Source organism: Cheilinus undulatus, linkage group 18 (genome assembly GCF_018320785.1).
Source record: "Cheilinus undulatus linkage group 18, ASM1832078v1, whole genome shotgun sequence".
NCBI lineage: Eukaryota > Metazoa > Chordata > Actinopteri > Labriformes > Labridae > Cheilinus > Cheilinus undulatus.
Window position 1 is genome coordinate 32,584,129 of NC_054882.1, and position 72,089 is coordinate 32,656,217.

Here is a 72,089-nt window from a genome sequence, read left to right on the forward strand (position 1 = left end):
TACAGCTACCATGCTATCAGACAAAGTGAATGTCATTTCTTTAGATCTACCAAACAGGAAGTGAACAGGAAGTAAATCATCCTTAGACAGAGATTGCACGTATTACAAAGTAAAAGCACAGCATCTTTGCTGTATTGTTATCCTTGGCCTAGTTGTGCAGTGTAAATGCTGTCACATTAAAGGGGACATATTATGCAAAAATTACTTTTTCAGGCTTTTCTTACACACATATGTGCCCCTGGCCTGTCCACAATCCCCTCAAGTACTAGACAATCCATTCCCTCTCCCCCTCTCTTTCTCCACCTTTCAGAAAATGTGTGCTGAAACAAGCCGTTCTTAGATTTTACACCTAGTGACCTCACATGGGGCGTAAGCACCCGCCCCCAGGTTTGGTTGGCCTTCCCCCACTTGGAGGAAAGTTCTGCCCTCCTCTACTGATCCTCTCAGCTACCAGCTGAGATGCTGGATAGCTTAGTGGGTTATCCTGCTGACTACGGTCTGGGAGATTGATGGTTTGAATCCCAGTCAGGTCCTAAACTTTGGATAAAAGTGTTTGTAACATCAGGAGTGCCACATCCATATCCTGAGAGCAGTGTGGTCAGGGACGGAGTCAGACAGCTCATTAACATTTAAAGCCACAGACACAGAAACGGCTCGTTCTGAGAGGGCTTTTTAGACATGCAAAAATCCAATGCTAGAGTGTTTTTTCAGCAATAAACTTCACAGGCATGTTTTGGGGACGTCTGAGACCAATATAATCTTGTCTTACAAGGGTAAAATATGTCCCATTTATCTGGGGATCAGTGACTCCAGTGAGTCATTTTGTACATGCACTCCTGCATACTTCTGAATGTAAAACATTGTAAAGTAAAAAGTATAATAAAAATAGCCAGATTTATGAAATACATCTCTCCATTAATACAAATCAAGACACTGCATTTCCTATGCCTTATGTCAATTTCTAATGAGTTTTATTTTGCCAGCATGATGCTATCACATGTTCAAACATTGTTTACATAGTTTTGCAGTGATGGACCAGATTAAGGTAAAGAAACTCATACAGTTCATGATGAGAGAGTACATGCACTGGCTTATGTCTATTTCCTTCTGTAATCCCTCACATTTCTCTTTAAGGATTTGATAGCAAAAGCCGCAAGCTGTTCTTTATTTTTTATTTTTTTTTCTGTGTTGGATCAGCTGTAAAGGTAAAGGATTTTTGAGGTACATTTGTAGGTGATGTCTCGCTGAGAATTCGGCTGTCAGAGGAAACCGGGACCATCCAACAAGGATCGATAAATAGATTTCAGGAGCTTGGAGCCTTACCATGCAGAGTTTGACAGAACACACACTCCCCTCTCTCACACTCCTCTTGACTTTTATGTTTCGATCAATGGACTCCTGTGATTGGATGTCTCTGGTCTGTGCAGCCATGCTAATGAACACAGGGACTACAAGGTTGATGTGAGGTGCAAAGATTCTTTAATGAATTTTTGTATAAAAGCTATTAATTCACGTTTTTTAAAAATACTTCAACAGCTACACAAATATTAAAGTATAATAAACAAAATTTACAAAATTGGTCAAAAGGTAGGCTGTATCAGCTCTCATCCAATTTTGCCCTTGACCAGTAAATTATTATATCCACCAATACACTTTTCCCGGGTCAGGTCACAGTGGCAGCAGGCTAAGCAAGTCCACCCAGACCCCCTCCCCTCAGCAACATAATGCAGAGGGTCAGAGGGCCTGGGTCCTCACATTTGCCTGCTGCCCAGCCTGCAATGCATTCCACCCCTATGTGAAGGTCTGGCTCCAGGAGAGTGCCCCTGCATCCCTCTTCTGGGTAAGGTGACTCCAATCCATAAGTGCTGCTCCATAAGGGACACTCAAACCCCTCCACTATGATAAGGTGGCGATTATCTAGGAAATTACAATAATTTCTATTTATAAATTATTATAAATACAAAATATTTTATTTAGTGGCAATAACTTTGCAGGGTTTACATCAATAGTTAATATTTCTTTGTGTTTAAAAAGGTACAAAAGTTCCTCCAAAAATGTCTAAATTTAGTTTTAAAAAGGCTAAATGTATGTTAAAAGTTGAGTATTTGAAAGGGACAAAGACTATTCTCTGCCAATGCCGAAAGACTGACTACAGTATATTTGGATAGTCTATTTTTTTCTTTATCAGGGTTTGGGCAGATAAAGTGTCATGGATTCAGTCCTATTATTTCCTGCTACCTTTGGCACTATCTTTTGTTGCTGTTTTGATGGAGAGCCCCCAGGGGGCAGGATGAGCTTTTCGGACCTCTGTAACCCATTTCTTGTCTTTGCCTGAGGCTAGAGGCTCTGGGGCTCAGGGAGACATTAATAGCCACTAACACAATAAACCAAGTCAACTGTTTAGAGTAAATACTTCGCTAATGTTGCTTTTTTAAAAAAGACTATTGAGACTCAAACAGCTTTATGAGGAATATGCTAAATCAGGAGATACTTAGTTTTATAACTGGTCAGATCCACAGGACAGCCTATACCTCTCAGATTAATAACATTATTGCCATCAAGTGCAGTAAGAGAGCAAAATCACTGTACTCAACCAAACATTTGGTTGAGTACAGTGAAAACAGTGTGCCTTTTTAAAGATTTTAATGTAAGAATATAGTTTGACAATAATGGAGCAGGTACTTATTTGGGATGTGAATGTTCTGCTCTTGGCTGAGGCCAGAACAGACTACATTTTTCAGTAGTTTGTGGTTGCATCTTGGTTTTCTGAACCAAATATTTTTTTAGTCACTCAGCCGTTTGATGAAGTAGTGCAGTAGCATCCAAACAAGCTCCACTTTCCCCACAACAAAGTGGAAAAGCAGCAAAGTGTTCTGTCACAGTCTGAAATCAAACCTCTAAGGATGGGTAGAAGTAGGGTGTCCATATGTCCTGGTTTGACTGAGATAGTCCTATTTTAAGCTCCTTTTTCAGTATCTAACAAATATGTATAAAACACGGTTATATCCAATGGTTTTAGTGCAAGGTATACGCAGGTATAAAGGGTACATGAAAGATCCCAGGTGGTGCAGGTGCAGTGTCAGTTAGACATCCTGTAGACCTCCTGGCACTTTGGGTCCTCACTGAGTGCTTTCAGGAATTCAATAGACAGTTGATTGCAGCCTATGTTGACTTCGGAAAGGTATGTGACTCAGTCTCTGGTGGATTCTGGAGCTGGAGCTCTGACTTTTCCCATTTGGTTCTGCGGTGAGGCAGGGGTGCGTCTCAGCCCCTATGCTCTTCAGTACCTGTACTGAGTGGTGAGTAATGGGCAGAGAACTGTGGAGAGTTATTTGGCGATACCCAGAACACTTATCTGGACTTTGCAGATGAAGCTGTGATCCTTGCAGGGACTGTAGATATTACAGGGGCTCTTTACTTGCTGAGAGGTGAGGCTGAAGCAAGTCTCCTGAGCCAAAACAAAGATCCAGACATTTAGGGATGCCCTGGATGCTGCCATTAAATCTGTGTCTGTGAATGCTGAGAACGTGGAAGCTGTAGAGCAGTTCACCTACCTTGGCAGCATAATCCATCAACCCGCTGACTTCAAAGCTGAGATCAACTGCAGACTTGGACTAGCAAATGGAGCCATGGGTTCGCTGAGCAAGACAGTGTGGCGTCCCTGGTATCTGAGCATGCAGAAGGAAGTCAGAGACTTCTGGTCCTTGGTCTTTCCAATCTTACAATACTCTTGCAAGGCCTGGATGTTGACAGATGGCCATAGGGGGCCAACTGGACTCCTCTGTGACAACTTCGGCACATCTTCTAATGCTAACATGCTCAGGAGAGCTTGGGTGGAAAGGGTTAGCTGCCTGATATGGGAAGTTGTGCTTCTACTGGCACCTGGTGTGCTTTCCCAGGTCTTATCCAGCTGACCGCATACTGGTTACCAAGGACGCCAGGATTAGGGTTACGTATACGTCGTGGAGGGGGCAGCTGAGAGGGTACCCGGAGAGGTAAGGCATGGCTCTGGAGCAGGTCTGGAGGATGGCCATCAGGAGGCCAGAGTACAGGGCCAAGGTTGGCAAAGTGGCATATGCTCCCATAACTGACCTTACCTGAGCAAGACTTTGTCTAAAACTCTCGATAGACTTCGTAAAGCCGAGGACACACCAGGTGGGGCTAGATTACACCCAGAAAGTAGACTGCAAACAAAAATACCTGTTCACTTCACGATACTGTAGTTGTTTGTCTAATTCTTACAATGAATGATTCACTAGCTTGATGCTAATGCTAACAGCAGTTACTCGCCTGGTTGCTATTTTTCACCTATATTTCTCTCTTTTTCAGTCAGTTTCTCTACAGTAAATTATAAATGCAGGGGTGTTGTCAGAGCTCATCAAGCTTCCTTTATCACTAACTTCATTAATCAACTTTTGCTTGGCCGTTTGGTTTATTCACATTTGTGACTATTGCACTCTTACATCCAGTACTGAATGTCACAAATTTCACAAAACAAATCACAAATTTGCAGGGCTGACATCCCTATGACTGTCTATCTGAGCTATACTCGCACTGAAAACATGAAGTCTGACCTGGGCTTTCCTTGAGAAAAAGGAAATATAAACATTGTGGCCTTCAATCATAGAGGGTGACAGTGAAGACAGAACTAACTCTACTGCTGAGCTTCGGTCTGCAGCTTCAGTGCACTAAAGAGGTCCGGAAAGCACCATAAATTACCAGCTGCCTTTGTAGTACCAGCCTGCTGATGAGAGATCTTTTCTTCTCTTCAGGCTGGTTAAATGACAAAGAGGAGGCATCAGCATCTGCCCTCTGACAGCAAAATTTAATGCACAGAATATTCAGCAAAGTGCATCTCACATCAAAGGGAGTATTCATATCTCCCTATCACTGCCTACTTCAATCAAACATCACTTTGACTTCTTTTATTATCTTCATTTCTAAAACTAATTAAAAGGGAGCCTTATCAGGCTTTGAAAGCAAATCACGTATTGAGTAGGAAACAAAAGTTAATCCTATTATTATAACCGGGATATTGGCTGACTGAATCACATGCAGATTATTTTGATTTGATTTCTATCTGCTCGAGCAGCTCATCTTCCAACTAATTCAAACATACCGCATTATGTCCACAAGGGAAACTTCACATCAGACAAGTTTGTGTTTGACAAAAAAGCTCCATGACAGCCCGTTGATTGGTTTTTATGCCCTTCATATTCTTTTCTCATTGTGTTTCTCTGTCCTGGGCATATTTCTCCTCAATGACTCCTTCCTGTCAGCCATTTTGTGAGCACAGCAGCTCACTGTATATGATGGGCCCTATTTCAAAGCAAGCTGCTTGTCTCTTATCCAGGAAGCTTAAGCTCTTTAGCACCTGCAGTATGAATTATATAACAGTCCCCCATATGGACAGTGTCCTGCATAAACACGCTCATCTTCCTCGTATGAGTATTCTCATGGAGTAAAAATGACCTGCCATCATTTCTGATGCCACCTCTCTTAGCTCCCTCTCACTCTGTGGACACACCTGGTTTAATTTCTCTTTGCTCACAGTTTTGTGCGTTTGTTTTACCGGTCTTGGAGTGGCAGATGGATGAAGTTTGCAGACTTAGAGTGTGAATGTTGGATAAAGTTTAATTACAGATGGCTTTGTTATTTTTCCTCCAGCAAACATTTTACAGGGACTTTAATAGTTTGATCATACAGTTCAAGGTAAAACCGAGGGAAAATTAGACAGCGTTGTGTCATTTTCAGAGTAGCATTTTCCTTAAAATAGAGCATTCCTTTCATATTATTGAGGTTTGTTGTCAAGTTGCAGTTTCTTTTTCATCTTTCCTTTCAACTAAGGTGCCAAGCCCACCTGGGTCCAGAAGACACTGCAAACAAAACACATAAGAAGATGCAGCATAATCAACAAATGCACCTCAAAACCAATTCCATAAAAGCAATCCAGATCCTTAGACATTACAACTTGACTAATCCAGCCACTAAGACACTTAAAGGGGACATATTATGCAAAAAATCACTTTCTTAGGGTTTTCTAACAAAAATATGTGCCCCTGGCCTGTCTATAATCCCCTCAAGTACCAGAAAAATCCATTCCCTCCCCCTGCTTTTTCTCCAGCTTTTAGAAAATGTGTCCTGGAACACAGACATCCCCCTCATGATGTCATGTGGGGAGTTAGCCCCACCCCCAGGTTCAGTTGGCCCTCCCCACTTGGAAGAAAGTTCCACCCTCCTCTCCTGATCCTCCTCTCAGCCGTCAGACTAAGCGTGCAAAGGAAGTGTGTGACATTTTTTAGATTACGGATCTGAAAAAAATGCATCCGAAACTAAAGGACCTATTGTGAAAAACATCTTAGGGCTAAATCTGAAAACAGCTTTCAAAATTAACATTGGTATACGAGCTGCAACCAATTTTTCTGATGAAAAATAGGTATTAAAGGTGCGGATTATAGGTTCATTGTATACTGGTTTGCAGTCTGAGCTAATTTTCAGCCATCTCTATTGTTTTGCCATTTCTCCCTGTCATACAGCCACATCCAGCCCTCTTTGTTTTTTGCCTGACATGCTAGAATTATGTTTTCACACAAAGCTCACTGCCTTTCACTGTGCCTTCTTATATGTTATGTCTTTCTCCCAAATTCAAATGCTCTACTCACACGCTGCTCGCTCTCTGCAGTTTGTTCGAAGGATGACTGGTTGCTGGTGATCAGCTTTCACTGGCAGCCTGAAAAAAGAAGTTAAGCTGCCAGCCATCATGCGAGTGTGTATACTCGTGCTTCTGTCAAGTGTGTACATCTAAATGTCACCACAGATAGTTGTCTCGAAGCCGAGCACATGAGAAAGTGAAACAAAATTGAATTTTGGGGCTGTCAACCAGCATACTTTCAGCAGTCAGAATCTAATCACAGATGGCTTGATCAGACAGTGCATCTCTGTGGTAAAAAGGTTTTCTGCCTTGCTCATATGAAATTTAGAAAGCTTCCACCCACAGTGAAAGACTGCCTGTAGGCTTTTGCATTCAATGAGTGCATGGCTGGCTTTGCCGCCGGGCCTGTGCTGTACACTGGAGCTGTAACAAGGGTGATGGATGGAGCTTGTTACTCACAAGTGATTTGCATCATCTTTACTGTTGCCACAAAGCTGCCATGGGAACCATCGAGACACACATTTTTCTCCTTTTTCACGGTAACAGATCAAACCCTGACAGAAGCCATCTAAACTTGTTTCTCCTTTCTTTCGTCTTTAGCCTCTCAGGCATGGTGGGGAGGAAAAAAAGATTGGTCTTTGACGCTACCGATCCACTTTCCACCCAGCCTCCCTCTGCTCCAATCGACCCTCCTCCGCACAGCGATCCACTTTTCCTTGTGAATGTTCCCAGGCTATACGTCTCTCTTTCCCTCTTTCCTCTCTCTCTCTACTGTATCTCACTCGTCCTGCGCCCTCCCTTCCCGATGCGATGGCTTCATATTGCGTTGCACCTTCAGGCAGTGTGTGGGATGGTGTTGTGGGTTGGCATCTGGCAGACTCTGATAAGAGAGTGAGTGAGCTGGTGCTATTCCTTCTGAGATGTTTTTAATTTTTTATTTTTTGGGGAGAGTCCAGGGAGACCAGTGGGCAAGGCTTTTTACTGTGTCTGAAGGACCTTGAAGATAAAGTACTGCACAATCAACTTGGACCACATAGTTAACACAGAAAACGCTCGTGCCCTCTGGTAAAAGAAAAGTCTTGTATGTTTTTATTTGTTCTTTTATGATGATTTTCTTTACATGCTGAATCAAATCTTAAAGCTGCATAAACAGATTTTTTATGACGACTTGGCAGCAGCTGGATTAGCTGAAATCACATCTTATGACTCACAGCCTCATGAATTTAGCATGTTAGCAAACCCCCGCCTCTCTATTACAAATGTGGCAGAGAGAAAGCAAAACATAACAATGTTACATAATCACAGGAAATAAATACTTCTTACTTCTTGTGACAATGTTCTGTTATTTATGCAGACACAAAGCTAGCAACAAATCTCCGTATTATTATCATCCTGTAATTACATGTTGTTGCAGCCATCATATAATATTGCATTTACATACACATACAAAGATCTGTATTGCTAGTGATACACAGTTATGTGCGTGAGTTTTAGGGATATAGGTATGTAAAGAAGTATTAATGTGGATGTTTTATCATTTAATAGATTTTATAAATCAATCATGGTCAATATAATTTGGCTTTTTTGAAAAAAAAAAAAAAAAAACTCAAAGTGAAAACAGATTTGTTCAAAGTGATGTCAGTTAAACAACAATATGTAATGTAAAATAAATGACTGCATAAATTTTCACCCCTTTAAAGTGACTGATCTAATTCAGCAGAGATCCAGCCAATTGGAGCTAGAAGTTTCACAATTTTTGAAATTGGAATTACCTGAATGGAGTGAATGTGTCTACAGCTACCTCCTACTTAAGAGAAATCACAATCTAATTTCTTTTAAAAAATTCTTCATTTATTTCATGAATGTTGGTTAATCAGTATTCTTGGCTACCATTACACCATGAAGACAAAAGAACACTCCTGAAAATGTTGATATTTGGACTCTAAAAAACATAATGGACAAAGAGATAAAACAAACGCGTTAAAAAGGCACATCATTACAGAAGGATTTGCATGCATACATTTTATTTTCCGGCGATAGCATGGCAGTTTGGTAATTTCTCTTAGAATTTCCTTGTTATCTTGGTTCAACCTGCTTTATTTCCCAACAAAAGGGAGATAAATAGGTAGAAATATGAAATACTGAGTCTACTGGTTTTTTGTTTGTGTTTTTCCCTGGCACACATTCATGACCCACTAGAAAGAGCTTTGCGACCGACTTTTGGGTCCTGATCCACCAGTTCAGAACCACTGGTCTAGTGTAGTATAAAGATACCTGTGTCAAGAAGGTTCAGTCACTGGTTAATCATGATTCCTGGCTACCATTACACCACCAAAACAAAAGAACACTCCAAGCAACTCAGAGAAAAGGTTTTTGAAAAGTACAAGTCAGAGGATGGATACAAAAATTTCTAAAGGGACTGAACACCCCTAAGAGTTCAGTTAAATCCATCATCAATATATGGAAGGAATATGGCACATGTGTAAGTCTGCCTAGATCAGGCTATCCTCACAAACTGACTGACAGTGCAAGTAGGAGACTAGTGAGAGAGGCCACCAAGACACCTATGACTACTTTGAAGGAATTTCAAGCTTCAGCAGCTGAAAGAAATCCACTATCTAAGAAAACTCATTCAATTTGGATTAGAGGCATGTGGGAGACTCCATGGTCAAGTAGAAGAAAATCCTTTCATTTGATGGGACCAAAATGGTGCTTTTTGGCCATCAGAAAAACGCCATGTTTAGGTAGAACACCAAGCACTGCACATTACCATAAACACACCATCCCCACTGTGAAGCCCCATGGTGGCAGCATCATGCTGTGGGCATGCTTCTCGGCAGCCAACTCTGAAAGGCTCATAAAGGTAGAGGGTAAAATGAATGCAGCAAAAATAAAGAGGAAACTGTTGGGGCAATTTAATTCAGTGTGCAACAGAAATACAGCTTGGGAGACTATTTATTTTTCGCTACATACAGTGCAAACTACACAGAAATGGCTTAAAGACAACAAGGTGAATGTTCTGGATTGGGACCTCAAGAAAAGAGAGAATTTGTGGCTGGACTTGGAAAGAGCAATCATGCCTGGTCCACTTTCAACCTGACAGAGCTTGAGCAGTTTTGCAAAGTACAGTGGAGTACAATTACAGTGTCCAGATGTGAAAGCCTGATTGAGAAATATCCACACACACACACTCATTGCTGTGATTTCAGCCAGAGGTGCATTTACTAAGGGGGTGAAAATGTACGTATTTGACATTACATTATTTATTTAATAGGCATCCCTTTGTAGAAATCTGTTTTCACTTTGACATAGAGGGTTTTTTTGTATTTCCTTTTTCAAAAAAGCCAAATAATAGTGACCATGATTGATTTATGTAATTGATAAAAGGTAAAAACATCCTGGGGGGGGGGGTACTTTTTATAGGCACTTTACGCAAAGTTTTGTGTTTCTAAGAATGCAACGCCAAGTCAACAGACAGCAACTCAACAAATGTATATCCAGGAAAAGATGCAAACATATCTAATTGGTATAATATCCATGCTAAACCTCACACGAGAATGAGGGGCATCATGTACCACAGACCGCTGATGGTGCCATTGTTAGTGGAGGTATCAGAGAAGGGTGCCAGACTGGCTGGCTGCATGGCTTCCGTTCTGTGGCTTCATCGACCACTCAGATCTGTCCCAGTTTCCCCATTCATAAGACTGTCTTAGGAGACTGCAGTTAGTATATATTCATTGATACAAATACCTTTGGTGCAAAGGATGGTTTGTTTAATACTGATGGCAAGCTTATTTTTTTAGGACAAAAAGCTACTGAGCTCAACAAAAGGTCTGAAATGCACTCTCTGATTACACTTGTAAACTGATCAGTGAAGGTGTTTGGCTTTTTGGTGACATCTTTCTGTGCAATTAGTTTCTCTGTAGCTATTATTTCAACACAGAAAATTCTTAGACAGTGTGTGGTCTTGCATGGATAAAGTGGTGAGTAATCATACTTGAGCAGACCGCCCAGGTATCGTCAGTGCGTGGGAAACTCTGCACTGTGACAGCTGCAGGTGATGTGCTCATCATGGTGTCATCTTTGGAGTGTGTCATCTCTGAAAGGTTAGGCGTGATGAGAGTGGCGATTAGCTCATAATGTTAATGCACCAGAAATACAGTAAGGAAAGGCTGTATTCAAACCCCAAATCTGAAGTCTCAAGTCTTTGAGGGGCAACTCAGAAAAACTTTGAAATATGCATAATTTGTAAGTGCCCTAGTTTTGCTTAATTATACCTGATATCCTGGAGGGTTTCAAGTGCATCACATCCCTAGAAACCCGACAACTCACAGTGAAAAGTTCAGTAATGCTGACTACACAGTAGAAGATATTAGATGAGGTTATGAAGTCAAGTTTACTGCCTCTGATCAAGTCAGAGCCTCCCCAGTTTGGAATTATAAATGTCATATATATTTGAAATTTATGACTCAAGATCAAGCGTACCCCGATGGAATACCTGGAACAGTCAGAGAGAGAGCAGACCTGGAAACTTCACCAACTGTATCTATGTATATGTACTTCCCAGCTCAACAAAAGAGAGTGAACATAAACACTGCTGTACCTTGAGCTAAGTAAAATACTGAAAAAGACCAGCTTGTAAAACTATGGGAAGAGCCTAGATAATGTAAATAGTAAATGACCCTGAGTTTGTACAGCACTTTTCAAGAAGTGTGACTGCTCAAAGTGCTTTTTACACCACAGGTCACACTTACCCAATCACACCCCTTCACTCCATGATCAAACACTGATGGCAGAGTTTTTGAAAGTGGCCTTCAATATTAGCTATTAGCTCAACTGAGAGTTGACATACCATGCCAGTCGCTCCTAATTTCTAACCCAAGGCCTATAACAATGAATCGAGGAAGTAAGTCATCTTCTCTATTTTTTACCTTTTGAAATCAAACACAATTTTCTGTGTGATCCTATTTCTTTGATCACCAGGTTGGTGTTACGGTCTGGCTGAACTGTCTGGTATGTACTTTTGGAGTATTTTTAAGTAAAGGTTGGTTGACAACCTCCTTATGTCTATGGTCTCCCATATTGTTAAATTGACAGTGTGAATTGTTGAGTTCCAGCCCAAATCATTAAACCATTTAAACTATGTGATTATAAAGTCTGCAAACATCACATCCCAAAACAGCTGTTGTACACTGCAAAAACTAGAGTGTTGATATCTCATGGGTAAACATTTCAGATCTATGTTTAACTACCATGGTGCAACTTTTACTCCATTCTGAGTCAAATGCTCTTCATTGTTGGAGTTATTTAACAGTCAAGTCTGAAGGACTTGTGAGTGGATTTTCCCATCATGCCCTTAGGCAGAGTGTTTAGATGTATTGTGTGTTTTTAGCTGTGTTTGGATGTTGCCTGTTGTACTGTGATCCCTGCTGGGGTTCTTTTGCTCATGTTCCTGGTGGATTGCTGTTCTTTTAAGGAAGAAATGTCGTCAAGTTCTGATAAAACTTGCGCTTTTAAAGCACTGAAGGGTCTGGCTCCAATCTATATACGAGAACTTTTAACCCCCTATGAGCCAACCTTAGATCATCGGGCGCGGGCTACCTGGTCGTTCCACAGTCGAGACTCAAATCTAAGGGTGATGGGGCCTTCTCCATCAGAGCCCCTCGACTTTGGAACGACCTGCCCGAGGAGATAAGGCACGCAGAATCATTGACATCTTTTAAATCAAATTTTAAAACTCATTTTTATAGACTTGCTTTTACGTGATGTCGTCTTCGTCTTCATCTTATTTAGTTTTTATCTTCTCACAGATTCTTACCTGTTTTAGTTTAATTTCCTCTTAATCTCTCCTTTACTCCCTGTCAACCTCATTTTATTTCCTTGCCCCCTGGCTGTTCTTTTTAATCGTTACTGTCTCCCTCAACTCATTGCTTTTTTTTTTTTTTTTTTTTTGTCTTTATTGCTTCCCTTTTTTTTACCTCTAATATGTATCAATTTTACTGTTTTTACAGTTTTACAGCTCGTTTTACCTCGCTTTACTGTCTGTTTTTGCCCTCTTATTTACATTTTACAGCTTTTTCTCATTTATCTCCTGTTTTGTTTTTACTCCTCCTTGTTTCTCTTTTAATTTCTCATGTTTTAATGCTGGTCCTTTCGGTTTCAGCCTGTGCAGCTGGGTTCCTGCATTGCCTGGGTTCCTATTGTTCCTATTGTTTTATTGTACTTGGTGTCTGTGTCTTGCTTGCATCCTGATGATGTACATGATGTCTTAGTTGTGTAGAATGGCTTCATGTCTGCACTCTGATTGATATCTGTGATGTCATAGTTTGCATGGCTTCACATGACATCTAGGTTTTGATGTATATTGATCTTGATGAATTACTATCTCATCCATATTCCTGTTTAGTTTCTTTAAATGTGTGGATTCTGCTGATGTTGTCTGCATGTCATGTTCTGTCTTCTTACCTTTTCTTTGGGTTGTTGCTTTGTTCTTCTGCTTGTTTCTGCACTTGTCAAAGCACTTTGTAAACCCATGTTTTTAAAAGTGCTATACAAATAAAGTTATTATTATTATTATTATTAGCAGCATCCACACTAATGTCTTCCACCATATTTGCACCGGCCTCTTGTCGCTGCTTGCATACGTCACGACTCCGCCACGCCTGAAAGTACTGCCCCTTGATGCTGTTTGGTCCTGTCACTTTCTGAATGGGCCCAAACAGTTCAGATTGGAGCCTTGCAAGATTTGCCGTGAGAAACACTGAAATTGGCATATCCATCTGCTTTGCAAGGTTACTGAGTCAGAGGTCCAGTATGTGACTTAAAGTGCTCCAAGATGCATACTTCATAGTCTTCATCAGTACGCATTGTCTTGCTATGAAGTTGACTCTGCTTTGTTCATGCCATATCTAACTCATTGGTTTTGATTAAATGAAGGATAAGAGTTTCCAGTTTGTCGGCTTAAAGGGTAATTTCAGTGTTTCTGAGTTTGGGTTGTATAAAGTACTTGGCAATAGTAGTGGCATTAGCCTCCAGAGATTATAAAGAGCATTGCTTCTTCAAGAAGGACTTGTTGGTTATACCGGTCAAGACGCAAGGCTGTACAGTGTAACGCTCTTTAAGTCAGTCAAAGCTGCAGACCCAAACAGCTAAACCAGTGAAAGTGACGATACTCTGAGGTGGTAGAGCATGTAGCTGAAGGATGCCACGCAAACTAGTGTCAAACACAGAAACTTTCAGGGTGAAAAATTAAACTCTTGAAAAAATGATTGAGCCAACATTGTTTTTTGGCCCATTTCAACCCAAAACTTACTACAGTATGCAAAGCAACTTTATCCTTCTGTAGTGTTGTATATCCTGGCTTCCTTGCTAGTACCCCCAGTGCAATCTGGTTAAAGGGGCAACACGCTGAAATCTCTGGAGGCCATTGCCACTATTATTGCCAAGTACCCAATAAAACCAAACCAAAAAAAAAAAATTCTCTCCTTAAGGCCTAGTTAGGTGGAGATAGAGATTTCCAGTATGGCAACTGCCAAAGTTTGGTGTGAAATGCCTCTCCAGAAACCATTGGTTGACATCACGAGTCTATGTCAGTGTCAGTGACCAGTCTTGGGGATTACACTCTAAAAAGTTATCTGCTGGAGTACTCAGATTATTATTCTTTCTTTTTTGCCTTGGTTGTAACTTAATGTATAAGTCCTGCAATCCAAGTAATCATTTAGTATGTTACTTTTTCTTTAAAAATATCCTATTTTCCACTCATGTTTGCCTATACAAAAAAAAAAAAAAAAAAAAATCCCAAGGGCATCTTCACTTTTTCTTTTATTCCAGCTTGTCAACCTGTCTGCCTACCTGCAGATTTCAAACCTCCAGCTGTGACAGTGTGCATACATAGCAAGCTGACCTCCATTTTCCACATACTCGTGTCTCCTGCAGAAGCAGCACTTCGCTGGAGATATGTGGCCTATTTTCAGCTCTGGTTGCAGCCAAACCACATTAATACAGGAAGAGCAGATTCATCCAAAGAGCCCAAAAATTGTGCAAAATATCAAGTCAGCTTCAAAATAGAGCACAATAGTAAATATCAATATTACATCCTTTGAGAAAACATAACTTCACCTATCCTGGAAACAATAAAATCATAGAATCATGTCAGACAGTTTGACAAATCCAACCCCAGGCAGGCAAAATAATCTGCTATGGCATACCATTTCCACACCAGTCTTGATCTACACAGCGCTGCACGGCTCTCTAGACACACTTCCAGTGTGTGAGGTTGCTCGCCTTTGGTTTGAGTGAAGTGCTGGGCACACAGATCGCGGCACAGGCAGACTATGTGGAAATTGCAGGTAATTATAGGGAGACCTAAGTTCCAAAGCTTGGGTTGTATTTTTTTTATGGTTTCAGCAATAAATGAACTGTCTGCCTCTTTCCAGTTTGTTTTTATAGTGATGACATAATGATGAGCTGCAAAAGTTAAAGCATCTGTTATTCTGTAAGTATGGGCTGTGCAAAGTTGTAGTCGACGCATTCAAAGGCAGACATCCAAAGAGTACATCTCTGCACTTCTCCTGCATTATCTTTGTGTATTCATGTCTAACATCTTAATTAAGTTATAATTAATAAAAGTTTGATATCCTGCCCTTTAAACATGCCTAAAATGTAACATTTTTAGAACGTATGTAGAGCATACTTTTGACCTTCTTTAAGGTGGTCCAGATCTTTCATTGAGTGAAAGTCAGTCAAAAAGTTTTTCTTTTACATTTTCGTCCCATGACCCAAGTATGTGAGTCGTAGAACTGAATGGAGATTCAGAAAGATTGGGACTGCATGTAGAGTTCTTTAGAAGCTTTCCATTTGTTCTTATCATGGTAAAATACAATATCTGCTATGAAAGGCACTTCCTGGATGTTTATGTATTTATCTCATCTCCTTAGGGGTGTTCCTGCTAGGCGTGGGGTCATACACATCCTAAAGCTCACAAGAATACATTGTTAGACCACCCACACACCAAATGCACACTTATTCACAGCCTTCAGCCCTGGGTAGCTTGGCTTTTTTTTCCATCTCATGCTTGATAGGTTCAGAGGCTCTGACCGGAAAGTTCAGCAGTCAGCAGCAATGGATGTGATGTGCAAGGCCCAAAGCCAACCAAAGAATAAATGAAAAAGAGACAAAAGTGAGATTGTGTGACTAGATAAAGAGAGATGAAGCGTGAGGTGTAGCAAGTGAAATGTCAATTACCCTTTTACTTTTGATAAAGTGCTAAACCTGTGACTTGCTTGAGATGTACAGGCTCTCATGTGATGGAACAGAAGCATATTCACCACTAAAACTATATTTGTGTTCATCCTCAAACTGGATTTGTGTGGGAGCCAGCGGAAACTTTACAGCAATCTGACTCATCTCAGCATATTTGTCTTGTGTTTTACTCTAAGCAGGTATCTACATCCCTTCAGTTTAACAGCCTTATATGGCCAAAAGCTTGTTTAGTTAGGAAGTCATTACTTGACTGCTACAAAAGCAGTTATTTCTGATTAATAATTCTTTTAAATATCTGCCACTTTAACCTTTCTATGAGCTTTGCCACAATTAAAAGGAAGCTGAAGTTTTGTAAGAACAAGAGGGCACCAGAGTTGCTTTTGTTCCCTGCTCTGGTTGCACTTTCTGACAGCCCAGGAAGTTAGATAGAGTTGGCTTAATGAGTGTCAATGCCCGGCCAAAAACAAGCCTCGGACAAATCTTTGCTTCAGTGGAGAAAGCCGCTCTGACAGTTTGTTTCTCTTCAAGTGTACTTGTTAGGGCTGTGAAGGAAAAAGTTGCCATAACCTCCTAGTTTCATCATAAAGGGACATTAACCCTTGGGTTTTCTATGCCTTTGACGCCATAATGATTATTCAAAGCTAACCTGGAACAGTGGTATGTTTTTGTGACATCTTGTGGTAGAAATTAAACGGTACACTTTTTAAACTGCATGGCAATTTTGAGAATGTTGATCTACACTGTTGTCTTGACAGCAGCATAATCTGGCCACAAATCCATACACAGGACCAGAAGAGGTTGGATTAAGTGGCTTGCTTATACATGGGAGTGTTTAAGGAGTGAGGTGTCAAACTTATCAGAGCACTAGCTCTTATTCCACCTACGAACCAAGCGCTGGAGTATCGTTATTATCATGGCAGATTTGAGCTCTTATTCTTTAAAATACTGAACTGAACACTGAATGCACAACACACATGGAGGGCACTGAATGAAATAGCATTAATTGAAGCATTCCCACAACATCAGAAACAATAAAAAAGACATAAAGAAGGAACTTAGGCATAACTTCATTAATTGTAGAAATCTCCAGTCATACTTACAGTATCAGTCGGAGTTTATTTCGATTGTTGATTGATTAAAGAGTGATTACATCCTTAAACTTTTTTTTTTTTTAATGAAAACCTATGTGTAGTTTCCCTTAGACCACAGGTGTCAAACTCAAGGCCCGGGGGCCAAATCTGGCCCGTGGAACAGTTAAATCCAGCCCGCGAGATGATCTCATGGCCCACCAGTATGAGGTCTGCAGATTTTCTCAAGTATAACAATGTGAACTTATCCTTGATAATTTAAGATATCCTTGTTAAGTCACAAAATCTTAGGATTTTGACTTTTAATTTCATACTTTGAGCATTTCAACTTGTAGTTTTGACTTTGCATACAATATTTTGAGCTTTAATATTCATAATTCTTATTTTGAAGTGATATTTTGACGTTTTTAGCCAATTATTTTGTATTTTACCTCATATTTTCAACTCTAAAGTTTGACCTTATAATCCCATAGTTTGACCTTTTAGACTCACAATTTAAAAATTTGAATCATATTTTGACTTTTAATTTCATGATAATAATTTTATTTCATATTTTGACCTTTTAAACTCATGATTTTGACTTCTTTCCAATATATTTGCCATTAAAAAAGCATTATTTTTCAATTTTAATTTCATGTTTGACCTTTTTGAACAAATAAATTTACTTTTCTCAGATTGTGAGCCTTTAAACCTATCTTAACTTTTTAAATGTCAAAATCGTTCATCATCAGTGCTACGTTTTTTCATATTTAATTACCGGTGAACAAGGTTGACGGTTTATGGCTAAAAAGGTGATTCTGTTAGGCCCTTAGGTTTGTCCTGAATCCAGAATCTGGCCCTTCCTGTGATTGAGTTTGACACCCTTGCCTTAGACCTTTCAATGACAGGCCCGTAGTCCTCAAGAATTTTAGCCGTGTAGAACTACTACAGCTTGCTTGGCATATATTGCTAATGACCAGACTTTAGAAATGACTGTGAAAAGACATTCTTTTATTGGTCTTTGTGCACAACACCAACAAGCCCAGTGACAAGAAGGGGAGATAGCAACCTCACAACTTGCGGTCAGCCCTAAAAATCTGTGTTTACTGTCCACTTTTACTGAGAAATGATCACAGGTAGATTTACCCACTCATCAAAGTCGACTCCAGCTCTCTGTTTGGCCCTGGCCCGTCTTAGTCCCCTGGCTGCTGCATTGGTGTTTTACATCTTTCATATCTGCAGTTCCCTGTTTCAACACCAGTGTTACCTGCAGCAATGACAGATTCAAAATTCAATTCAAAATCAAAGTCTCCCTGAGATAGGCTTTGTTTGACATCATCTATGTTGATCACATGAATATTCACCGCCAAAATTAGCCATGTGCTACCTATGTGCAGATACGCCAACACCAAACAGGAAGTAGTTTGTAGTAAATTTACACTCAATTTTTATTAAAGGATTCTTGCAATCTATCTTATAGGTAACACAATGTATAATATGTCATTATTCACTATTTATTTGGTAATTGGAATATTTTTCAGCAGGACATTTTAGCCTTTAAAAATTCTATATGCCATAAATCCACCTGTGAAACTGGCAAATGATGGCGAACAGAAACTCTGGTATATGGGTATTTAGTAGTACTACTGATCAGATAGGGTCCAAACTTTAACCTTCAAGCTCAAAGTATTTAAATTATTCATTTTGTGTCTGAAATATGCACAGTGTCAGTACTCTCCTGGTTGAAACTGTTTGCTGTCATTGAATTTTTTTTCTTCTGGCTGATCTGGTGACATGTATTTGGTGCCAACTTTTATTACAGAGGCGCTCAGCGGTTTCCGCCCACCATTTCCCATGACTGGAGTCACCAGTCATTTTCCATGACTGGTGACTCCAGAGTTGTCACTCCTTTCTCACTGGTTTTGTGGCAGTTTATCGCTTTACCTAGTGCTGCAGATAAGCCATGTTTTTCTTTAAAATACGGTTGATAACAAAAGAGCTGATGTCCTCTAGCTGACAGCATGTCAGTGCCTCATCCAACTTCAATGAGCTTATGTTCATCACCAAGGTTTCCCCGTTTCGTTTCCTGCACTAAACAAGGAGAATGTGCCGAGTACTTTGTAGTCCTTTGACGTTAAATTGTAGTTTTCAACAGTAACTCCAAGTCAAATCCATAACATCCACCTGGGGTGAGTGCACTCAGATTCACACTGATCAGCACTACGGTTCTCCTCTCCTATCCTACTCCCACCTTTCCTGTGATCTTTCACTGAGGTTGAGAAAAAGAGGATAGGAAAGGGCTTAGAGATTAATTTTTTGGACATGTCAAAGGGACTCAGTGGGTATTTTTGCTACCAAAAATTTCTGTTATATTCTGCTTTTACCACCTTAGCTGGTAGCTCAAGCAAATTCACCCCATAATACAAAAAAGCACACAAGTGGGTGGTTGATTTCCAAACCTGGTGTGGATGCGGCCTTATGTGTTGAGCTTTTCACCTCTCCGATGTATTCATCTTCTGACTGCACGCACAGAACTTTGACGTCAAAACCATGACGGCTCAGGACAAGAACAGACACGGCTTCATCCCTAATCAAATATTCCTGCAATGTAAGGTTGCCTGCAGATGGTTTAAGCAACCTGAATCATCATTCCAAGCAGTTGTAAAGAAAATAAAACCCTTAAAGCCTGGCTCTCCATCTGCATGATCCACATTTCAATCGTTGATTCTGGCACATATTGCGTTTGCTGAATATCCCTGACAATCATTTGCAACCTGCTCAGATGATTCAGTCTACCTTAACGGGCACATTTGCAGTTGAATGTGAATAAAGCTTGTTTCAAGCAGGCCACATGTTGAAATATCATCACATATCATATTGCCATTAACCTTTTTAAATCTGCAACCCTGCATGTCTTAATTTCTCCTCTGAATTATTCAGCTTTTATTTTTTAGTCCTATAAAGGCCAACAGTGTCCCTAAATCACTTCTCTGACCTTAAGACTTTCATTTGACTTGCCTTTACAAAACAGTTTCATGTCCTCTCAGAGAGAAATTAATGAGAATCGACGCAAACATTCATTCACAACACGCTTAATATTACGCCAGGCAAAACAACAAAGATAAATAGACACAGTCTAATCCGATAAAGGTTAATTAGGTCGGCAATGGTTAAAAAATAATAAAATAATTTAGCCTCAAGCAACATCAATTAATTTGATCCTGTTTTGGAGACCTCCCCCCTGTGCTGGCATTCATTATTGTTCATGTCTGTTTTTTATCAAATACCAAACAGAGTTGTGAAGTGCAGTTCAATTAATCTGCTTGTGTGTGTGACAATGTGTGTTTGCAGTCTGACGTGGGAGGCATGTACGTAATTAGCACCAGACAAAGGTAAACTAGAGAAATGAAGAGGGTACGCAGCCTTAATACGTCTGACCTTTTCCTCCATGACAGCTTGTTAAAGAAGCAGCTGGCTCATTTGATCTACAAGACGAGATGAAGAGGAGAGCTTAATAATCACAGCCTTTATTTCTAAAATGATCTCACGGGGTGAAATTGATTTGATAGGATTCCCCTCTTAATCTGATCTGAAGATGTGTACATCAAAGCAGTTTAAATATATCTGGTTCTCGTCATTCACATTTGATTTTTACTTTGATTCAAGACAGTGCCAGTATTTTTGGTTTTGACTCCCAAAAGTTAATTAACATGCTTACAGCTAAGATGATGTCAAGCCCAGTTTTGACCTGATTTGATCATAATAAAGAGAAATGCACATAAACTTATGAGTTAATGAGAGATAGAGTACGCTGTAAAAAGAGAATAGTTGGGTAAACTTAAAAATAATGCTTCAAGTGGTAACACACAATTGAATAAAGTTTCCCCAAAACTGAATTCAGAATTGTACAGATACAACACTAGACAAATGGACAGTTTTCACTACCAAAAGCAAACATTTCCTAAAACGTACAGAAGAGTACAGAGCAATGAAGGCATGGAATTCTTTACCACTGTTACTGACAAAAAACACAAAACAATGTTTTTAAAAAATAATATTAAAAAAAACATCTTGGTGCATCATATTTGTAGGACACTAAGCACATAGGGTTTGTAGTTTTTCTTATCCAAACATTTATATTAATGCTCCATGGCTGACATTTATTTTTGACTGAAATTATTGAAGAGCTCAATGGATATTTTAAGTTTATTTATGTAAAGTATGATTTTAATTCTTTTTCTAATATGCGATGGTTTGCACAGACTGTGAATGTTTATTTGATATACCTGTAAATATGGTTGTTTTTAGCCTGGACCCCAGGGAGACTAGCTGTGCTCCAGGGTACAGCTAATGGGGATCCAAATTAAATAAACAAATAAACTCACATGAACAAGTTGTATTAACACAGATCCTTTGAGACAAATGTATTTACTTTTAACTCAATTTTACTCTTACATTTGTGTTGACTTTTTAAAGTAAATCTACACTGTGGAAACTTTGCAACACTTAAAACTTCTCTTCAAATCTAACTCAAAACAACATGGTTGTATTTTTTCATAAAGCTACATGTTCTTTTTACACTGCAATTTTCCCCTATTTCTATTACGTACTTTAATCTTGAACATTTATGCCACTCAAGGTAGACAAACTGAGGAGATACAGGTGAAAACAACTGAAAGGTGCACATTGAACCAGGAAGTCATTTTCTATCATGTTCAGTATTCATGGAAACCTTGCAAAGCAGATGGAAACACCCGTTTCCTTGTTTCTCACTGGCGAATCCATCTTGCAAAGCTCCCATCTGAACTGTTCAGGCCCGGTTAGAAAGTGACAGGACCAATCAGCTATGAGGGGCAGTACTCTCGGGCACGGCAGAGTCGTGACGTATGCAAGGAGCGAGAAGAGGCCGGTGCAAGTATGGTGGAGGAGCTTAGCATGGATGCTGCTAAAGCGCCAGTTTTATCTGCCGCTTTCTATCTTGATGACATTTCTTTGTTAGAGGAAGAACAAAGAACAGCAGTGAGTTGTTTCCTTTTCAAAAAGTTGTGTACTGACATGTCTACCATCGCCATGGATCGCATTATGCAGCTATCTAAGGACTTTATTTGTCAGTAGGGGCACACCTCGGTTTGGGGCTATGACATCACGTGTTTTGTTGCTCTGATTGGCCCATAAAGATGTGACACACAGAACGTTTACCCAATCACCCTTCGAGTTATTTTTTTTTTCAAAGGCTCTGCCCTTTCAAATGTTGTCTAGGGAAGGTTTACCAGATGGATGTGTGAAACAAATCCATCTGGCGTGTCAGGTTATAATCATGGTGTATTGTGGTTGCTCCCTGACTGAGTCAGTAACTTCACTCATGGTGCAAAAATGTCTAACATCCTAAGGTGTTCTGGGAAAACTCTGGAGACTAAATAGTGGTTGTTAAATAATTTGAGTATAATTACAAAAAATACCCCAATCAATTGAGCACCATTTACTTTAAACTTAAAGTGTGTTCATCAACTCAGAAAAATAGAGTAGAAACAGCTGTTTTGAATTTTGCTAACTCTTGTATCTTGCATCTCCATTTTTCTTTTTTTTTTTTTCATATATCAGCGCAATTGGTCTCCCTTTACCTCTGTGAGTGGGGTTTAGCCAGTTTTATAGCAATGAAAAATGACAAAAATTTGAATTTAGTGTCAAATGAACACCCGCACACTGTCCAACTTGCAAAAAAAAGGGGTATTTATTTGCAACGTTTCATTACTAGACCTTCATCAAATACCACATGTTGCAAATAAATACCCCTTTTCTTTGCAAGTTGGACGGTGTGCGGGTGTTGTCTTTGAAATGTTTGCTGGATACCTTGCCGGAGAAACCTTTCCAGTGTTAAATTAATTGAAAAATTCTGCTATTTTTTTATTCTCTGAAAAGTTTGATTTTTGGAGTTGACAGGTTTTGGCCTGACACAAAGGATTGTAAATATTTCAGCAGTTTTTGCATGGCACTGGCATAGGGCCATAACCTCCTATCTCCAATTTTCAAACACACACACACTCACACCCACCTACCCATATATATATATATATATATATATATATATATATACATATATATATATATATATACAATGTAAAAGCAACCAAAAAATGCTGACAGTGACCATTTGGATTTTGGAGATAGGAGGTTTTGGCCCAAGCAAATAAGGTACATTTGACTATAGCAGGTATACAGGGTCTTTTCTGCCTGTTGGGTGTCGCATGGGCCCCACAGTTCCTTGCAACACCCCTGATTGTGTGTGGTGTGGAGAGAGCAGCAAAGTGACATTGAAAGAATGTAAAGTAGAAGTGGAATAGTTGACCTCTGCTGATAATTTACATTTTTACATTTTATTCCAAGCTAATTAAAATCATTCAGGGCTCACAGCAGCAGAGGGTGGCAACCAGGGTACCCATATATCCCCTATGCCTACGCGTATGCCTTGTGGTCTCTTGGGGCATGAGGCCCCAGGCAATTGCCTACCTTTCAGCAAATGTTAAAAGCATCTATGCACATCCATTGCCATTGAAAAAGTCTTTCAAATGCCGCATATTAGATAAAAAAGCTTTCCCACCACTGGAACCACTCAGCCAGCTTTATTTCTCTCATCAGATCTAGTGGTTGGGATACGTGGCTTAGTCATATTGCCTCCACTTTGCCAACTCTGCCTTTGTTATAAAATAGATACATTCTTAGAGGTTATTCTGATACTTACTAAGAAAACGAAGATTATGTAGTGTAATATGTCTTGAAAACTTTAAAAACACTCACCAAACTCCATGCGTACTTCTTTCGTCTCGCCTCTCATACCAAGCAAATGTTTTGACTGTGAAAAGATGTTGACATGGCAGTCTGTGTAGACACTGCAGACATGTAAATATACCACTAAAATGAGATCTGAGATGAGTAAACACAGATATTCCCCCTTCTGAAATGAGAAAACTCAAACATTGCTGTGACGGTAGATCAAACCAGAAAGTCTTCAAAGGAAAAAGGAAATATCCGCTGGTGAACTCTAAGTTTACTTTATAAATGTGTTGAAGAGTTATGATGGGGAGGAACTGTGGGAGAACCTGGATGTGGGTGGAGTAAATGACAGGTGCATTTTGGAGATCTGAAAACAGAAGATGGTTAAGTGGTTATGAAGAAAGTTTACAGCAAAAGCACTAAAATCGACAGAGTTCATAGAGATACTATAAAAACGTAATAGATACTGCGAACACTGTGTACTTCTGCTCAGTCACATGTCACTACAGAGACATGAAACACACATGTAAACACTTTTTAATGTTTCATGCTGGCAAAAAAAAACATTAAATCCCACTAAAACCATGCAGGATTGTCAAGGCTCTTCATCAAGTTCTGAGGAAAATAACACTTCAATATCTGTTTTTGTGTAGGGAAACAATTTACAGATTTTTAAGCACTGGCAAAGCATTGACACATACTTTCCTCATGAGTTATAAAGAATTATTAAAGCTGACATACTAAACTCCTTTTCCCTCAACAAGTCCCTGTGGTCTAAAAGGAACATCTGTGCTGTGCTCTGATTTAAACTACAGTCTGGATCAAGGTCGGAGACGAGATGAGGAGCAGGTATGACAGTGGGCAAAGATTCTGACTAGGCTGTTGTTTTTCTAAGCTACAGTGGCAGTTTTGTTAGAACTGGACCACATTTCTTTATTAAAACAAGGGCAGAGAGCAACACTGAAAGCTTGTTTTTGGGTGAGGTTTGCCGGAGTATCCAATGGCTGCTGCTGTGGTAGCTATTCTGATGTACAGTAGCTGTAGAAAGAGGCACTTTAATCAGAGCTACACAGCTGTTGCCAGTCAACTCAAAGGTAGCACATGCTTAGAGCGTCATTTTGTCTTGTTACTTTTTTGTCCATCATAATGTGACAGGAAGAATGTCCTTCTAATTACCTTACAAGAATGTTTAGAAAAGTCCAGCACTTCCCAAACACTTTCTATGGGAGCTTTCCCAGATGAATGTGAAATATATGCATGCAATGAAGATATAAAACAGTCTATGCATGTTGGGTTATAATAGAGAAGGACAGAATGGGAAGCAGGTATGAGAGAATAGGGAGGAGACATGCAGGACAGTGTTAATTTTGTCAACTAAAACAATTAGTTTACCTTTTAAGGAGACTAAAGCCTAGACTAAGACTAACCAAAAATAGATCTATGATGACTAAAACTGACTAAAAGTAAGTTTAGTTTGTGTCAAGATGGCTAATACTAGACTAAAATTTCATTTCATTTTCTTCAGACTTTCAAAATCCATGGTATTTCTCCACACACCATCAAGATGTCAAAATACAATGCATCTGTAGCTATTCTGCCACTCAGCCGTAGAAAGCAGGGACTCCAGGTCTGGCAGGGTGCATAGAACCCACTACCATGACTTTGTTCAAGATTCAGGCAAGAGAAGAAATGCTTAAACTAAAAGTTAAGACTAAAATGTAGGGAGTTTTTATGGACTAAAACTAGACTAAACTCCTCCTCCTTAAACTCAAAAGGAGTTTAAGTATCTTAGGGTCTTGTTCACGAGTGAGGGTAAAAGGGAGCGTGAGATTGACAGCTGGGTTGGCGCAGCATCTGCAGTACCGCGGCGTTGTGCCGGACCGTTGTGGTGAAGAGTGAGCTGAGCCAAGAGGCAAAGCTCTCAATTTACCTCCCAACCCTCACCTATGGTCATGAACTCTGGGTTATGACCAGAAGAATGAGATCACGGATACAAGTGGCCGAAATGAGTTTCCTCAGCCTTAGAGATAGGGTGAGGAGTTCAGACATCCAGAGGGAGCTATGAGTGGAGCCGCTGCTCCTTCGCATCGAAAGGAGCCAGCTGAGGTGGTCGGGCGTATGATCAGGATGCCTCCTGGCCGCCTCCCCCGTGGAGGTGTTCCGGGCACCTCTGGCTGGGAGGAGACCTCGGGGAAGACCCAGAACTTGCTGGAGGGATTATCTATCCTGTCTGGGCTGGGAACGCCTCAGGATCCTCCAGCAGGAGTTGGAAAGTGTTGCTTGGGAAAGGGATGTCTGGGTGGACTTGCTTAGCCTGTTACCCCTGTGACCCAGCTCCAGATAAGAGGATGAAGATGTGACGTGAAATGACTGAAATGTGACCCCAACTAAAATGCATTAAAGACCAAGACTGAGACTAAAATTAAAAATAGCTGCTAAATTTATCACTGATGCTGGAAGGGATCCATAGGCCTGACTTGAACATACATGGGGCCCTGTTTTTAATGATGAAATACACAAGGGGCATAATTAAATATGGATTGATAAAGGAATGAATAAAGTTTAGGAAGAGGACCTTAAATGCTTTGAGTTTATCTTTAAGACTGATATAATATGCTGTTTATATAATAATCAATTCATAAATATATTAATTATAAAAAGGACATGAAAGGCCATCCTTATTTGTCTTAAATTAGTTTATGATAAAAACTACTCCTATGGTGGAAATCAAATGTATGTAATAATCTATTTGTGTCAGCTAAAGCAGGGGTGTCAAACTCAATCACAACAGGGGCCGGACTGTGGATTCAGGACTAACCTGAGGGTCTAACAGAGTCACCTTTTTGACAATAAACTGTCAATCTTGTTCATCAGTAATAAAATATGAAAAAACTTAGCACTGATGATAAACGATTTTGACATTTAAAAAGTTAGGATAAGTTTAATGGCTTACAATCTGAGAAAAGTAAATTTATTAGTTCAAAAAGGTCAAAAAATGAAATTCAAATTGAAAAATAATGGTTTTTTAATGGCATATATATTAGAAAGAAGTCAAAATCATGAGTTTAAAAGGTCAAAATATTAAATAAAATTATTTTCATGAAATTAAAAGTCAAAATATGTCTAATTTTTTTTAATTGTGAGACTAAAAGGTCTAACTATGGGATTATGAATTCAAAGTTTGGAGTTGAAAACATGAGGTAAAATACGAAATAATTGGCTAAAAAGCTCAAAGTATCACTTCTGGGTCACTGTTTTAACCATAAACTGTCAACCTTGTTTCATCAGTAAAAAAAAATCTATATATAAAAAAAGAAAACTTAGCACTGCCGATAAATGATTTTGACATTTAAAAAGTTAAAAAGATAAGTTTAAAGGCTCACAATCTGAGAAAAGTAAATTGATTAGTTCAAAAGGTCAAAATATGAAATTAAAATTGAAAAATAATGTTTTTTAATGGCAAATATATTAGAAAGAAGTCAAAATCATGAGTTTAAAAGGTCAAAAATTGAAATAAAATTTGTAATCATGAAATTAAAATTCAAAATATGATTTAATGTTTTAAATTGTGAGTCGAAAAGGTCAAACTATGGGATTATGAAGTCAAAGTTTACGGTTGAAAATATGAGGTAAAATACAAAATAGCTGGTTAAAAATGTCAAAATATCACTTCAAAATTAAAAATTATGAATATTAAAGTTCAAAATATTATATGAAAAGTCAAAATTATGAGTTGAAATGCTCAAAGTATTAAAAGTCAAAATCCAAAGTTTGAGTCCTAGTTGGGAGATGCTAAATTAAAAATGTGTAATTAAAACACAAATTAATTTTTTTTCCCACATTCCTGACTCCTAATCTAATTATTTCTACTCCTTACTTTTTCAGATTTTGTGACTTAACAAGGATATCTTAAATCATCAAGGATAAGTTCACATTTTTATACCTGAGGAAATCTGCAGACCTCATACTGATGGGCCAGTTATAACAGAAATGTGAGATCATCTTTGGGGCCGGATTTAACTGTTCCACGGGCCGGAGTTTGACACCTGTGAGCTAAAGGATGGTAATTATGTTCAATGAAAGTCGGATTTATATTTTCTCATTTTAAAAATGGTCTTTTGGTTAAGAACAAAAAAAAAGTTGTTTTGGGCCTTTTATGTTAGGATTTTATCAACAAAACACTATAGCCCCAAGCAACTGTCAGACCACGCTGTGATGCTCCATGATAATGCTGAAGTACTGGTCTCTCTTCATATTGTACCATGCAGAAAACAAAAAAAAATACTTTTTTTCCCCCATTTTTTTTGCTTTAAAGGCCTCATCCTCTCCTCTGTTGTCAACAGTTGCCTTATAAAACCTCCAGACTCTGACTGAACTTTTCTTTGCTGTTGTCAGTCAGATATGTGGGGTCAGATTTCAACAAGAGACCCTTACAAACAGAACATGCACTGTTTTTTAGTAGAGGGTCAGCTTCTTTATTCTCCCAAAGCCTCATTGTGTGGAGTTCTTTTAAAAAAGAGCATGCAGAATCACGACAGTGCCTCATAGAGCTCCTCACCTACAGCATCAGGCCTGACTGTGGCGACTTTGAGACTTTATGTATTTACCAGTGGACTCTAGGCTTATTTACAGTGCTCCTAAATGTCTTGAGGAGGGTTATGTGAGCATCTTTGATGGTTAAACATTCTGGACATTCTGCTTCTTTCAGTTGTGTTACATCATACACAGGCAAAGGATCTGACAAAGAGTCAGACTAAAAGCAAAGTCAAAGAAAGACACAGACGAGCTGCAGAAAAAAGACTGCATCCACCAACTCGATAGAGCCACTAGAAAGGTCATATCAGGCGGCTGTGACTCAGTGGCAAGGTCAGTCAACTAGGTGGTCACGGGTTTGATTCTCAGCTCCTGCAGTCACATGACAAGACACTTCACCCCATACTGCTCCAACTGCACTAGTGGTGTGTAAATGTTTGAATGGGATTAATCAGTACTGATGGAAACGTTATCTGATATTAGTCTGTAAATGTGAAGAGAGTATACTATAAAGTCACATGATCCCAATGATGCGCAAATGTCAGATAAAGAGAAGGAAGTGATGAACAGTTAGGACTCACTAGCAACTACAGAAAGTACATCAAAGCTCTCTGTCAGTGGTTCTTAACCTTTTTTCCTTTGAGGCCCCTGACTTGTATCTAAGAAAACCCAAGCTGGCTGCAGTATAGATGATATGGACTGATAAAGCTGTTAAAGGCTTAAAGTTTCCTTAAAGGAATATGTAATTAGACGTAAATATTGATTTTATTTCAGTTTATTTTCAGTGTCTGGCCCCCACGTTGGTCAAGAAAAAGCTGGGCCTTGTGAAAATGGAGTTGATGACCCCTACCTTTAAAGGAGCAATGCTCACTAAAATCATCGGAGTCTACAGGCTCAGTTTTGCTTTCTGCACGGACAAAAACTGATGCGGAATCATGATGCTGAAATGTCTGGTGCAATTACACCTAGCACCGGCTTCCGCTCTGCCGCAAACTGATATTCTCCCAAAAGCTAGGAGGCAGCGTCTTCAAGAATCCCGTCTGTAGCATGTTTAATGCCATTTTGACGTCTGCTGCGTCCACGTCTGTAAAAATTTCGGGGATGTGCGCTGGCAGATGAAAATTGGCTGCACGGGTCCCCCACCAAGGGGCGTGTCTTACTATTTGATGTCACATTTGACGCGCAGACACTCGCGACCTCGTGGATGCTTCAAGCATAAAACAGGCTTAATGCCATTACTACTGCTACGTACCTGATATGACTTCAAAAATACTGAAATATCCCTTTAATGCATGCCAGTAAGCATTGAGTCTCTGGATGAACATGTTATAACAGTAGAGACTTTTTTCCCCTAAAACCTACCAGTGCATACAGATTGCTTGTCTTTTGTCTGTTAAGTAAATTTTTCAGATGAATCAGACTGTCTCTATGGTGATTAAAGCCTTTTAAAGCTGTTTGTGTGGAGGTAGCAGACAGACAAGCTTACAGCTGCTGAATGTTATCCTCAATAGCTGGCTGTTGCTTTTATAGAAAGGTAGAGCCATTTTAAAGAGTTCTTTCCAATCCAGCAGATGCAGACAGCTGTGTATAAAACATGTGTTTGTGTCTGATTGAGCTGAAAGATTATTTTGGTTATCATCCAGAAAAGCGTCAAGTTTCACCAGCGATGTGCTGCTTCCATTTTCCCCTCTGATAATCTCAATCTTTTGTCAAGATTATTCATGTTGGCACATTTACAAATCCTGTGAGCAATTTCTCACTTGCTTCATTTTTACACGTAATTTCCCAAAGATGCAAGATGCCAGATTGTAGATTTAGCATTTCAAAGGAAAAGAACTGTTTGTCTGTCAGTTTAGAGTTGCAAGAGGCAACTTTTATGCGTGCCTGCTGCTCCAAATAGCAGCCAGAGATAAGCGTTGTCACAGTTTGGAGCGTCAGCACCAACAAATGATGCAACATGACATCAGTGGATTGTACAGAGCACGCACAGGTTTACGCAGCTGTCATCCTGTGACACGTTTTATCAAAGCTGAGCAGAAGAAAGAGAGACAAAAGATGTAATGCTGGTGAGTCCAGCTCTCTCAGCTCAGTGCTCACTGCAGGAGGCAGTAGTAGTGTGTTTCACTTTCCCTCCTCTCTGTGAGTGCTGGAAGATTACACCACTGAACACAGCTGACAACAGCAAGTAACACTGAGGTAAAGGGGCCACAGCACAGTTAGCAGAGCCGGGCCTGTCTTCTCTGTGACTTACAGCTCACTTTGAAAAGACAGAGGAAAGATATTGTTTGGGACTTAACAAATCCATGTGGCATTTTAAAATTACAAGCCTTGGACTGATGGAGAAAGGGTGCAAAGGGAAGATGAGCATTCTCCCCTGTGGGCCAACAGTACCTATAGTATTCTGGATTTTTGCCTAACAGATGGCAACACAGCTGTGCAGGCATGTTCATGTGAAGGTTACCCTTGTTCAACAAACGCCTACCCGCAAAACACGCTTTGTTCTTGACGGTTTCTCCCTCTCTCACGTTCTCATTGCCTGCCTACCTCGTCCCTCAAGGTGCGTCCCAGTAAGGTCACATGCCAGCGTTATGAAGTAGGTCTGATAAGGTTTGCTTTCTTGGGGATGAATACAGAAAAGAAATACTTACCATTACTATCAGGGAAAAAGCCCTATGATTATCACAGTATTGAGGTTCATCTGAAAAGCAATGCACATCACGATGACTGTTTGACCAAGAAGACATGACCAATCAATTTCATCAATAAAACATGTCCGCTCATTTCCTACTGACAGGAAATCAGTTCCATAAATACATGCTCCCTTAAAGGGCATCTTCAAAGACGAATTGATCACTTTAATCTAGAGTTTCCCCATGTCTGTTGGTATATCAGTGACAGCAGCCATAAACGTAGCTACTATCCAAACATTACCAGCCCTTTCTGGATGAAAATACTCCATCTAAGTGGACAGGTGAGGCAATTCAAAAGCTTCAAATGATACAGGTAATTAGACCAGCAGGGTAAACATAAAAAGAAAAACTTTTGGAAACAGGGATCAGCTTCATACTGTAGCTTTATAAAATAAACAAACTTATGGGTTTATATACGGGAGCCTCATGTCTCTCCTTCAAAGGCATCTACAAAGCTCAGAGGTGCATACGTTGGCTAACTCCACCACAAGTGATCCAGCCAAAATCAAACTCTTTGAAGGTTTTTCACTTTCATCAACTCATTAAATCAAATTTATGTAAGAATCTTAAAGCGCATCTCTTATCTGTGACTTTTTTCCCCACAGAAAGGTAAAAAAATATGTACTCCATGAGTGGTCAGCACTTTTTTGTTCCAAACAACTAATGAGATATTATACACACATGTGGAAACACAGCAGCCAAGGTCAAGCTTCAATTTATGTCTTTTGTCAGGCCCTTTTCATCCTTGATGATACGTCTGGAGGCCGCCAGAGGTGTCAGGCCCTTGGGACATCCAGGACAACCCTACTATACTCGCCACATCCACCCCTCCCTGTACCCTGAATGTTCTGACCAGTGGTTCTCAAGTGGTCCAGCCTCAGGACCCATCAATATCTTTGAGAGCAAAATCGCAACCCAACCCCCCCCCCCCCCAAAAAAAAAGAAAGAAAATCAATAATGTAGGATTAGTAAATAAAAATGTTGCACTCAAGCACCACAAATGCATGTTCCTTACAAATGTGGCACCATTTAAAAGGGAAATGAACAGGCTTCTCAAGGGTATATGATTTATTTCCAAGAAGCATTGAAACAACAAAGAAATAATCTGCCAAACATAAATTTCCTTACTTTTTGTGCTAAGTTTATGCTTAAATTTAACTACTATGGTTTGTTAATAGAAAGGTTTTTAAAAAGGAAAATATTTCTGTTATATCTCTGAAGTTATAGACCTCGATACATTTGTGGATGTAAGAAATCCAAGGCTTAACATGACTGGTTGTAGTTGCTAGATTAAAGACTTTTTGGACTCAAAGGCTTTGATAATTACTTGTTGTGATACACTGGTGGTTGTATTTCACTCTTAAATTTAGCAAACACAGGAAATCCTTAATAATTTAAATTAATAGTATGGTATTCCAGAAATGAATTAAAACGAGGGGGCTGTACGGCAGCGGCGGGTTAGCGCTGTTGCCTCACAGCAAGAAGGCTTCTGGTTTGCTTCCCGGTCAGGGCCTTGCTGTGCCGAGTTTGCATGTTCTCCCCGTGCATGCATGGGTTCTCTGCAGGTACTCCGGCTTCCTCCCACCACCAAAAAAAAATATGCTCGTTAGGTTAATTGGTGACTCTCGATTAACTCTAGATTTGAGTGTGAGTGTCTGATTGTCTGTCTCTATATGCCTGGCGACCAGTTCAGGGTGTACCTTGCCTCTCGCCCAACGACACCTGGGATAGGCTCCAGCCCCACCCGCTTCCCCCAACAGGATAAGCGGTATGGAAAATGGATGGATGGAATTAAAACGGCCCTAGGAAGCCTCATATAGAGGAGAGAAGCATAAGAAAGACCCAGTAACCAGTCAAATCGTTTATTATAGATTTCATACTCTATATGTGGTCACCACTAATGCACTGTGGAACTACCATATTGAAAATGTGTTCCTGTTGACATTTAAGCTGCATCTTTGTCGCTTATATTAAATTGTGGATGGTGTTCCAGCCTCAGTAAAGGCCATGAGTAAATGAATGTTGAGCTTAAATATCCACCAAGGTTCTCATCTCATGTCTGACCCTAATGCCATCCCTAAAAGGTCAGGTCAGCCCCTCCATTGGCTGCTTTTCTCTGCATATAAACTGTAAATGTTTCATTAACGACACATGCTTTAATGGGAGAATGAACAAGGCTGGAACTTAATCTGAACCTTTTTATTCCAATTAAAAAGCATTGTGTGCATTTATTTGCATTTTATTAGGGCTGTCAACACTGAAACATTCATCACAATATGTTGAAGGTCAGAAATGATCATGTTAAGTTTTTCAGTTGCATTAATTTTGTGTAATTTGTTGTTTTGGGTGCATCAGTTAGCCCCATAGCAGTAATGGGATACTGCTCACCTTAGCATCTCCTGGCTCTCATAGTGATGGAAAATAAGGACATTTGAAATTTACTTTGAAATCTTACTAAGACTATTTTGAACCTTTTATTCTGCTCTCTTAACTTTACCTTAGGCTGTTTTGTATTTTCAATATGTAGTAGGTTCTTCTGTACGATTAAGCCAATGTCACTTTTGATCAACCAGACGTTTCCAATGTTTCTGTTCAAACAGGAAGTAAAGTACCCTTGACTTCAGACAGTACAAATCACAAAGTGAAAGCATAACAAAGAACATTTCTTGATAGAGTTTCCTGGCTTTCTTGATGAATGTCACTCAGTCATTTTGTACATGCACTCCTGTTTGTGTCTTAATGCATAATTATGTTTAACACTGTATTTGACAAAGTGAGTAGTTTAAAGCTGTCTCCTACCTCTAAGTCAGAGTTTCAGACCACACTGATATAGTGATGCAGTGCTCATTTAAATAGTTAACCTAAATGGCAAAATTGTAAACTGCGTTTGTTCCAATCAGAAATCAACACAACTTCAGTTCAGCCTGTAGCTGCCTGTAGCTGTTTCACCACATGCCCCCCCACTCTCCCATCCCAATGTAAAACTTATTTGTATGGCAGTCTTCTGTTTTTATAAATTACTAGTTTTTTATCTCGCATACTAGTACCTTTCAGGGGGGGTTAAGACCAAAGAAAAAAAGAAAAAAAAGTAGTTATTTGAGTATGCAGAGCCTTTTCAGTTGTTTCTTGAGATTGCCCATTAAAATGAATTTATGAGGGAAACTGTCCCTTCAGCTCTCACCATGAGGTCTTGTTGTTCTTAGCTACATAGTGCAGCAGGGGTCGGAGCAGCATGCATGATCTCTTATGCTGTTTGGCTTGAATAAACACACTCTTCATGCTGTTTCACACATTTTCCTAAAGTGATGTTTGAATTCTAACAAAACGAGTTGTTCAGAAGCATGCACGTGCTGAGAGGAAAGGCTCTTCTGGTGTATGAATGTTGCATCACTGCTCCGCTTTTCCTGCCAAATGTTAAAGTCAAAATAAAATTAGACTGAAAACACAATCTCCTAATCCACTGGAGGTCCACTATGTTTGTTCTGACTCGACTAGTGACCAAAGTAAAGACAGGGATTATTGCTATTTTTCTGCGGTGGTTGTAAAGCACATATATTCTCCTGATGAGGCAACACATCAGTTATAAAACAGGCTTAACCATAGATTAACACTGCCATTTAGGGAAAAATAGTCAAACATTACATGAAGCCAACTAAACAGTGCAATTACAGAAAGAAGTTCATTCTTGATAAAAACACACCTAAGGCTTGGTCATGCTTTCCTCTTTCACAGCTGCACACAAAGTGACACAAAAAAGCGATGCTGAAACACCTGGTGCATTTATACCTAGAGCCAGCTACCTCCTCACCACAAACTGATATTCTCCCGAAAGCTAGGGGGCAGTGTCTTCAAAAACCATGCCTATAACATGTTTCAACATCTGGTGGATCTGTAGAAATTTCAGATATGTGCCTGGCTGTGTCAGGCATAAAACAGGATTAACACAGCTGACAAAACAGCAAATACAACATCCTGTCAAAAAGTCACTTCCATTCTGATGGAGGTGGTGTCCCACAGTGGTGGTCTGCAGCCAGACTCAAACATTTCATTTTTCATGTATCATTCTGAATTTAAAATTGAACTGTCTGAAAGGGCCGAGAATGTATTTTGTCTGTTTTGTTGTGCTCACATTTTTAAACAGTAACAGGGAGGCAGCTGGTTCCCTGAGTTTGGATTTGTCATTTCAGAATAAAAATTCATTAGTCCTCAGCCTCAATCAGGACATCTCATTCTGGCTCTGCCTCGCTGTCCTCTAGGGGTGCGTATCTCTCCTCAAGACAATTCGATTCACTGACGATTCATTAAAATACAAAACGGTTCGCTCCAATCCAATTTTAATTCGGTTCAGTGATTCAGAATAATTTTTGCTTGAACAAAAATCAGAAAAAAGGGGAAAACAGCATAATTTGCTAATAGTCTAAGTTTGTTTGATCTTATTTATAAAGACTTAATTCCAGGCCTCCTGTGTTTTAATTTAATTATGTTTAAGAAAGTTTTCACGACACACCTGCCGGGGTGTGTTACTTCGACAGTTATTTGGAGGATTAAAATGAGTTTTTACTGGTGCATACATTTTTGTCCTTCTGTACTTGTAGCTTCCTTTGCGTTATTTATCCTGATAACAGTAAAAACTAAATATCAAATTTTCCCAAAAAGCACAAATTAAAATGAATTTTAAAATAATAAGGGGATTTGGAAAGACAGAGCTCCGTGTGTCTGCTAGTATAGTAGAACAAGGGGTTAAAATAATATTGAAACAGTAAAATAAAAACAGCTTTCTATACATTATTTTTGCTTTCATAATTCCTCTTAATGTGAGTATTCAGTGTACATGTCGCCAAAACATTGTTATCCCCCCTCTTTCTCTCTGACTGTTCTTTTTTGCTCTTGAATTAATTCACTGGAGAACAGCTGATCTCCAGCTCCTCTCTGTTTAATATTAATCAGTGGGCTCAGATGTATTGATTATGTCACCAAATCAATCATTCTTGTTCACCCTGTGAATAAAACCACTGTTTTACAGTCATAACTGAAGATTCCCCCAAGTTTTAACTCAGAAAAGTGTTCATGTTTGGGTCTGTTTGTGTTATGTTTGGTGTTAGCATCTTAGCTAAACCTTAGCTCCGCCATTTCAACAGGTGAGATTTAAGTGCTGCTGTAGTTCTTTTTGCTTTCCCCCAAAGTGCACAGACAGGCAGACATTTCGAAAGTTATCCTTCCTTCATATTAAGTCCACATGGCTTGATTTCAACCAGTTCAACTGTAACTGAAAGACGTTTTGGCGATGACGGGTGAAACACATCCAGCTACCTAGTGAGCACCTACGGCGTATGAAACTCTCCTTTGAAGGTAAAACGTCACTGTGGGTTGCTCGAGATAACAGACACTGAGCCAGATCATGGTGGAACAGGCTTTGAAAACAAGCAACAGAGCTTCAGTGAACGATCTACAACGTTGTAACCAGTCCAAAGACAAGTTCATACCTCACTTTTACCGATCCAGGTTTCTGTGGACCAATGACGTTAAGAACGGTTAACCGTTCCATATCGGATTATCTTTGCATCACTGTCCTCTTTCTAAGCTCTATCTGCAGACTTTTCTCCCTGGATTTCGTATTTTTTCCTGTGTGTGCCATCATGTGTAATGTTGGCACATGGAAAACTTGTGTTTTATTCGTAGGGGCTGTTCAGGGCCATGGTCTAAGGTGTTGTCATTTTGTGGAGCTTGCACATACAGAGCCTGTATCTGTTGAAGCTAACAGTGCTGTTAGGGCAGTGATGGCTGGGTAGATATGATAATGACATCCAGCTTTATACTAGTTGAGTATATGCCAGTGTTCAAAGAACATGGCCTTGTTTCGAAAGCAGCTCACATTATGTCTGTGAAAGTGTCAGTTTTTTCCCCCGTTATTGACTAATCTCTCAGGTTAAACTTTTTTTTTTTTTTTGCATCCTCTGTAAGCTACTTTCCTGCTCTCATTGTCATTATCTTTCTGCAGCACACAAGCAGCACTTCATGATATAATTACAGAATAGCACTGAAAACAGAGGGGTTATTTATGCACATTGCCTCTTATTAAAAAGTGGACTCTACACTGAAGGGGTGTTACGAGGTAGTAAAAGATAAAGCGTCCTCTTGCTGCAAACGGCATATCAAAGATTTATGATAATGAAGGAGAGCGCAACAAATATAGATGACATAAAAAGGTTTCCATCCCTCTCCACAGTTACAGAGAAACGTGAGGCAGAGATTTCCATTGAAAAATGTGTCTGTCTCCAAAAATAATGATAGGAATTGATTTTTTTAGGTTTGAGTATTAGGAATTAATGATACAAATGTCTTGGGGAATTAAAAGCTCGCTGGATGAAGCCATGTGTGGCCATGCATTCGGGGAGTCAGCCACGTGTGAAGGCTGCTAAGATGTTCACGGATCTGTGCTGATTTCGTCAGCCAACTCTGACGGCTAACACCTGTGGCTTGTAGATATTTTCCTTTTTTTTTCAGAACACATAATCTTTTCCTTAAACAGTGCTGATTTGGGAAATGAAGCAAATGATGAAAGCTACGGATACAGACATACATAGAGATACAGAAAGAGGATTGTTCCTCTAAAGCTTATACCTTATCTATAAAAGGCTTCATACTTGCATGTGCTCTACATCTGAACTAGTTTCCACTGCATCCATAACAGCATTTCTATAATGACAGCTTACTGTAGAAGCATGTGCGTCATTAAAAATAGCTTCTTAGCACAGTCTAATCCAGGCTTCATTTAAAGAATCCTCATGTGATTTCTTCTACCTTCTTTGCATTGCAAAATACATGCATATGAAGATTATAATGGTGAATTTTAATGGGGAAAATCTTCAAGGATGACAATCAGACCAGTTCATCAAGTGAGCAAATTTGGCCTACATGGTTCAAGGCCATAGTGGAGTTTAATCAGGGCAGTGTTAATGGACGCTCCTACACACAAAACTGTTTTTGGGGATGCGTGGGTGGAAATTTCTCTGGATGTGAAATTTACATTAAATCAAAGCCTGAGATTTAAAAAAAAAAATGTAAAGACAGAGCTTAAGGAGGAAAGGAGGAAAAGGTTTAAAAAAGTGGTTCTCAACCAGTGGGTCAGGACCCAAAAGTGGGTCACAGGGCTGTTTTCAGTGGACCATGAATCGGTTTGAGGGGAAAAAAATAACTCTTAAATTGAAACCCTAGAAAGATTTCCATTTACTTTGTTTTGCAGGAAATCTAGTAAACTCTGATTGTTTTCTTCAGATTTTCAATTATTTGTCCTGTTATCTTGGATGGAAATATTTTCAAGAAAGTTAGTTTTCATACAATAATTTAACAGTCTTGGCGCCTTTCAGAAAAAACAACCAAAATGTGTTATAAAGGTAAAACAGTGTAAGGAAATGTTTGCATGCATTTCCTCCCAAAATGTTAGCCAGTATCTTTGTTCCAGCTTTTGTTGTTTTCCTTCCAATGTCCAAATTTCTGCATTTTTTGTTGAATTAATTTCATAAAAATCTGAAATTTGGGTCCCTACTTCTCATTACAGTAGGACTAAACTCTTTCTTCACTTCACTTAAAGCATCAATGCTGCCCATGCATATGCACGCCCAGCTGCTATTTCCCTTTATTGCACATGTGCTTGTGTGAGCAAGGTACAGTGGTACATTAGTATACAGTGCCCATAAAAAATATTCAACCCCTTGGATGTGTTACCCTTTTATTGATTTTATTAATGAATCATGGTCAATGTAACTTTGTTTTTTCAACCAGAAAAAAAAAAAAACACACACACACAAAAAAAGGGAAAATTGAATTAAAAACAGCCAATTGATGCTAGTGGTCTCATAATTACTGGCAAATAGATAGCCGCTATTAAAGACAATACATCAAAGCTCCACTAGAGTTCAACAAAAGGCATGTGAGAGACTCCATGGTCAAGAGGAAGAAAGTTCTTAAGTCAGATGAAACCAAAATGGAGCTTTTTGGCCATCAGAAAAAGTGCCAAGTTTGCTGGACACCAAACACTCCGCATCAACACATTAACACCATCCCCACTGTGAAGCATGGTGGCTGCAGCATCGTGCTGTGGAGATGCTTCTCAGCAGCCGGCTCTAGAAGGCCTGTAAAGGTTGAGGGTAAAATAAATGTGGCGAAATAAAGGAAAATCCTGGAGGGAAATCCTGGAGAACTGGCTTGGGAGAAGATTTGTTTTTCAGCAAGACATTGACCCGAACTATACAGCTAAAGCTACACAGAAATCGTTTAAACTCAACAAGGTGAATGTCCTGGATTGGTTGAGTAAAAGCCCGGACCTCAATCAGAGTACTTCTGGCTGGTCTTGAAAAGGGCTGTTCATGTCTGATCACTGTGCAAGCTGACAGAGCTTGAGCAGTTTTGCAAAGAAGATTGGAGTAAAATTTCAGTGTTGGGATGTGCAAGTCTGACTGAGAAATATCAACACAGACTCAGTGCTGTGACTGCAAGCCAAAGGTGCATTCACTAAACACTGACTTGAAGGGGGTGAATATTTAAGCGGTCACTTATTTTACATTATATATTTGTATTTAATTAACATTATTTTGTAAAAATCAGTTTTCTTGTTGACATTAAAGAGGATTTTTTGCAATGAATATAAACAACACTCTATCTGTCATGTCAGGGTTCCAAGTGCCGCTGACACAGTGAGCATATGGCATCACTTCCTGTTTCCCTGCTGTGTTGCTATGTGGTGTGACAAGCTAGCGCTATTTGTAATTCTAACATGTCTTCATTTTGTTTTGTCCGCAGGTCCCCTTTGTATGATCTAACATGGACAAAGTGGTCATCAGTCTCCTGCTTCTGGGAACCACAGTTACGATGGTCCATGCATGTCCCAAATACTGTGTCTGCCAGAACCTGTCAGAATCTCTAGGGACTCTGTGCCCCTCCAAAGGCCTGCTCTTTGTCCCACCGGACATCGACCGGCGCACTGTGGAGCTACGTCTGGGCGGCAACTTTATCCTCAAGATCACCACTCAGGACTTTGCCAACATGACAGGCCTTGTAGATCTCACCTTGTCCCGCAACACAATCAGCTCCATCCAGCCTTTTTCCTTCATTGATTTGGAGACCCTGAGGTCGCTGCACCTCGACAGTAATCGGTTGACTGAACTGGGACCCGATGACCTTCGAGGGCTGATCAATCTGCAGCACCTGATCCTCAACAACAACCAGATGAGTCGAATCAACAAAGCAGCCTTTGATGACTTGTTACTGACGTTGGAGGATCTGGATTTGTCGTATAACAACCTACGCAGTGTGCCTTGGGAAGCCATCCGAAAGATGGTCAACCTCCATCAAATGAGTCTGGATCATAACCTCATCGCCTTCATCTCAGAGGGAACTTTTACAGATTTGGAAAAACTTGCACGCTTGGACCTCACCTCTAACCGTCTTCAGAAGCTCCCTCCGGATCCTATCTTTCAGCGCTCTCAGAATAATATAATATTGAGCACTCCTTATGCTCCTCCACTCTCTCTAAGCTTCGGTGGAAACCCTTTGCACTGCAACTGTGAGGTGCTTTGGCTTCGAAGGCTGGACCGTGAGGATGATATGGAAACTTGTGCTTCTCCTGCTAGTCTAAAGGGGCGCTACTTTTGGTCAGTTCGTGAGGAGGAGTTTGTTTGTGAGCCTCCTTTAATCACTCAGCATACGCACAAGCTACTTGTGCTGGAAGGCCAGACAGCTAGCTTGCGTTGCAAAGCAGTAGGTGATCCGATGCCCATGGTGCATTGGGTTGCTCCTGATGACCGTGTGATCAGTAACACCACCGGAAAGACAGTGTATGAGAATGGAACCCTGGACATTACAGTCACCACAGCTAAGGATTATGGTACCTTTACTTGCATAGCTGCCAATGCTGCTGGGGAATCTACGGCCTCCATTGAGCTGTCGATCATTCAACTTCCTCATCTGGGTAATGGTACGAACCGTACCACCCAGTCCAAATCAGGGCTTTCGGATATAACCAGCTCAACCAAGATCAGCAAGGGGGAGCCTAAACCTCTGCCAGAGAAGGTGGTGTCGGTATCAGAAGTGACAGCTGTGTCAGCGTTGGTTAAGTGGACCGTTAGCAAATCAACGCCAAAGGTCAAAATGTATCAGCTTCAGTACAATTGTTCCGAGGATGAGGTCCTCATTTACAGGTAAGAATGACTAATGAACCTTGATATATCCAGATAGGAGCCAGGACCTTTCTTGGCCACGATGTTAAATTAAGCCTGAGGTGTAATCAGTAGCTTCAAAATACTCACTGCTCTGCTTTATGAGTCGATTGCTAATTGTTTGCAGGATGAGTACTTGAGAGAGTCACTTTCTCCAAAGTGTTTCCCGGAGATCAACATTCATTTTTCTTAATCCTTCTTGTGATATTTTTTTCTCCTTGGATGATAATTGCTTTCACCAAAAGGAGGAACAGTGTGTCACATTTTCTAAAGAAAACTGAAACCCAGTATGAAATTCCTGCCCTGAACTCTTAATTAGAAATCCAAGAAGAAAAAGGATTATAGACCCTCATTTAAATGTATCCTTCTTAAGCTGCTCAAGTCCATAAAGTGTAAGCTTGGAGAGTGCAGCTGGAGATCTTTGGCTCTATAAAATCAATTTCCCATGTTGTATGAGACAGTGAAAGACATACCAAAATGGTCAGAAGAGCAAGAAATATAGAAAAAACCTTGCTGTTTAGCATTGAATCAGTGGGAAAAAGAAATGTCTGGACCGTGCTTTAACAACAAAAATAGTCCTGTTGTCAGATCCTTACAAATGGATATCTTTTATTTAGTAGCCCCTTGACATTTTCCTGAGTCATGGAAAATGCGGCTCTTTTTAGTGATGCAGATCATTTGGCTTAGCTCAGCAATAAACACAAGCTCCATGGCCTGGCAAAGTGCTCTTAAAGTACAATTTGGCTTTAATTTAATTTTTGATATGTGTGCATGTACTTTACTTAAATTATGCAGTGTTATATTACATGAAGTGTGGTATCCTCACCTGCTGCCAGCCCTGCCCACAGAAGTGTTTGGGCTCCTGAAAACCCAGAGAATGGTCCCTCCCCAGTTGAGTTTTATTGATGATATTAATGCATATGTGCTGGATTAGTTGTGTTGGTAAAATGCAAAAAGTTGCTTAAATTTTCAGCAGAAAAGTGTTTCAAGCTATTTGTGGATTCTAATATTAAACTTACTTGTTCATACCACCTTTAGACCCCTTTTCATCACTGGTTCCACCCATTTTTGCAACTTTTATCCCATTTTGCAGCTTTTTTTTGCTCATTTTTTTGCTACTGTAACCCATTGGTCACTATGGACCCATTTCTTGCATTTTTTAGCCACTTTTCATTTTGTTTTTCACCCATGTTTGCCCCTTTTTGGCCTTCTTTTCCCATTACATTTTTGTCTTTTTAAACATATTTTTTTCCACTTTATTTTTTTATGTTTTTATTTTTTAAACTTCTTAACTAGGGATGCATGCAGTTAAACGGTTAAATTTGTTTATCAAATTAGCCAGTGCGAGATTTACAAGTCAGTTAAACTAATAACCTATCATTTATCACACAGGCTTGAAATCCTGGCCACTGCCTTCTTGTCTGAGTTTCCCCTGGCACATTACTGGATCTAAATATTAGAAGCTCAGCAGTAGTAATGGGAATTTCGGCTCTTTCAGTGATCTGGCTCATTTGGCATTCGGGTACCATTTTGGTTTCATTTGACCCGCCAATTTTAGCAATGTTAGGACATGATTGATATATGGATAGTTGGATATTTTGATATTCCAACTGTGCTCAATTTTTAAAATGAATGAAAATGTCATGTAATTATTTTTCAACATCTACACCTTGTGGGTCAGATGATATCTGCTCACTGGCTGGGATGTATGACACACTTGACATAAAACATTAATTTTGCACCATCAAACACGAGTCCTTAATGCATGGTGTGCCTGTGGTAGAGGATAAATATCATCCTGACTCAATAAAACAACGCATAGACACACACAATCTATAGTTATAATAATATAAAACGGCTCTCAAAAGGGATCTGGCTCTTATTGTTCCCCTAAAAGAGCTGGCTCCTTGACAAACGACCTGTACTCAGTGGTAGCTTAGCCATTAGCGTGTGCATGGTATGACAGTTTTTAAAGTAGTAAATGGAAATAAAGTGATAAGCAGGCTGGCAAAGGTTGCTCACATATAAACACTCAACCAAAGTGAGAAGAGGCCACATATCAAAACACAATATTAATCTGCAAAGAGGAACAAAGACTAATGGATCAGATTGTATCAGGCTCACATCACAACCTCTGACACAATGACCCTGTGATAAAATTGAATGTTTAACCACTTCTGACCATTTTCCTGCCCATTTTTCCCCTTTTTTGACTTGCTTAGCCCATTTTTGCTGCTATCCCATCATTGTCTCTTTTACCCATTTTTGCCACCTTAAGCCTATTTTTTTTTTTTTTTTTTTGCCTATTTTTACACATTTATCAAACCTCTTTTTAACTGATTTTCAACAATTTTTCACCAGTCAGTGAATGTTTGCCAAAACCAGTTGATTTGGGTATTTTCCCAGCACAAGAAAAAACATCCACAGTATGAGCTACCTCAGCTTCTCTTGATGACAGTCTTTATTTAAAGCTGAGCAAAGAAAGTTCATCTGACTGGGTCCTAAATGTGACCACTGAGGAGTGACAGTATGGGACAGTATGTATGTATGTTTGTGTACTGGTTTTCTCTCTCTCTCTCACTCCTTGGCTAAGGCTGGCCACATACTAGATGATTTTAAGGCTGACTTTAGGCCTGATTTGCATGTGTTGAAAGATTTTAAAATGATCTAGGGAGTGGCCAGCCAAACTTCATCACTATTATTGTCTAAATGGGCATGAGAAGCTAGAAGATAAAAGTGCTGACAAGCACTTGAAAGGTTCTTGTGCATACTAATAACTTAATCCTGACCATGTCACTGCTCATAAAATCAGCCCCCTGTCAAGTTCAGCGTCTCCTGCAGGGTCTCAGTGCACTCAAAAACACCCATAGGACTAGATATAGTATTTTTAGTGAGCTAAAGATAGAAATTACACCATCAGTCAAAACTGATAAATAACCCTGTTGTGGAAAGCAGATATTACATTACTTTTATGTCAGTATCAGGCTTCATCCAACCCAGACAAAAGCTGTTAAATCTCTTTAGTATCAACCAAACCGTACCATATAGGAGTTACCTGTTCTGTGCACTCCAGCAAGAAGTGCTCAATGAACAATAACTGACAGAATATTGGAAGCCAAAGTCGTTCTGTAAACGGGTAATATGAGATTAGAACTGTAGACAGTCCTGGAGAAAGATATTGCTTTGTTCATACACTGTGAATGCAACTCACCAGCCTTGCAGATTCAATAATAAGGTTCTTATCTGATTTCCTTTCATGCACAAAATGTGCCAGTTTGAGGAAGAAAAGAGAACAATGAGAATATTTGGTGTGTCTTCTCTCCCGGTGATGTAAACAAAGATTTTCCTTTATTTTTATTAAATGCCTTTTTGAGGTTTCTTTATTGTTCGTAGAACAGCAAACACGTATATGTCTTTTATTAATTGCATTTTTTTCTTATTCATTCATTTTGGGGGCTCATTTATTCCCCTGGCTCATGCTTTACTGTTATAGCAGTCCTGATTTTGTTATCAGCTCAGAACCAATACTAAAAACCAGTGCAACATGCTTTCAGTGGTCTTGACGCCTAGTTTGAGACATTAATTACCTGCACAATTTCTATCCCTATTAATGTTTGTACTTTCTCATTTGGCTAACAGCCTTTTTGTCCTTGTTATATGGATTTATGAGTCATAATGAGCGTACAGAGAATATAGATAATATAGCGCAGAAAAATGACCTGAAGCAATAGACGAATGAGCGCTTATACAATTAGTCCTGTGCAGTCCTTTCACACGTCACAAGACAAATTAGGAGCTGAAAGACAAAGATAACGGTTAAATAGAGGCCCACTACTGTTTTTGAATTAATATTGATATGACTTTGCAGCTCACACATGCACACCTACTGTGTTCCTCCAGCGGGCTGACACAGTTTCCCAGGGCCCTGCCCGCTCTCAGGCAATAGCATGATTAAAAATCAATCACAGCCACAAGGGGGAGGAGGGAAGATAGCATGAGTTCTCTCAAACATGGAAGCCATCGCAGCTTCTTCCTAGTTATGGAAAAAGGCTATTAAGGATGAATAATGGACTGCATCCCCACCAGCGCTGGGGCTCTGTGGTGGAGTCGCTCCAATGGGATCAAAGCTGTGGAGGCATGAGCTCCAGGAGAACAGCGAGCCAACAATGGAGGCATCACTGAGGGATACATTTATATAAGACTTTATAAGTAGGGTCAAGAGTCTTCAGGGGCCATTTTCTACCAATGCACGGTGTGTAACAACAATTGTTATCCCTACAACTGTTGCGACTTGTGATTTAGACTGATAATGTGTTTATACCTGGGCCATAATTTCCATATTTTGACACAGAAGGTCAACATTTTCACAGAAAGTATCCACTGAAAATGGAATTGTTTCTCATTTTCAATAAAGTCTGCATTCAAATGTTTTTTACTAATGCAACCACCATGCACAAAGATCTGAAAAAAACAAATAAACAGGCTTTAGTATAAATGTTAGGCCAGTAGCTGGGTCTGACTTTCAGGAAAATACATGCACATGTGCACAGACAGTTTCCTCCACAAACTGTTCAGGTGCAAGTATGCAAAAATGGATAACACAAACATTTGCGATCCTGAAGCCCATTCCAGACCAAAGACTTGCACTGTAGACGTTGTGGTGTGAAACGAGCTGTTGCAGCTAGAATCAGGCCGGCTGGTGGTGCTGTTGGCAGTCAAAAACCAATATGATTTCTCAATAATGCAAGCAGATAAATGTAAAATGGAAATATTGTTTAAAAGACTGGAAATGCCAACAACTACAGTGCTTAACAAATTTATGAGACCACCTGTCATATTTGTCTCAAAGACCATCCAGCATCATGAAGTGCTTTAATGTGGACTCTTTCATTTTCAGTGAGCTCTCCACGTTTTACCATTTGGAACAGGAATGAGGAATTTCAAACTGAATTCACCCAAATTTGAGCTGGCTCACTGGGCTTTTCTGAGAAGTCAGAAATTAATCAAGCATAACATTCAACCACTAAAACTGATTTTTCTGTTCAGGAAGGCAAGTAAATAACTATAATTTGACATATTAATCAAGCAATAATAATGTGCTTTACTATTTTTTTCATTTTTTTTGTAAATCAGTAAATTTGAACATTCATGGATAATGATGATAATTATATTTTAGCATTAAAAATATCATTTGGGTTAAAGAGCTTCTACAAATTGGTGTATTAACCATTGCAGAAACATAAAAAAAATGGTTTTGGTAGAATTGAATATTTCATTGGACAAAATAATGCAGTGAATTTTGCAAATGATTAAATCTGTTTGTTTGTTTTTGTTTATTTTTTTGTCTGTTTTTTCTTTGTTTCTTTGTTTGTTTGTTTTAACTCTTCACTCAAAATGTTAGCCCTTTAAACCCTGCTGCCCCCTCAGTCAGCCAAGCACAGTGCTTAACAAATTTATTAGACCACCCTAACCCTAACCAAAGTAAGGTTTATGCCACAGCTGCCCTAAACTAACAGCATTGGTAGTTACCAAAATCATTTTTTATGTTTCTGCAATGGTTAATACACCAATATGTACAAACTGAAATGATATTTTAATGCTAAAATATAACTATTATTATTATCCATGATTTTTCAAATTTACTGATTTACAAAAAAAACGAAAAAATAGTTAGGCACGTTAATATTTCTTGATTAATGTGTCAAATTATAGTTATTTACTTGCATTCCTGAACAGAAAAATCAGTTTTAGTGGTTGAATGTTATGCTTGATTAATTTCTGACTTCTCAGAGAAGTCCAGTGAGTCGGCTCAAATTTGGGTGAATTCAGTTTGAAATTCCTCATTCCTGTTCCAAATGGTAAAACGTGGAGAGCTCACTGAAAATGAAAAAGTCAGCATTAAAGCACTTCATGATGCTGGATGGTCCTTGAGACAAACATGACAGGTGGTGTAATAAATTTGTTAAGCACTGTATGCCAGCAGCATGTGCAGTACTATATCAGCTGATATTTTACTTGAGAAATTCAAGGCTGCACACATTTGTCCTTGGAATGAAATATAGTTTTCAGTTGGGATGCACTATATTATCGGTCTGGTATAGGTATCGACAGATATCAAAATTTCTTCCAATATTTACATCAGATATTTTGCCTGTGTATTTAAGCATATATCGACTGTAAATTTTGGCAGTATACACTAATAAAGTAGTGGGGTTTTCGGCTGAAGCACCAAACCTAGGTCAGTTGAGGTCTTTTTTCTTATTTATCATTCTTTAAACTTTAAAGTATTTTTTTAAAGGATTAAAGTTTGATTCAGTGGCCATCCTCAAACCTTAATGTGCATCTAAATGGACTGAATCTGGATCAGCTAAAATTAGTCTGTAAATATCGCCATATCAGATATCGTGCATCCCTAGTTTTCATCAGTTCTCTCAGTTAAAAAACAAGACTGAGCAAACAAAGCATTTCTGTGTTTATATGTGCTGTGAAACAGCACTGCCAGGCTGGAATCATGACAAGATACATGCAGCAGCTCAATAACAGGAAATCAAGCACCCTTGTGTAGGAGGCATACAGACTAAGAATCATGATGATAATGATGCAGAAAACAACAGAAACTGCAAGATGAGACTGAGAGAGAGAGGGGGCACAACTATTTACGGCTGCTTCTGCAAGGCATGTGCACATAAGATAGCCCAAAAAAACAACAACTGAGCCTACATCTTCTTATAGCCCACAATGGAAATCCCTATGACTTGGGAATAACTATTGCTTTTATGGCCCCCCAAAATCCTCTTTAATATCAAAGTAAATCAGATTTCTGCAAAGTAATGTAAATAAGGCTTACATTTGTAATGTTAAATAAGTGATTTCATAAACATTCACCCCTTTCAAGTGACTTACCTAATTCAACAGAGGTCTATCCAATTGGTGCCAGTAGTCTCAAAATTAGTAAAATGTAGCCCAGTGAGTGTGTCTCAAGTGATTGTATAACAAATAAAATGTCTTTGGAAGGTACTGGCTACCATTACACCAAGAAGGCAAAAGAACATTCAAAGCAACTCAGAGAAAAGGTTTTTGATAAGTATAAGTCAGGGGATGGAAACAAAAACATTGCAAGGCACTGAACATCCCCTGGAGTTCTGTTAAATCCATCATCAAGACATGGAAGTATGGCATATGTGTAAATCTGCCTAGATCAGACTGAATCACCGTGAAAGAGGGAGACTAGGCGAAATGCCATCAAGGCACCTATGACTACTCTGAAGGAGTTACGAGCTTCAGCAGCAGAGATGGGAGAGACCAGAGTTCACCAAAGACATGTGGGAGACTCCATGGTCAAGTGGAAAGTTCTTTGGTCTGATGAGACTGAAATGGTGTTTGTCAGCCATCAGACAGGATGCCTTTTTTGGCAAACACCAAACACTGCATATCACCACAAACTATCCCTACTGTAAAGCACGGTGGTGGCAGCATCATACTGTGGGGATGCTTCTCAGCAGCCAGGCCCTGTAAGGCAGGGGTGTCAAACTCAATCACAGCAGGGGCCGGATTCTGAACTTGGGTCTAACCTGAGGGCCTAACAGGGTCGATATTTAACAATAAATGTCAACCTTATTTTCACCAGAAAGGAATTATGGGGGTAAAAAACTTGGCACTGATGATAAAATAATTTTGCGATTAAAAGGTGGACTTGATAAGTTAAAAACTCAAAATCTGAGATAAAAAGTCAAGCTTATAAGTTTAAAAGGTAAAAACATGTAATCTAAAGTCAAAATAATGTTTTTAAAAGGCAAAATATGAGATAGAATATCGAAACCATAAACTTTAAAAGTCAAAAACTGAGACATTTCAAAATCATAATTTTTAACAGTCAAATATGAGGTAAACATCAAAATCATTAGTTTCAAATGTCAAAATATGAAATAAAATTAAAAATCCTGCCTTTTTAAGGTAAAAATAATGACAAAATTTACAGTTAGGAGTTGAAAAGGTCAAAACGAGAGATAAAAGTCAAAATCATTATTTAAAATGTCAAAAAAAACTGAGATAAAATAAAAAATCCTGCATTTTTAAGGAAAAAAAATGAGATAAAAGTTAAAGTTTGGAGTTGAAAAGGTCAAAACAGGAGATAAAAGTCAAAATCATGACTTTAAAAGGTAGAAATAGGATTTAATTTTTTTTATTTTTAATCTAAAAGATAAGAATATGAGATAAAAAGTCAAAGTTATGAGATGTAAAGGCTGAATTATGAAATTAACAGTCAAAGCCATAACTTCTAGTCAAAACCGTGAGATGCAAAATTGAAAATGTAGAGAAAACACTAATTTTTTGCCCCCATTCCTGACCTTTCATCAAATTATTTTTACTGTTTACTTTTTCTAATTTTTATGACTCAACAAGGATATTATAAATCATCAAGGTTAAGTTTACATTTTTATACTGGAGGAAACCTGCAGCCTCATACTAGTGGGCCAGTTATAATAAAAATATCATATGATCTGGTGGGCCGGGTATAACTGCACCACGGGCCGGATTTGGCCCCCGGGCCTTTACTTTGACACCCATGCTGTAAGGCTTGTAAAGACAGGAGAAAATGAATGTGGCAAAATACAGGAAATACATATAGGGCAATCTTTTCAGTCTGCAAGAGAACTACTGCTTGGGAGAAGATTCATTTTCCAGCAAGAAAATGACCCAAAGCATACAGTGAAAGCTACAGGGAAATGGTTTGAAGACAACAAGGTGAATGTTCTGCAGTGGCCAGTCAAAGCCCAGACCTCAATCCAATAATGAACTTGTGGCTAGACATGAAAAGGGCCATTCATGCCTGATCCCAGACACTTAAAGGACCGGATATTTATGCAGTCAGTTATTTCACATTACATTTTTTATAGTTAATTGACATTACTTTGTAGAAATCCAATTCCACTTTGACATTAAAGAGGTGCTTTTGTCATTTTTTTTCTCTCAAAAAAGCCAATTTATATTGACCATGACAGAATTATAAAACCAATAAAAGGATGAAACATCCAAGGGGTGAATGCTTTTTATCGAAATTCTAACTTAAAGCTTTTTTTGCACCCTCATTTTCACTTTTGCACTGTTAAGGAGTGGAATGCTGCCAAACTATTTTAATTTTATTTGTCATGTCATATATCCTGCATGTTTATTTGGGGTTTCTAGGTTTGTGCTCCTTTACAGTCAAAGCCTGCTGTAGGGAAGAAATGATTAGTTGATTTTTGTTGACAATTCTGTGACAGAATTTGTCGCAGTAATTATTGATGATTTGTTGGTGATGCTATCATTCACATATGACAACTGCATTGTTTCTCTGGTGTCAAGAGTAGGACTGTCATAAATACATGTTTGTATGCATAGCACAAACTCTCTGCAGCAACAAAACGATTGCTCATTCATATTTAACATTTAATTAATTCAGAAGATGTAAAGCTTAGTGACTGTCATATTGAAAGATCTGGAATAATAACAGTGAGTTAAAACAACTTAATACATGTTCAATGGCATGTATAAGAACTAAAACAATATTCAAAGAGTGGCCACTGAATAGTTATCTCATTACTATTGCTTCATGCATATCAAATGGGATATAATGGGACCAATGAAGTCATTTTTCTGAATTACTCTGTGCATATAAATAGCTACTTAGCATACTTCATTTTCTGTTTTTTATCTTCCTGCAGCATAACACATTAAGCCAGTGTTGCTTTTCATCCTTAGTTTTAGTTTGAACTCCTATAAAAAAGGGTTGTGTTTTTTAATGTTTTTTTCTTTATGTCCTTCTGTGTCTGTTTCAGGATGATTCCAACGACTAGCAGAGCTTTCGTCGTCACAAATCTTGTCCCAGGAATGCAGTATGACCTGTGCGTGCTGGCCATATGGGATGACACAGCCACCGACCTCACTGCCACCAACATAGTCGGCTGTGTCCAGTTCATCACCACGGAGGACTACCCGCAGTGCCAGTCTCTCCACAGTGGGTTCCTGGGCGGCACCATGATCCTGGTCATCGGTGGCATTATTGTTGCTACTCTGCTGGTGTTCATCATCATCCTAATGGTGCGGTACAAGGTGACCAGTGGTATCCAGACTAATAAATTACCCTCTGTGAGCAACACATACTCGCAGACCAACGGGGGATTGAACAGGTTCAATGGTGCCCCGCCACAGGTCAAGTCAACTGTGGTGGTCATGCGTGAGGAAATGGTAGAGTTCAAGTGTGGCTCCCTTCAGAGTAGTCTCTCTGCATCCTCGTCTTCTTCAAACTCATTAGACAGCCAAACTGGAAGGAAGACAAACGACCGCTACAGCATGCAGAGCAGTGAATGCAGCACGCTCCCCAGCAGTAAGTACAGGCGGCACGGCGCCAAAGCACGACCAAACCTGGACAACCTTTTAGGAGCCTTCACTGCTCTGGAGCTGCGAGGCATAGTAAGGGACCAAGGGACTTCTGGACCCTCCTCCACTTCTACTGCTATGACGACGGTGGCTGCTGCTCCCCCGTCTGATAAGGAACCCCTACTTGGGAGGGCCGAGTCCACCACCATGCTTGGACGTTTACTTGGGCTGCCCCAGGAGGGAAAGCCCAAGAGGAGCCACTCGTTTGACATGGGTCATGTGGGGGCGGCGCAGTGTCGCAGCAGCCACCCTCGCAGGATTAGCAACATCTGGACTAAGCGCAGCCTGTCCGTGAATGGCATGATGCTGCAGTTAGATGACAGTGAGGACGAGAAGCCCACTTTTGAGAGCTCTGAGTGGGTTATGGAAAGCACAGTTTGAGTGCAGTTAGCATAACTGTGAGATCCATGGACAGATGCTAAATCTGTGTCAGGAACATGAGTGTAGATGAGATGCCCCAGAGGGAATCGGCCTTTGGGTATCGCATGAATGTCCTCCATGTGAAAACTATCCGAGCAACTATGTAAGAAAGGACACTCATCTCTAAAGATTCCTGGCAACGATCCCAAGTATCTGACAGTCTCTTGAAGTATATGAAATACTGTTTGGATTCAAAAGAGCACAGGCTTGAATTATACTGATGGGAAGCGTTCCCTATGCACAGGGCACATGAGGGTATCTCTGAAAAGGGAATATAAAAGAGAGAAGTGGATTTACTATGTCTATATCAAAAGAACTGAATGCCAAGAGGATTAACTGCAGCCGTGGTGAAGTATATGTGCATCACAATGTCTTGGACCCTCAGCGTGAAATGGGACTACTGCAACAGTAGAGAGAAGGACTGGAGGGGCGAATAGAAACAAAGTCATCTTTATTTTCATGAGTTTTTCTATCATTTTTACTATTTATTATTTGAGGTGATTCATCAACAAGCAGAGGCACAGCTCTCCAGTGGTTTTAACTGTTCACACACACACACACATGCCACCACTTTATGTGCAGCCATTTCATATCACTCAGCAGCGCTTAGAAGTTGAATTTCAATCAGACAGAGATATTTCCGAGCAATGGTACTGCCCTATGCCCTAGTTACTGGTAACATAGAACCACAGCAAGCCAGGCTTGTATTTCTACCTCAAGTTATGAACCATATGAGGTAAATCTGAAGGCAAGCAGATGGGAACTTAACAAAACCCAAATATGCAGAATGGACCACCAACAGCACAAGAAACTAACTGGTTTGAAAATGCTTCATACTTAGTCTTAAACCAATCAAACTCAATATTTTCCTGCCTAGGTTGACTTCCTGCTTTAACTTAATATCCATATGAAAGCTTTTATACGCTCCCCTGTGGTTAACACTGCTGACAGTGGTCTGTGGGCTGAAAGGCCATTGATGTAAACACAGTGTTTGCCTTGGGGTATGGTTTCAGATGCAATCAGCATTTATTATAGCCACCTGAAGAGAATAGCCTTTGAAATCCAACGAGCCCACACAGGCATTTGCTTAAACCCATAAACGAATGTATTATCCGGCTTTAATTCTCTTTAGGAGTGTTGCAATTACCTATTTTGCCTGGTTTTATGCTATAATAGGTTCAAATTAAACTACATGAGTGTGATAAAGGTTATTAAGCTGTTTAGGTGGGAGCATTAAAAGGTGACAAATTATACCTCTTTTCCACCTTTTAACACAGTCCACTGTGGTTTAAATGAAATGTCTATGCTTTGCTTTGGTCAAATTATAGTATGGATGAAACACCAGTGGAGGTTTGTGACCCTGTATAAACCAGCTCTAAGCAGTCTGTCTCAGGTCAGTCCATATAAGTGTAGTAAAGCAAAGCATGGAGGTCAGGAAAATCATGGCCCACTGTAAAATTAAGATGTGATAACCATATTTGACATTGAACATGAATAATAACCACTTCTATTACAGCAAAAAAAAAAAAGAATTATTTACATATGTGCCATCATAATATAATATATATAATATATAATATAATATTGTATAATATATATATAAACAGAATTTCTTGGTAATGTTAAAGATGTGGTTATCAAACCAACCCATTTGGAAAGTAATGTAAGACTTCATAGCTAAGCCATGATGTGCAAAAGCATCAGGATGCCATAGGATAAAGTAAAAGGAACTGTAATAACTTAAATGGAAACATAATTAGATAATTGCAGAATAAAGGCAAAAATTGGTGAAGATGGGTTTAAACTAGCAAAAAATTGAAGAAATAAGTGGGTAGAGTGGTGAAAGAGTGGCATTAATGGGTCTAAAGTGGCAAAATTTGGCTTAGAGTTGCAAATATTTAGCTAATAGTGACAAAAAATGGGCAGTAAAATGGTGAAAAGCAGTAAAAAAAGTGTCAAAAATGGGTTAAAAGTGGGGAAAAATGGCAGAAAGATGGTTAAAAAGCAGCAAAACTGGTTAAAAGCATGAATAAATATATAAGCAGCAAGTATGGGTGAAGGAAAATGGGAGATAAAAACAGAGAAAGGTGTGAAAAATTGGTTAAAAGTGTAAAAATAGGCATGAAGTGGCAGTGACAGAAAGGAGCATTAAAATGGTGAAAAGCAGTAAAAAAGTGGCAAAAAGGGGTTATGGGGCAACAATGGGCAGCTTTAGTAGTTAAAAGGGTTTAAAGAAGCAAAAATTGGCTAAAATCGGCAAAGGAATTAGCAGATTTGGTGAAGTGGTGATAGAGTGGCAAAATGTGGCTTACAGTGGCAAATCATTTGCTAGAAATGGTAAAAAAGGTTGGTAAAAATGGTGAAAAGCAGTTAAAAGGTGGCAAAGTTGGATAAAAGGGGCAAAAATGGCAGCTAAAGTAGTAACAGGATTAAAAGTAGCACAAATTGGCAATAAGTGGTAAAGAAATTGTTTAATATGATAACAAAAAATAAATGGAAACACAGATTAAAGGGAGTTAAAAAGTTGCACAAATAGATAATTTCAACATCTGAACCCAAAAATATCTTCAAAATCAGGTAACCTAGCTGTTAACTAGAATGCAAACAAACCGATGCTACTGATCTAACACACATTTATTGATACTGTCAGTAAATCACAACTGGGGAGGGCCCATTCCCTGGTTTTTCAGGGGCCCTGTCAATCCAGTGAGCAGGCCTGTGCACCAAAGTATTAGTTTAAAGTTGGTTTTAGCTGATAGTGGCTTTATTTAAAAACACTGGAAGTCGCCTCATAATGTGGCATGAACAGATATCAGTCACTAGTGATTGTGTGTTGTGTCATCAATTTAATGCTGGATTCTGGGATACCTAACCTAAAACAAATAAGAGATGTTGGACTGTTGGACTAACTGATCTGTTTTCATGGTCACACACAAAGGGAATGGAGCATAGTGAGAGTGTTACTCCAGAAGAAGTAATAAAAAAAACCCATCTGTACCAGCAACCAGCTAATTAGTTATTTCAAACATTGGTATCCACCCTTATTTTCACAGTCAAATTTTAAATCAAAATAAAACATTGCCTTCATTTGGACAGGAAGTTTGTTTTTGATTGTATTGCACTCCGAGTTTGAACACAGCTGCTTTGATAGTTCTGTAAAAGAACATTTTGTCCAGTTTGATGTGTAAATGGTGATCATATAGACAAACACAATAATTATGATATCTTGATTTCTAATGCCCTGGTAAAAGGAGGGTTACGGCAGCAAATGGCAGCACAAATCAGGCTCCTTTTCTCACCTATCTGCTCTGTCTCAAGGTAAAATTTATGAAGCATATTGCTCAATTAGCTTATGCACAAGCACATTTTGTGGGTCAGTGGATACTCCAGAAGCCCAAGCATAAGTGGAAAATGCTGAAGAGAAATCTATCCCCTTGAACAACAATGGCAGGGGAACTCTTTTGGCTCCAAACACATTTTTTCACCACAAAAATGTTGGTTTGTTTTATTTGGAGAGATTCATCAAGGGAACCACATATTTTTCATTCACGTTCATCCAGAGCTGTACATTGCAAGAAGATACTTTGAAACAGTGGCTACTCAAGTAACTGCCCACAGGAAACCAGGACATCCCTACACATTATGATGCCTTCTCAATATCTCATGGGCCTCTGCTGCATTTCAAAAAGTGGGCTGGTCATCGTTTTTATTATGGTTTTCTTCCCTAGGTGTACCGTTCTGTATATTGGCATTTTTTGTACAATTACTTGGTGAGAATGTAAAGAGGGGAAATTGTGCAGTAGTACTTTTATTTTCATGTGAAGCCAACAGTGGGAAGGTGCTTTACTGTGGTGTACCAACTTGGTCATTGTTGGTTGGCTCACTGGAAGGGGATTTTACATGATGCAAGTGGAGGACCGGCAGTTTAAAGGGTCAGTTCACAAATTTGTTTGTACTTACCTTAGTTTTATCTAACTATAGATGGGTAATGTTAATTTCTTTTTGCCAAGGTTTTTAGATATCCATGCATGTAGTTTTCTACCCATATCATGACTAACATTGAAAGTTAAATATATTTTTTGGTGAATGTGTGCCTTAAACAGTAAGTTCAGTGATATAACTTGTTCTTGTCATGGAAGACAAATCTAAATCTAAACAACCAGGCATGTAGCGGTTCACAAAGGTCATGGTCTGATCGTACCACGGTTCAAGGATACAGTCCAGTACATGTTTGTTCCAACATGAATACAACAGCAAAATGTACAAATCACTTTCTGATACAGGTTGGAATGTGCTAAACCTGAAGTTAAAAAAGGAAAACACAAAATTTTTTTTAAATTTAAAGAAAAGGCATCCTTGTTGGTATATTGTGTCATATTTATGATTTCTGAAGTGTGCTGTCACATTAATGTAGCTGTCCTTCCATCAGTTGTTAATGCTACAGACAGCGCAGCGGTAATTTGTGCTCAGTAAAAAATCCCCATTTTAATCATTTGATCATTTTTTAAGTCTCTGTGAGTCCAGTTCTTCAAATGTTGTACCTTTAAACTCAGTCTGCATGGTTCAAAGTTTCTCTACTTTCTAATCTAAGGCCTCTGAAATGCATTAAGTTGCCAGTCACAACAACACGTTTTTGGATATGGCTGTTTAAAAAATAAAAGGCACGTCATCAACATGAAACTGGGACTTGTATTGTAAAGAAGTTGTTGGAAACTGTGGCTATCATTGAATTAAGCTAACTTCAGTAGCTATAATAAGCTATGATTTTTACTAACACTGTCAGAAGGTACAGTATTTACAGACGCTCCTTTGACCTCGAGCCACAGCCACAGCTGAGTCATTTTGGACTTAAGACATGCAAGTCATACGTTTAACAAGCATTTATGGCCCTGCTCATAAATTCTTATCTACTGTGGCTGGTAGATTGGGAAAATTCACCAATACTGTGCATCAACTCAATTTTCTTTCTTGTATTTATCGTATGACTGCATGCACAGAGCCATAACACAAAATACAAATACGATTACAGCCCTGTCAACATGGAGGCAAAACTGAGCTTTATTTATCTATTGTCATGAAGAATCACAACCAGGTGATGACAATGGTCCATAAAATGAAACAGTGGTAGTTTTGGGTGAGATCCCACATATACGGTACATTGTTTTGTATGAAGGAGATAAAGAAATAATGGAAACATACCTACTCATAATTGGGTCCAGTGTTTTCATGAGAAATGTGATAAGATTGTAGACTTTCACCCATGTTATGGAATAATTTGCCACTTAGAATATCTTTCATTTCTCTTTGTGTCTCTCAGTGTATGACCACAAATCCAGATTACAATAATATTTAGAATAACACAAGAAGAAGATCAATGTCAAGTCCTGGCTACATGGAACCAAAGTGTATATTTGGAACGTATCACTTAACAAGTAAGAAAACATTAATGAATGTGTTAATTTGTAGTTTTGGTGAACTGGCCCTTTAACTAGCCTGCTTTCTTTACTTCTGACATAATGTGACATCCTCTTACAGTCTGCTTACTAAGAATACATTTTAAGTGTGTACTCGACATAGTCATGATTCTCACCTGAGGTTCTTGGACAAAAAAAAAGAAAAAAAATGTTTCTGTGTGAAATCATTTTGCTACAAAAGAATATAAAAATATTGATCAATTCCTATGAACCAAACTGGCTGTTTTGTGTTTTCTCTTCTTTCAATTAAACACACATACACTGACTAATGCTTCATGTGTCTAAAACCCAGGTCAAACCGAAGATGTACGATGAAGCTGAGGAACAGGATGACATACGTGCGTAGTGGCCAACTGGGCTAATTTCAATGAAAGTTATCACAGCTATACCTCAACTTCTATCAAAAGGTTAAGTCCTTGTTGTTCTGTTCTTGATACAGAGACAATTTCCCATGTTTTTTCCTTGGTCTTATATTGTTTTTAGAACACATGACCTCCCCCCATGACCACAGTCACAAAGACAGCAGATACTGGAGATACTGGAGAAGGATTTCTGGCATGTTTGATATTTTGTTCATACGACTCCAGACTCTTTACATTGAGAGCAGAAACCCCAGCAGAATAAACAACTTTGGGAGATTGTTTTCCTTTGTAAACTGTCAGACAGCATCCTAAAGTACCATGACAACAGCCAGAATGCCTTTCTGACGCACACCTGCTATGATAAAGGAAATAAACAAGCTGGAAATATTCCTACCCGTGGAACTGCACCTGACACAGATGGTGATGCTGTTTGTCTGTGTGGGACAGAGAGAGGTAGCGTGAGAGAGAGAGAGAGAGAAAGCGAGGGAGAGAGAATATGACTAGAAACACTTAACCCTGAGCTGTGTGAGACTTTTTAAAAAGGATACTCCGCAGGTTTCTGTCACAGTCCGTCCCGGCTTCCATTGCACAGTGTGAGCACTCAGGTGGTGCACGGCTGTCGAAACGTACAGTGTGAGCACACAACTAGTGCACGATGGTTGTGCGCCGTAAACGATTTCGGTCGCACAGTATGAGATGGCATTCTGCCATGACTGTCATATGGTCGGCTTGAAATCGCACGGTGTATACCTGGCTTTAGTCAAATCACATTACTCAAGTCCTCCTAAATTAATGGTCAATTTAAGCTGCAAGATTTCCGATCTCTTCCTCGCTCTGCCCTGATCAGCGCTGCATTCTCGCTTTCAACCCACCTCCACCTCAGCATTCACAGACTATTGGCTGAAATGGTTTAAAGACAACAAGGTGAATGCTCTGGAATGGCTGACACAAAGACCAACTATGATCCAATAGAAATTTTGTGGCTGGACTTTAAAAGGGCTGTTCACACCTGATTCCTGTGTCATCTGACACAGCTTGAGCAGTTTTGTAAAGAAGAATGGAGTAAAAATGCAGAGTCAAGATGTGCAAGCTATATTGCAACCTATCCACATAGACTCAGTGCTAGCCGGAGAAGCAGCTACTGAATACTGACTAGAAGGGGGTGAATATTTATGCAGTCACATATTTTCTTTATTTGACACTACTCTGTAGATTTTTTTTTTTTTTTTACTTTGACCATTTGTGGTCAAAAAAGTCCAATTGTGTTGACAAGGATTGATTTATAAAATCAATAATGGGTAAAACATCCAATGGGATGAATACTTTTCATAGGCATTGTATGATGGAACTTTAAAACCAGGGGACTTCTCTGGGCTCCAAGGCTGTTGGCTGTTAAAACACATGAAATGTTTTATGTTTTAAACCAGCCGATGGCATCTTATTAAACTGAATCACAGGCAACAACTTCAGGCAGCCTGAATTAAGTTACTATGGCTCTCTTCACACAGCTGCTGAATCTCTGGTCTGAACTTGGCTTTGTATTACATCACTAAGCCTATGATGACTATTTGTAACCTAGAGGAGCTAATGAAGTATCCTTTCTAACTTGGTGCCCTTGTTTACCATCTATGAGCCAAAGGTTTTCCTCCTGAGGTCCAGCTGCTGTACTCAGGCTGGTCACTGCTGCTGACTCACCCCAGCTGCCCTTATTACAAATAACCAGTACATGCAGCTCTGAGCCAGAGCCCATAATAAGGCTCTAATTCATATAATCTGTCAGCAAAGGTGCTTACAGCTGCATAAAGTAAAAATAATCTTCACAAGGGCCAAGTGTTGCTTGATAAGGCTGCGATATGCACCTGCTGAGGGCTCAGGGGGAACAAGGCCTCTGGCTGTGGAAAGGTTATTATCAGGCCTTATAATACAGGAAGCAAGGCAAAAAAATAATGATAGAAATGTGTCTAAAAGTTGTCTAAAAGCAACAGCAGCTTTATAACAAAGAAGGAACTTTCACAGGAGTGATCAGATCATCCTCACAGTGGGTTAAACGTCGCATCATGCTGCAAGTGAAAATGCTTTTGAAATGAAGTGAAGTTTAAACAACTTAACAAAGCCACTTGAAGCAGAGCTGATAATCTCTTTTCCAAATTTATTTTCTCTGTTACGGCTGGTTTGAAAGCATCTCAAGAGACATGAAACAACAAACAACAGAGAGATGTTGACTAAACCTGTTAAATAACCAGCAAGGGTGCAAAATGATTCATTTACGGCTAAATTGGACCTGGGGTGGAGTTGTTTGACACAGTTGTGTTTGGAAAGCAATGAAGTGCAAAAAAAAGTGTTCCCCGCTGCTGAACTTGGAAAATTGCTTTAAAAGAAGCCACTTTTGGAGCTGCAGGTGTGCATTTGTTGCCCAAGAGGAAGCCAAAGATTGAGGAAATGCAGAAAACAGCAAATGAATAAAGCAAAATAAATCAGAGAGAGAATTTAGTGGAGTACCTTTACAGGACTGTTTGTTGAGAGAGGAAAAAAGACAAGAAAATTGTTGGGCATATGAGAAGAGAGAGATGATATTTTGGGGTAAAAAATGCATCTAACATCTCGCTCTTTTGCATCTTTGTATGTTATGGTAAAGCAGAAACCTCCCATGTTAATTGCTAAGCAGGAAGTAGAAAATACTGCAGTTCCTCAGCTGTCTACTTGAGCCTGGCTCCCCTGGGATTGGTAATGTAACCCTGCAAAGCTGATGGATTGGCAAGATTCCATGCCTGTCAACGGGTACATCAATCTTGCAAAGCTTTAAGCTCATACTTGTACCTGACCAATCAGCATCATTTGAGGAGAAAGACAGGTTGGCTATGCCGTGGTTCAGTTGAACTGCAAGCCTGTTAACAAGGGCGACCAGTGAAAAGATAAGCATGGATGCAACTACAGCGCTATCAGAACTGGACAAAAATGTTTTCTTTATTTAAACAAAGTCTTAAGAAATGTTTCTATTCTGGCCTGTAATCCCAGACTTTTTGTGTATATTTACTAGTGCTGTTCGAGCAAATTTCAGCCATCAAATTTAATTCAATTATTTAAAAACTCATTAATACTCGAAAGCTTAAGTCACTATTCGAGGCAGGAGGAGGCACAGCAACAGGGATGCACAGGGAGGATAAGGGTTACTAGGTGCTTGATTTTAGAAACCTGTTGCCATGGAAGTGATTGGAACACCTGACTTCAATTATTTGGATGGGTGAGTGAATACTTCTGGCAATATAGTGTATCTTGATTAATAACACCAGGGCCAATCAGAGCCCCCCTAAGTCTGACTGGCTACCCCAAATTTCTAAAATTATTGACTGTTCCGCCTTTAACTAGCCATTAAAACATATCAAACCGCTAAGCATATCCTTATCTGCACTGGATTGGTCAGAGTATCTTAAATATCCTAAAGGGAAAGTATAAATAAGTGGCCCAAGCATCCTTATATTTTTCTGGATGTAGCCCTCAACAGAAAAATATGTCTTGACACCCCTCTATACCTGAGAAAACATCTCTTTACTATCCAGAAAAATGGTTGAGATGTCTCAAGGTTGACCAACAGATCCCTCAGTTTGGATGAATGCATAAAAGTTTAAATTCTGCCAGCTTTCACAGACTTTTCAAAGCAAGAATATACCGTATATAAGCTCTATATTTGGCATAGGCTGACTTGACAGGACTCTTCCACTGCAGCCAACACAGCTTTAGTGCTGTCACTTGAATGGATTACTGGTTTGATTTGCTGTCTGCTTGGACAAATGAAAATAAATACCTCTTTGTTAACAACACATGTTTGATGCAAACAGAATAGAGAATGCAACATTTTTGAGCGTCTTCATTAATTTGACTGCGCTGCCATCCAGGGACGTACTTACCAATTATCTTACCCGTCTCTCATCTCTGACCTTCACTGTCAGCGTTTTATTCCCAAAACTACAACAAAGTTTTGTTTTGCAGGGCATCGACCCCTTTTAGCTCCTCTGAAGTACTTTTTTTTCTGTAGCTACTTTTATGCAGAATTCACACACTGCAGCTATTCATCATCTTTTTTGCCTGAACAGGGCCTGCAGCAGAGTATTTTGTCTTTTCATGAAGGGAAAATAGACTGTTTGGAGGTTGTGACTAAAAGTTTGCGTGAGGGGACTCTCATTTTCCCCATAAAGAGGGTTGTCCATTACAGAGAGCTTTTTGAAAGCGAACTTTATCTCCCGTCTGCTTCTGCAGTCTCGTCACCACTTTCAGTGGGAGTCTTTATTCCCACAATCCTATACTAATAACCTCATTAATAACAACGTCAGAGCGTGAGGTTGTCTGGGTGTTAGATTTGTTTATTTCCCTCACAAAGTTTCCCCGGTGGAAAAAAGTTTGTTAAGCTGGGTTTGAGAGAGAAATTTGAGCCTGCCAGAGTTTATTATGTCTTGTCTCAAGACTGGATTCCTCTCACTCCAAGTTAATGAGTATCTCGTCAGCTGTCACTCCTTCTCCCTCGATGTAACAAGCAATTAAGTGATACCTGCTGGATAGTGTAATATTGTCAGAAAGCAATAAAATGCAGAAAATTTAATCACATCACCAGATTATTGCATTCACTGTCATTTACATCTCTTATAATACGATTCCAATCTAAATGGATCCATGCAAAGCTTTGTGCATAAATATTATCGCAATATTTTCAGATATAGCAGTAATTACTGCTTGTTTACTGACATAGATTCACGGATGTAGTGCATGGATAATGCATTTACAGGGCATGCCACAACTTTATGTCATTCTTCCTAATAAAAACCCCAACATCATTCAGTAGCAGTGGTTCCCAAATGTCGTGCTGGAGCTCAGCGTTGTGTCTTGAGGCAAGTCTAGGTGTATGCTATTAATTGCTATCTCTACAATAACTTAAGACACAGTGACACTGGTTTTAGAGGCTATTTTGCATGGATATGAATATGAACTGCCATTAAATTTTGGAGTAGCTAGCTGACATGGCAGATAGGCTGTCCATTGTATGACATATTTTTCACATCCATCCAGGAAACAGTCCACACAAAGTGTTTGTGAAGAGCAGAACCTTTCAAATAAATCTTTGGGGTTGGTTCCCAACCGCCAAAGATCTTGGGGGGGGGGGGCGACTTTGTCTGCTCTGAGGCTGCCAAAATTAGATTTGTAAACATTGACTAAAACCATGATAACCACTTATTTAGTGATTAAGTAGTTTATACATAGGTCTTTTGATAAGAAAAGCATACACAGGCCTTTTTTGGGGTTTTACCAGTGTAAAAATTAAAATCTATATTGATTTTTGGCAGCAGTATGTCACTTTTTCTTCTCTCTTGGGTTCTGGGGGGCTCTGGTTGACTTAGGTACATGTAGGGGGGGCTCTGAGGAAAAATAGTTGGTAAACACTCATGTAGAATGCCCAGGGCGTACACTACACAACACATGGGCAGCTGTTATTACTTGAAAAGGGCTGTTCACATCCGGTCCCCTTGTGACCTGACAGAGCTTAAGCAGATTTGCAAAGAAGAATAGAGTAAAATAGTCATGTCAAGATGTGCAAGCCTGACTGAAATTACAGTGCTGTGAAAACTACTTGCCCCCTTTCTGATTCCTGATTCGTTTGCATTTTTATCACTATCTGGCCCTCTGCAAAAAAAATAATTGCCCCTTGAAACTAATAACTGGTTGTGCCACCCTTGGTAGCAATAACTGAAATGAAGTGTTTGCGATAACTGGTGATGAGTCTTTTGCATCGCTGGAGAGGAATTCTGGCCCACTCTTATTCACAGAATTGTTTTAACTCAGCCATATTGGAGGATTTTCCAGCATGAACTGCCTGTTTAAGGTCACAAGACTGCATCTCAGTAGGATTTAAGTCTGGACTTTGATTTGGCCACTCCAAAACCTTAATTTTGTTTTTGTTGAACCATTCAGAGGTGGACTTGCTGGTATATTTTGTGTCATTCTCCTGCTACATAACCCAAGAGCGCTTGAGCTTGAGGGCACAAACTGATGGCCGGACGTTTATCTTAAGGATTTTCTGGTAGACAGCAGAATTCATGGTTCCATCAATGACAGCAAGTGGTCCAGGTCCTGAAGCAGCAGCAGTCTTTCTTATGGTTGAGTCATGAACTCCGACCATAACCCAGGCCAGAGAGGCCTACAGTTCTTTGGATGTCATTCTGGGTTCTGGGTTCTAGGTTCATTCTTGTGAGCTCCTGGATGAGTCGTCGTTGCACTCTTGGAGTCATTTTGATTGGCTGCCCACTCCTGGGAAGGTTCACCACTGTTCCCAGTTTTCTCCATTTGTGGATAATGGCTCTGACTGTGGTCCCCTGGAGTCCCAAAGCCTTAGAAATGTATTTGTAACTTTTTCCAGACTGATAGATTTCAATCACTTTGTTTCTCATTTGTTCTTGAATTTCTTTGGATTGTGACGTGATGTGTTTCTTTTTGAGATCTTGTAGCCTACTTCATTTTGTCTGACATCTTCTATTTAAGTGATTTCTTGATTCAACAAATCTGGCAGTAATCAGGCCTGGGTGTGGCCAGTGATATTGAACTCAGCTTTCTGAAAAACTGTGGTAAATCACAGTTAACTCATGATTTAACAAGGGGGGCAATTACTTTTTCACACAGGGCCAGAAAGGTTTGGATTTTTTCTCCCCCTTAAAACATTAAATAATCATTCAGACAATGCATTTTCTACTTACTTGGTTTGTATTTGTGAAATCTAAAAATTGTTTTGATGATCCGAAACATTTAAGTGTGATAAATATGCAAAAAAAATCAAGAATCAGAAAGGGGGCAAATACTTTTTTCACTGTATATTGACCATAAATGATTTATAAAATCGATATAAAGGTAAAACCTCCAAGGGGCAATGGTAATAAGATGACCCACCTTACATGCAATGTCCACAGGCTGTTTATGTAGTGTTCTGTTTGAGCCAAACTTTTGCTTTGACTGACAGTGCATCCCTGCCTGTATCTGAGGAGACCACAGTCCACAGCAGCTGGACCGCAAGTGCACCTGAAAACAACAAAGAAAACAACATACAAACAACATGCTACTTTGCCTGTGTTAGGCTCATTTGCTGTTCATTTTCTTCTTATTTTGAAAATAGTATAGTAATGGATGAATGATGGGCAGTCTCTACATAGTGTAACCCGAGGGTCTATTTGTCTTGCTGTGAGTAGGTAGTGTGAACAGCAAGAATGAGTGAAAAGACATCTCAGGATGCACATATCACCTTATTTTAGTGCCATTACCAGGTGAAATGGACAGTCACAAGAAAAGGAGTGGGGATCCAGTTGGTCTGAATATTCCCATATATCCTATCAAAGTAGTCTGGCTAATAAACAGTGAGCACGTATCCCTGTGGAGGAATCAAATCATTGCAATAATGAGTGTGAAAAGCACTCATATGACATTGAGGGCACTCAAGGACAGTGCATGTTAATAGATAATACGAGCACAGGTCTAGACAATGCAAATATGCCAGATTAGAGCAGATGGCTAATTTCCATCCAGTCAAAATTTAGGAGATTATATTTATCTGGATATTACAATGACAATAACAATGTGAACAAACTGAAATAACTGGGAATAACCAGAGTTCAACTTTCACCTTGAAGGAGACCTTCACTTTTCAAATATCCAATCATTGTGTGCCTCATCTTGCATCAACACCTTTCCACCTCCATTGATTTTTCTTTCAACACCTCCAACTTCACATCCAAACTCAAGGACGACTGCAAGACTTTTGACCTAATGTTCACCTAATATATGATGGGAGACTTGGCACTGAAATCCTCTCTGTCCGCGGTCGATAGCTCTGCTCTATGAGCTAGAAGAAGCAACTTGCAAAACTTCACCCACCTAAAATATAAAGCTCCCTGACAGGCAGTCTTATCATCAAACTCACATAACATGAAATCAAAGATTGTTTGTGTTCAAGGTTCTTTTCTTCAAGTTTTCCATGTTGCAGCTGTTCACCTGCCAAATCAGCTTTAAACATTAAACAAATCCCTTACCTGACTTTGTATGCTCAGAAATGTTTGTGCAGCTGAGTGCAATCACAAGAGGATAAAGTGAAAGTTAAAATTCAGTTTGTCTTACAGCGTGGAGGTATGCATCTCATCTGTGACTGCAAATACACATTTACCTTATCAGCTTACCTTAGTTTTCTACTGGAGAGATTTTAAAAGACTAAAAAGTACAAAAATGGACAAAATATTGATTGTGATGGACTCTTAGCCATGGATTAACCAGATATTGCCAAATTGTCAATAGAAAGTCAAGGTCCCCCATCTCTAGACATCATTTTTTTGCATTAGCACTATCCTTAACAACTCAAATACACAATTATGAAAAACATATACAAATGAAGATACAGAACTAAAACATTTGAGCTTTCTCAGTGCTTAGCAAGAAGGGTCTGGCTGCAGACTGTAACTCTCAGACATCCCCCCTGCAGACCACTACTGTGAGACACCACCACTATGTTCAGTGATATAATTGACTGGCACGACATATTTCAGTTTTAGAGGTTTTTAAATTCAGCGTTATTCGTAAAATTATTCTGGCAGTTACATTCATGTGATAAACACATTGCAAGCATCACATACTAAGCAACATTTCAGAAATAAAACAGGAAAACAGGTTAGGACCTTATCTGGGGGTCCGTTTGAATAGTCCTTTTTACGTAGGAAGGCCTAACAGAGTGAAACGACCTGGAGGTATTTTAGTGTCAGCTATGATTAAGGCTCTTCAAATTCTCTAAATAACAAGGAAAAGAGCTTCACTGTTTCCTTTATTATCTCCTTTAGCCTAGGAAACACTGGACTATCCTTTAGGAAAGGAGAGATGAGAAGACGACCTACAATTCTTTCATTTTGAAAGATTTAGCGTATATTTCCATCCTGACAGAGGTGGTGCCTAACAATATTAGTCCACAAGAGGGAGGCTTCAGAAAGCTGAGATAGCTAGACTGTCATGTTGTCTTCTGATTTTTGTTCATGTGCCCACATCATGTATGGATGAAAAAAGATCAACTTTTGGAGAAGTTCTGCCACTTTCATATCAACAACCAATCATCAACTTCTGATGAACTTCTTGCTGTAACTGTAACTATAAAGTGTAAAGAGCTCTGTAAAAGAGGCCTAACCCTTAAATTCCACATACTCCGTCTGCGCAGTGATCCACACACAATCAAAGCATTCCCTTTCTCGTCATTCCTTGAAAATCCGATGCATCCAATCCATCTTTGATGGGAATTTAAGCGTGTTTTAGTCATCTGAATCACCAAGCCCTGTCCAGTAAGAGCTGTTTTTTTTTCAGTGTCCAAACAGCATGGTAGGCTACCACTTTAGCTTTTATCAGCTCAACCAAATCTAGCAAATCTTTGACCCATGATTGATTTTTATGTGCATTTATGACACTGAAATAATTTTTTAGGATAAAAGCAAACCATATACAGGTACATCTCAAAAAATGTAAATATCATGAAAAAGTTCAATATTTTTTGTCACTTTTCTGAAAGTGAAACTCCAGCCTCTGGGACCTTGATGAGTGGAGAGGCACAGAATCCATGTTGCTTGAAGTCCAGTGTGAAGTTTCCACAGTCAGTGATGATTTGGGCTGCCATGGCATCTGCTGGTGTTGGTCCACTGTGTTTTCTGAAGTCCACAGTCAACGTAGCCATCTACCAGGACATTTTAGAGCACTTCATGCTTCCTTCTGCTGACAAGCTTCATGGAGATGCTGATTTCATTTTCCAACGGGACCTGGCACCCGCCCACACTGCCAAAGGTACCAAAAGCTGGTTCAGTGACCATGGTGTTACTGTGCTTGATTGACCAGCAAATTGGCCTGACCTGAACCCCACAGAGAGTCTATGGGGTATTGTCAAGAGGAAGATGAGACCCAACAATGCAGATGACCTGAAGGCCGCTATCAAAGCAACCTGGGCTTCCATTACACCAGAGCAGTGCCACAGGCTGATCGCCTCCATGCCACGCCACATTGATGCAGTAATTCATGCAAAAGAAGGCCCAACCAAGTATTGAAGGCATAGAAATGAACATACTTTTCAGAAGCCCCAGTAGCAGGTGGCCTAGTGGTTTAAGGTGCTCCCCATGTACGCAGACGGCCCAGGTTCGATTCTGGCCTGAGGCCCTTCACTGCATGTCTCTCCCCCACTCTTGACCCTGTTTCTGACTCTATCCACTGTCTTCCTCTATCTAATAAAGGCACAAAAATGCAGAAAATACTTTTCAGAAGCCTGATATTTCTGTTTAAAACATTGTTTTTTAAATTGATCTTATGTAACATTCGAATTTTTTGAGACATTGAATTTTGGGTTTTCTTAACTGTAAGTCATAATCATCAACATTTCAAGAAAGAAAGGCTTCAAATATTTCACTCTATATGTAAAAAGTCTATATAATATATGGGTTTCACTTTCAGAAAAGAGTGACAAAAAATATTGAACTTTTTCATGATATTCTAATTTTTTTGAGATGTATCTGTACTTTGGCACCCATGGTTCACATTCTTTAAACCAACACTTCTGCAAACTGCCAATCATTACATTATATGTTTCCTTCTTGTTCTTTTATTTCAGATGTGGCACATCAGTGAGGCCTTCCTGCAGTGGTCATGGTTATTTTATATGCATCACAAAAGTTTGCACAGGAAAAATGTTGTGATGTGTCTGCTCTCACTGCTTGAGCATGTGCATTTTGGCAGTTTTGGGACTTAAAAATATTAGCAGTGTCTTGCATCTTCAAGTTAATGCAAATAAGAAATTGCATCTACATAATCTCAGAAGAATATTTTCCTTTCACTAAGCTGCACACGCATGTCTTAGGCCCATGTGCAGCTGCACTACCCGCACTGTCTGCTCCTTTTTGAACAATACTTAATCAGACCTCTGCTGACTTTGGTCTAAAGGGGGGAATCTGGCCCAAAATCAGCACAAATATCCCGTAATGTGTACCCATTTTAGTCTTCTGGAAACTCCTCTTGTTTCAAACCAACTGCAACAAGGTGTCACAGCACCTTCAATGAATGATTTTTGCTTCTCTTGAAATACAATTTAGTCCTCTTTTGCAACATTAAGTTACTTGATTAAAATGATGGGATGGAAAATGCACAAAAAAACACACCAAAGAAGAAAAGCAGGCCCTGCTGTGTTTGAATATCTGAACACCACTCTCTTGCATCTACAGAAATTCAGAAATGTTCTTAAACTGGTATTTAATCAATGGAATGAATAAATGAAACAAATCTTGTCACTTAACGTCTCCTCAAAAATAAAAATCTGCCAAGCTCCAAGTTGGAACATGAAAAGTAAACATTCAACAAGGCTTGATTCTGAAGGAAAAGTGGTTTTATGTATTGATTCATGTCTGAGCTGTAGCTCAAACAGTGAACACAGCATAATGTAGCTCAGTATGGCATCTGAAGCGCGGCGTGATGCATCTCAGCAGCTCACCTCAGCTCACCTCTTTGTAAAGCACTGTGTAAATGTCACTCAGTAAATACAGCTGAGGGAGCGTGGGTAACCTTGAACCATTTCTCTCGGTGGCTCCCTTCCCGTACGCGGCTGCCTCCACCCTGCGTGTCATCCAGCTGGTTGGGATGATGAATGAGACTAAATCATTTCATCCAACTGTAGCAGATAGGCCTATGAGGTAAACTTGTTTGCAAATCTCATGCATAAAAATTGCCTCCGTAATTGAGGAAGGAGATTTTCTTCCTCAACAACAAGCATTATGAATATTTTATGGCACACTTTCAAGTCGTAAATGGTCCAGGAAATAAGCTCCATCCAGAAATTGTATTACTGAAATGATATTTTCTCTGGACTATCTGCCAGGTAAACAGTCATCCTTTGGTTATTTTTCTTTGCCTTTACCAGTGAGGAGATTGGATAGAGACCAGCGCCCATTCAGAGTCATTCTGGTGTTTTCACATGAACCCTGGAGAGGAAAATAAGCAGGGAAATGAATCTGAAACAGCATGTTTGTTTGTGTGTTCAGGAGTAAATCTATTCTCTGTACTCTTTTATATTTTCCCTGTCATTTTCCGTTCCTGCAGAAAACAACTCTATTTCATGTTGTCATTGATAATCAGACTGTATCTATCTAAAAAATAGTAAAGCCAAAATGCAGCTTGTGTTTCTACAGTATTTCATCTGAGGAAATAAAACCTGCCATTTATAGTAACAGCACAGGAAAGCATCACACCCAGCACTCACTTTCACTGAGACACTGAAAACAAAGCAGAGTTTACATTATAGCACATCAAAACCAGCTGATAAAGCAGTTGAGACTACCTTATAACAAGAAAAGCCAAAATGTTCGACCTACTAAGAGATTGTGAGAAGTCAATTTAAGCTATAATACAAACTGTGTTATCTCTAATGATACCTCATACAAAATTCAACCATTTTAGTGTTGGGATATCCTTTATTTAGCCTATCGACACCTGAGCTTTTGTTTGGAATGCATTTTACGTCTTATTTGGGGTAAGAAGTATCTGATAAGTTTCAAAGCTCAGCCTTGTCTTTGAACAGGAAGAAGGTTTTTTTTTTTTTTTTTTTTTTTTTTTTACCAAAAATGATGACCACAGATCTCCTCAGGAGAGAACCAGGACCTTGCAAGGTTCTGGTTCTGCAGAAAATACAGTTTTAGAGCAAATGCTTTGGCTAGTTGGTCGGTATTTAAGGTCTTCAGTCAGTCAGGAATGGTGTCAGTCATTGAGAAACATAAGACGGAGCCCTTTTGATGTTGAACCACAAGGACTGGTTAAGGCCAAGAATACACAAAATAAAAGTAAGGTTTTTTGGGGAAATTCTTAAACAGAAACAAATAAAAAGTACCCCAAAATTCTTCAAATATTCCCAAAATCTTTCAGTGACACTTGATCATAAAGCCAAAATATTCCAATAATAATAATAACTCAAAAACTCCATGTAAAATCTTGAAATTGTTCAAAAGTATTAGAGGCAAGTTCCCTCTCAAGTTTCTTATCAAATTCCCAAAATATACAAATACAATTCCCAAGGGTCCATGAAACAGAGGGAAAAATCAACCAAACACCAGTTCCCCAGAATTTCCATGAAAATTCTTGGGGAAAAAAAACACATTAAAAAAATGTACAAATATCTCTCCCAAATTTCAATTTTAAAAAACCCAAATTGACAAAAAGCAAAAATCCTCAAATAAAATTCCCCAAAATTACAAATACATTTCCAAAATTTCCATGAAATTTCCTGAAAACTTCCAAATTCCTGTAAAGATGAAAAATTCTCATATTCTCAGACTTGTCACCTAAAATTTCCACAAAAATACCTGAAAATTTTAAGCAAATCAACCCAAATATTGAAAAATTAAAAACAAGCTTCTGTCCTCTAAGCAGGCAGTTGGATTCAAGTTCAACCTGCAGCTCCTTTTACATATGTCATTCCCGTCTCTGTCATCAGATTTTCCTACTCAATTTAATCTATCGGATATTAAGATAAGAGAAAAGAAAAGAAAACAACAGCCTCAAAATAAATTCTAATGAATCTGAACCATCCTTTGTTAGAAAATGGCAGTTTTGTATAAAAAAATAGATAATAATAATAATAAAATAAAATAAAAAAAACAAAAACTGCTACACCAGTTCCAAGCAGAGAGCAAAATCTAGATATAGCTCTTATATGTTCCACTATGTTTTGTCTAGGGTCTATTAAGTTCAAAGTGTAAAGCACATGCAAATAAATATATTCATTTCTAAACACTTTGACTTGCCAAAAATTAAATAACCATATGATGTGAAGCTCACAGTTTGAAGAGTTCCTGCTCTTTGCTGGTGTAGGAAGAGCACATTCGAAAACACTGAAATGAGATCTGATCAGACACAGCTGCATAAACTGTAACTCAAGCTTGTCTTCACATAATGTCTCTTCATTTCCCCAAAAAGATATCTGTCAGACTAACGGCTCTAAGGAATAATGACGCACAACTAATGATCCATTACAGTTTGCAGCGTCATGATCACCAATGACGAATCTCACAAGATGCAAACATTACAGTTTGTGTTTTAAAATAAAGACATAAGGATGCACAACTGTAGCTCCATATGGCTGATGTTTACTGCTGTTCCTTACAGCCTCGGCTTGAGTCTTATCTCAAGTACTGTAATGTAGGA

The 72,089-nt window shown here is 39.3% G+C and overlaps 1 protein-coding gene across 1 annotated transcript; it reads left to right on the forward strand.

Annotated features, from left to right (window-relative positions):
• The first annotated feature begins 39,794 nt into the window (after nucleotides 1-39,794).
• LOC121526633 (leucine-rich repeat and fibronectin type-III domain-containing protein 2) lies at nucleotides 39,795-51,988 on the forward strand. The gene is made up of 2 exons (XM_041813295.1): nucleotides 39,795-41,170; nucleotides 51,007-51,988. The coding sequence occupies exons 1-2, from the start codon at nucleotides 39,795-39,797 to the stop codon at nucleotides 51,986-51,988; spliced, it is 2,358 nt and encodes a 785-aa protein (XP_041669229.1).
• Nucleotides 51,989-72,089: the final 20,101 nt, after the last annotated feature.

Coding starts and splice junctions, on each gene's coding strand:
- LOC121526633 (XM_041813295.1), top strand. CDS start 39,795: ATGGACAAAGTGGTCATCAGTCTCCTGCTTCTGGGAACCACAGTTACG. Junction 41,171..51,006: donor GATGAGGTCCTCATTTACAG/GTAAGAATGACT, acceptor TGTCTGTTTCAG/GATGATTCCAACGACTAGCA.